The sequence below is a fragment of the Sus scrofa genome, chromosome 13 (assembly GCF_000003025.6).
Source record: "Sus scrofa isolate TJ Tabasco breed Duroc chromosome 13, Sscrofa11.1, whole genome shotgun sequence".
Lineage (NCBI taxonomy): Eukaryota > Metazoa > Chordata > Mammalia > Artiodactyla > Suidae > Sus > Sus scrofa.
Genome location: NC_010455.5, coordinates 197,038,522 through 197,110,296, shown reverse-complemented (window position 1 = coordinate 197,110,296; position 71,775 = coordinate 197,038,522). Strand labels below are relative to the sequence as shown.

General features: G+C 43.9%; 2 protein-coding genes across 10 annotated transcripts in view; both read left to right on the top strand.

Annotated features, from left to right (window-relative positions):
• The window catches only part of DNAJC28 (DnaJ heat shock protein family (Hsp40) member C28), a 9,852-nt gene extending 4,397 nt beyond the window's left edge, over positions 1-5,455 (top strand). Inside the window, exon 3 of one of the 2 annotated variants that reach the window (XR_002338034.1) lies at positions 5,315-5,455. The gene's annotated coding sequence lies outside the window, so the exon portion shown is untranslated. Of the gene's footprint in view, positions 65-5,314 lie in introns of those variants that run through there. The other variant, XM_003358936.4, reaches the window with a different exon arrangement.
• Positions 16,989-62,012, top strand: TMEM50B (transmembrane protein 50B). Of its 8 annotated transcripts, XM_021070938.1 has the most exons (10): positions 16,996-17,148; positions 22,622-22,742; positions 27,710-27,805; positions 28,767-28,849; positions 42,720-42,861; positions 45,697-45,809; positions 48,106-48,173; positions 54,800-54,892; positions 55,495-55,552; positions 60,556-62,012. In XM_021070938.1, exons 5-10 carry the CDS (start codon positions 42,763-42,765, stop codon positions 60,599-60,601), a joined length of 477 nt encoding a protein of 158 aa, XP_020926597.1. In that variant the 5' UTR covers positions 16,996-17,148; positions 22,622-22,742; positions 27,710-27,805; positions 28,767-28,849; positions 42,720-42,762; the 3' UTR covers positions 60,602-62,012. The 8 variants fall into 8 exon arrangements, with proteins under 8 accessions (XP_020926594.1, XP_020926597.1, XP_020926598.1 ...); XM_021070939.1 differs by lacking the exon at positions 28,767-28,849; XM_021070940.1 differs by lacking the exon at positions 22,622-22,742 and having other exon boundaries at positions 17,005-17,148.

Below are 71,775 nucleotides of genomic sequence, written 5' to 3'. Positions count from 1 at the left end.
CAATGGTCCATTGTTCTATAAACAACTAATAGTAGAAATAAACATTTTGGGCTGGCCATATAAATGAATGTTTTTTGTCTTTTTGATTCGTAATATCAAAAATTAATATCAGAGGTTCGCATTGTGGCTCAGTGGTTAACGAATCCAACTAGGAACCATGAGGTTGTGGGTTCGATCCCTGGCCTCGCTCAGTGGGCTACAGCTCCGATTGAACCCTTAGACTGGGAACCTCCATATGCCATGCGTGCTACCCAGGAAAAAACAAAAAGACAAAAAAAAAAAGAAGAAGTAATATCAAAACCGAGACCAAAAAAAAAAAAAAAGAACTGACTGAGACAGGGACTACTCTTGTGTTTTGTTTTGTTTTGCTTTCTTTTTTGCTGCACCTGCGGCATGTGGAAGTCCCACTATCTGGAGTCTCAGAAATCAGTGACTGAGGCCGGGGTGCCACAAATGGACCCCTTCCTTCCAAAAGTAACCCTCAGACACTCACTTTGCTTGGTATTTTTTTTTTTTTTTGAAATGTATTTATTTATTTACTTATCTTTTTCTTTTTTCTTTGTAGAGCCGCACCTGCAGTATATGAAGTCTCCAGGCCAGGGGTCGCTGCCAGCCTATGCCACAGCCACAGCAGTGAGGGATCCGAGACGTGTCTGCAACCTACACCACAGCTCATGGCAACGCCAGATAATGACCCACTGAGTGAGGCCACGGATTGAACCCGAATCCTCAGGGATGCTGGTCGAGTTTGTTACCACTGAGCCACGATAGGAACTCTGAAAATCCTAATTTTTTTTTTTTTTTTGTCTTTTTATGGCCACACCTGCTGCATATAGAGGTTCCCAGGCCAGGCGTTGAATAGGAGCGGTAGCAACGGACCTACGCCACAGCCACAGCCACGCTAGATTCAAGCCACATCTGCAACCTGCACCACAGCTCATGGCAACGACAGATGCTTAATTCACTGAGCGAAGGCAGGGGTCGAACCCGTGTCCTCATGGATGCTAGTCAGGTTCGTTACCCACTGAGCCACAACAGGAACTCCCCTTCTTTTCTTAAACATGCTCAGAAATGGGCACATGACCTGGACTCTGCCAACAAGGCTCATCCTTGGGAGACTTGGGTTCAGAATGAGGCATGGGAGCAGCTGCACTGGCTCGCTATGGAAGTTCCATTCAGCTGGTGCAGGAAGACAGTGGCTGCCAGGTAGAGCTCCTGGCACAAAAGTCGTGTCACTGTTGGTTGGCAGTGGCTTGTAGTGCATGACGGTGGCCACAGCCACTTTTGTGTCTTTCTCACCAGCCCAGTTCTTCAGTGTGGTTTTAGGCAACGTTCCTAGAAACAATCTTGAGCCACTTTTTACACCCTCCTCAAAGTTCCAGTATTCTTTAATAAATCCCTTTTCTGCTTAATCCAGCTAGTGGCAGGCCCACTGTTTGCAACTAAGAAATGTGACAGATACAGAGGAGATCTATGGGAATCTCATGGTTTTGACATCAAGTAGGACTGTACAGTGGATTATAGGGCACAGAGCACCTGGATTTATTAAACTTTCAACTCTGCTACTTTGTAGGTGTGTGATCATGGGCAAATTACCAAACCTTACTGACCTGCGGGTTTCTCGGGTGTAAATAGGAATAGGGATCTGTTGCTATGAGGATTCAATGTTCTATCATGTGTGAAGAATCCAGGAGTTCCCGTGGCGCAGTGGCTAACAAATCCGACTAGGAACCATGGTCGTGGGTTCGATCCCTGGCCTTGCTCAGTGGGATAAGGATCCAGTGTTGCCGTGAGCTGTGGTGTAGGTTGCAGATGCAGCTCGGGTCCCATGTGCTGTAGCTGTGGCTAGGCCGGTGGCTGCAGCTCCAATTAGACCCCTAGCCTGGGAACCTCCATATGCCATGGGATCGGCCCTAGAAAAGGAAAAAAGACAAAAAAAAAAAAAAAAAAAAAAGAATCCAGCATGATTTCTAAATTCCCATTGTAGCTCAGCAGGTTAAGGACGTGATGTTGTCTCTGGCCTCACTCAGAGGGTTAAGGATCTGGCATTGCCATAAGCTTCGGCAAAGTTCACAGATGGGGCTTGGATCTGGTGTTGCGGTGGCTGTGGCGTAGACCTCAGCTGCAACTTCAATTCGACCCCTAGCCTGGGAACTTCCATATACTGTAGGTGTGTCTGTAAAAAAAAAAAAAAAAAAAAGAAAAAGACTACAGCATGGTTACTTACACATCAGCACTCACTCTAAGTATTATATACTCTGTTGTGCTAATATAATAATAAGCAGAAGTTCCTATTACTTTTTAAGATTTGTTGGCGTCCCTGGTGGCTCAGCAGGTTAAAAATCCGGCTTTGTCATTGCTGGGTCTTGGGTCACTACTATGCAGTGTAGGTTTGATCCCTGGCCCAGGAACTTCTGCATGCCACAGACGTGGCCAAAACAAACAAACAAACAAAAAAAGTTGGAGTTCCTGTCATAGCACAGTGGAAACGAATCCGACTAGGAACCATGAGGTTACGGGTTCGATCCCTGCCCTTGCTCAGTGGGTTAAGGATCTGGCATTGCCATGAGCTGTGGTGTAGGTCGCAGACATGGCTCAGATCTGGTGTTGCTGTGGCTGTGGTGTAGGTGGGCGGCTACAGCTCTGATAGGACCCCTAACCTGGGAATCTCCATATGCCGCGGGTGCGGCCCTAAAAAGACCAAAGAGAAAGATTTGTTGAAAAAACTGTTCCATAGTTGTTCTCTTGGGGAATTATTGATTTCAAAGCTAATCTTGCCAGTTTCTGTCAGTTCCTTGAATTGATGGGAAACTGTCTTCTGTCATGTCTTCAGCTAGCTTCAGGCTTTAAGTGAGAACATAGAAGCCAGTTTAAATGAGAACGTAGAAGTCAAGAAAGACCCAAATTGTACAATTCCCTTTCTATGAAAAGTACAGAATATACCACTCTATGGAGACAGACAGTAGATCAGTGGTTGCCTAGGGCTCTAGAGTTTGGGGGGGAATGAGGATTGACTGCTAATGGTTACAGGTGTCCTTTTAGGGGTGATAAAAATGTTCTAAAATTGATTGTGGAAGTGGTTGTACAACTCTGTGAACATACTAAGAACCATAGAATTGTGCCTTTTATTTATATTATTTTATTTTTTTCCTTTTCTTTTTTGACTGCACTCATGGCCTATGGAAGATACCTTGGCCAGAGACCAAATCCAAGCAACAGCGGCAACATTTACCATGGCTGCAGCAATGCCAGATCCTTAACCCACTGTGCCCCAGTGGGAACTCCAGAACTGTGCCTTTTAAATTAGTGAATTTGGAGTTCCGTCGTGGCGCATGGTTAACGAATCCGACTAGGAACCATGAGTTGCGGTTCGTCCCTGCCCTTGCTCAGTGGTTAAGGATCCGGCGTGCCGTGAGCTGTGGTGTAGATGCAGACGCGGCTCGGATCCGCGTTGCTGTGGCTCTGGTGTAGGCCGGTAGCTACAGCTCCGATCCAACCCTAGCCTGGAACCTCCATATGCCGCGGAGTGGCCAAGAAATAGCAACAACAACAACAACAAAAAAGACAAAAGACAAAAAAAAAAAAATTAAAAAAAATAAATTAGTGAATTTTATGGCATATGAAAACTTTTTTTTTTTTTTTTTGGCTGTACATGTGGCATGCAGAAGTTCCCAGGCCAGCGATTGAACTTGAGCCACAGTAGTGACCTGAGCCACAACAGTGACAAGTCAGATCTTTAACTCAATAGGCCACCAGGGAACTCATTTTATTTATTTATTTATTTTTTGTCTTTTGTTGTTGTTGTTGCTATTTCTTGGGCTGCTCCCGAGGCATATGGAGGTTCCCAGGCTAGGGGTTGAATCGGAGCTGTAGCCACCGGCCTACGCCAGAGCCACAGCAACGCGGGATCCGAGCCGCGTCTGCAACCTACACCACAGCTCACGGCAACGCCGGATCGTTAACCCACTGAGCAAGGGCAGGGACCGAACCCGCAACCTCCTGGTTCCTAGTCGGATTCGTTAACCACTGCGCCACAACGGGAACTCCAGGAACTCCTATTTTAAAAAGAAAACAGTAGGAGCTCCTGTTGTTGCTCAGTGGTAACAAAGCCAACTAGCATCCAGGAGGATGCAGGTTTGATCCCTGGCCTCGCTCAGTGGGTTAAGGATCTAGTGTTGCCATGAGCTGTGGTGTAGGTTGCAGACTTGGCTTCGGTCTGGCTTTGCTGTGGCTATGGTGTAGGCTGGCAGCTACAGCTCCAATTCGACCCCTAACCTGGCAACTTCCATAAGCTGAGGGTGTGGTGCTAAAAAGAGAAAAAGAAACAGAAACAGAAAACAGTAAAGGATGATGTATAGTGGTTCTGAGTTTGGTAGGTTGCTTGCTACTTTTCTGTAGGGAAAAAAATGACTTCAGAAGCATAAGAAATAAGATAACTTTTAAATTGTGTTAAGCATGGAAATGATTGCCACTGTTTTTTTTTTTTTTTTCTTTTTTTTTCTTTTTAGGGCCACACCCATGGCATATGGAGGTTCCCAGGCTAGGGGTCCAATCGGAGCTGTAGCTGCCGGCCTACACCACAGCCACAGCAACATCAGATCCAAGCCACATCTTCAACCTACACCACAGCTCACGGAAACACTAGATCCTTAACCCACTGAGTGAGGCCAGGGATCAAACCTGCATCCTCCTGGATGCTAGTTGGGTTCTTTTCCTTTTTGCCACAACGGGAACTCCTACATATACAAACTTTTAATTCTAAAACTCAGCAGGTGATCAAGCAGTAGTTGACATGTTAATTCCCACTATATCCCATTACACACCCAGTTGCCCACAGCCTTTGAGGAAGCAGAGGCCTCCTCTTCTTCTCTCCAGCCCCAAGAAAAAGTATCCTGTGAGTTCCCATCATGGTGAAGCAGAAATGAATCTGACTAGCATCCATGTGGATGCCGGTTCGATTCCTGGCCTCGCTCAGTGGGTTGAGGATCTCGCATTGCCATGAGCTGTGCTGTAGGTCGCAGACATGGTTCAGATCCTTGCATTGCTGAGGCTCTGGCGTAGGCTAGCAGCTGCAGCTCTGGTTCAGCCCCTAGCCTGGGAACTTCCACATGCCATGGGTGTGGCCCTAAAAAGCCAAAAAAAAAGAAAAAAGAAAAAAGTATCCTAAGAAGTCATGAATCCATGGCCTTCTGGGCAGGAGTGTCAGGAAGCTGGGGGAGGAGGCAGAGCGCCCATGTGTGCCCATGGCCCTAGTCTTAGGGATTTGAGCATCTTGACAGGTTTGGGAGATGCTAGTTCTAAATGTGTTTCTTAGGGTGCCTGCCTGCCCACAGCCCCCAGGAGCCAAAGCCATTGACCTGAGGACCACAAATGATGGATGATGAAGTGTTACATAATACAAGGTAAGGCTCTTTTTTTTTTTTTTTCTTTTTTGTCTTTCCTGGGGCCACACTTGTGGCATATGGAGGTTCCCAGGCTGAATCGGAGCTGTAGCCACTGGCCTACATCAGAGCCACAGCAACTCGGGATCCGAGCTGTGTCTGCAACCTGCACCACAGCTCCCGGCAATGCCGGATCCTTAACCCACTGAGCATGGCCAGAGATCGAACCCACAACCTCATGGTTCCTAGTCAGATTCGTTAACCACTGAGCCACGATGGGAACTCCAAGGTAAGGTTCTTTGGTAAAAAAAAATTTATTTTGAAAATTTACAGGTATGTAGTAAAAATTCAATCAATGAAAAATGATAGGCGCTCCGCAAATGAGTTCCTCTTTTCCTCAGATTCCCCCCAATCCAGACCTTCTGAGCCTACTTCCCAGATCTAATCACCATCAATAATTTCTTGCTTCTCTGTATTGGTTTCCTATTGCCACTATAACAAAGGACTACAAACCTAAACAGCACAAATTTATAATCTTACACTTCCAGGGCCCAGAAATCCAAAGTGGATCTCACTGGGCTAAAATCAAGGTGCTGGCAGGGCTTCATTCCTTCTAGAGGCTTGTCTTGTAGCTTCTAGCCTGTATCCTCAGCTTGCATCACCTTTTTCTGTCTTCAAAGCCAGCAACAGCAAGTGGAATCCTTCCAATGTCACATCACTCTGACTCCCCTCCCTCCTCCTTCCACTTTTTTTTTTTTTTTTTTTTTTTTTTTGTCTTTTTAGGGCCACACCCACGGCATTGGGAAGTTCCCAGGCTAGGGGTTGAATCAGAGCTGGAGCTGCTGGCCTATGCCACGGTCACAGTAACGCCAGATCTGAGCCACATCTGCAACCTACACCATAGCTCATAGCAACATGGGATCCTTAACCCACTGAGTGAGGCCAGGGATCGAACCCCAGTCCTCATGGATACTAGTTGGGTTCGTTACTGCTGAGCCACGATGGGAACTCCTACTTTTTGCACTTTTAAGCATCTTTGTGATTACATTGGGCCTGTCCAGATCACCCAGCACAATCTCCCTATTTTAACATCAGTTGACCAGCAACTTTAATTGCATTTGCAAATTTAATTTCCTTTGTGATGTGACACAACATATTCATAGATTCTGGGGATTAGAATATATTTGGGTGGGCCATTATCCTGCTACCACAATATCCTTACAAAAATTTATAAACAGTTGACACTTAAACAACTTGGGTTTGAACTGTGCAGATTCACTTCTCTTTTTTTTTGAATTGGAATATTTATTTTTTATTAATGGTTTTTATTTTTTTCCATTATAGCTGGTTTCCAGTGTTCTGTCGATTTTCTACTGTACAGCAAGGTGACCCAGTCACACATGCACATATATATTCCTTTTTCTCACATTATCATGCTCCATCTTAAGTGACTGGATATACGGAGTTCCCCTTGTGGCTCAGTGGTTAACAAATCCGACTAGGAACCATGAGGTTGCGGGTTCGATCCCTGGGCTTGCTCAGTGGGTTAAGGATCCGGCATTGCCGAGAGCTGTGGTGTAGGTTGCAGACTCGGCTCAGATCCTGAGTTGCTGTGGCTCTGGTGTAGGCCGGCCGCTATGGCTCTGATTCGACCCCTAGCCTGGGAACCTCCATATGCCGTGGGAGTGGCCCAAGAAATGGCAAAAAGACAAAAAAAAAAAAAAAAAAAAAAAAGTGGCTAGATATAGTTCCCAGTGCTACACAGCAGGATCTCATTGCTTATCCATTCCAAAGGCAATAGTTTGCATCTGTTAACCCCAGATTCCCAGTCCATCCCACTGACCACCCCCCTGGCAACCACAAGTCTGTTCTCCAAGTCCGTGATTTTCTTTTTTGTGGAAAGGTTCATTTGTGCCCAGATTCACTTCTACGTGGATTTTTTTCAGTGTGTGTTACCGTATACGATCTACAATTGGTTGACTCTGTGGATGCAGAACCAGGATACAAAGGGCCAACTGTAAAGTCATACTCGGATTTTTGACTGTGCAGAGTGTCAGCGGCCCTAGCCCCTGAGTTGTTGAAGGATCAACCGTATATGATTTATATGCACACTCTGTCTCTCCAACTCTCTTTCAAAAACACACAAATGTGAGCACATTATACATACTTATCTTTTTCTTTACTTCCCTATTAATATAGCATCAAGATTTTTCCAGATCAACACATAAAGCTCTAGCTCATCAATTAAGCCAGCATGAGATTATTATACGCTCTCATGGAAAGTAGAACTAATCAATACTGAGCAAATGAAATCAATTGCAATTGCAGGTTACACAAAGACAGATGGGAGGCATAGAGAGGGCAAAGGCAAACTGAAGTTATCATGAATCAGGAAGGAGATATGGCCTCATAATGAGTCATAAGGTATAAGGTACAGAGAGGGAGTCAATAGCTCACACTTGAACACCTTTCTTGCGTTAACCTAATCTTCTCAACAATCCTATGACATAGGTACTATTATTAACTGTAGTTTTTTTTTTGTTTTTTTTTTTTTTGGCCACCCCACAGCATATGGAGTTCCCAGGCCAGGGATCACATCCAAGCTGAAGAAGCAACCTAAGCTGCAGCTGCAGCAATGCTGGATCCTTAACCCACCATGCGGGGCTGAGGATCCAACCTGTGTCCATAGAGCTCCCAAGACACCACTGATCCCTTTATACCAGCAGGAACTCTGGATTCAAAGTGTTTTATAGCTGGATTTCTTCTTCTTCTTTTTTTTTTTTTGCTTTTTAGGGCCACACCAGAGGCATATGGAAGTTGCCAGGCTAGGGGTCCAATCGGAGCTGTAGCTGCCAGCCTACACCACAGCCACAGCAACACTGGATCTGAGCTGGGTCTGCGACCTACACCACAGCTCACTGCAACACCAGATCCCCATCCCACTGAGCGAGGCCTGGGATCGAACCTTCAACTTGATGGTTCCTAGTTGGATTCCTTTCCGCTGCACCACGATGGGAACTCTTTGTTATTATTCTTGTTCTTTGTTTCCTTCAAGATACCAGTCTCCCTGACTGCCCATAACACCAATGAGCAAGAGGAGGTGCAATGTAGGGGAGAGAGAATGGCCTTAGAGCTTGGAGATTTGAATTTAGATTCAAGGGTTTCCACTCACTAGCTATGATCCCTTCCCGAGCTTCTGTTTTCTCATCTATCAAGTGAATATCATTAAACTCAACTTGCAGGGTGTTGTAATCCTTTGAGATGATGAGCTGGGTGCAGGGTGAGGGCCTCAGTGGTAAATCAGTGGTTCTCAGCAGAAACACTACTGCCCTCTAGAGGACATTTTGGAAATTTGTGGGAGAATCTTCAGTTGACAGGACAAATGGAGGAGCCCTGCTGGCAGAGATTGTGAGCCCATTTGGACCATGCTGGCTGGCATCTATTCTTGTGTGTGTGTGTGTGTGTGTGTGTGTGTGTGTGTGGTGTGTGTGTGTGTGTGTGTGTGTGTGTGTGTGTGTGTGTGTTTTCTAGGGCCGCACCCATGGCATATGGAAGTTCCCAGGCTAGGGGTCCAATCCGAGCTACAGCTGCCAGCCTACTCCAGAACAACAGCAACGTCAGATCCAAGCCGTGTCTGCGACCTACACCACAGCTCACTACAACGACGGATCCTTAACCCACTGAGTGAGGTCAGGGATCAAACCCGCAATCTCATGGTTCCTAGTCGGATTTGTTAACCACTGAGCCAAGACGGGAACCTATGCAATCCTAGTTGTTAAAAATTTCAAACATCACTCCTGACCACAGACATTTAGGAACCGGGGCCAGAAATGCTGAGTGTTTCACAGTCTACCAGGCGGTTGACCAAAAAGAGGAATTGTTCCATGTCTCACCAAACATTCAAATGTCTCACCAGACATTCATGTGGGTGAATAATTTGCTTGTCATCATCTAAGCCTAGAATGGAATTATATTTTACATATAAACAAAACATACTTTTTATATCTTTTTTTTTTCTTTTTGCCATTTCTTGGGCCACTCCTGTGGCATATGGAGGTTCCCAGGGTAGGGGTCTAATTGGAGCTGTAGTTGCCACCCTATGCCAGAGCCACAGCAACGTGGGATCTGAGCTACATCTGCAACCTACACCACAGCTCACGGCAACGCCGGATCCTTAACCCACTAAGCAAGGCCAGGGATCGAACCCGCAACCTCATGGTTCCTAGTCGGATTCGTTAACCACTGTGCCATGACGGGAACTCCTATATCACTTTATTTTTTTATCTCTTTTTTTTTGGCTGCACTTCTGCCATGTGGAAGTTCCTGAGCCAGAACCCACAGCACAGCAGTGACCCAAGCCACTGCAGTGACAATGCCAGATCCTTAACTCCCTGTGTCACAAAAGAAATCCTATTTTAAAATTTTGAACTTTTGTTTTTTCTTTTTGGCCACATATACAGCATGCAAAAGTTCCCAGACCAGGGAGTGAACCTGTGCCACAGCAGCCTTCTGAGCCATAGCAGTGACAATGCTGGGTCCTTAACCCTCTGCACCACCAGGGAACTCCTGCATAATTTTAAATACATTTTTTTTCACAAAAGAAAATTGTACTTCATTTTCTTGGGAATTTTATCAAGACTTGTACTTCATTTTAGAAAAACATGACTGATGGTTCCGTGGCTTATAGCATTTGAATTACCGGTACTACACATCTACTGCGATTTGCATTTGTAGTTTTGAAGGCAAATATGTACCAGAGGAAACTGGAGATCCCTTTTCCTTTTTTTTTTTTTTTGTATTCTCTAGGATCACATCCGCGGCATATGGAGGTTCCCAGGCTAGGGGTCTGATCGGAGCTGTAGCTGCCGCCCTATGCCACAGCTACAGCAATGCGGGGTCAGAGCCGAGTCTTCAACCTACACCACAACTCACAGCAATGCCGGATCCTTAACCCAGTGAGTGAGGCCAGGGATCGAACCCGCAACCTCATGGTTCCTAGTCGGATTCATTAACCACTGAGCCACGATGGGAACTCCTGGAGATCCCTTTTAATTTAGAAGCAAATGTTAGGAATTTAGTGGGAGTCATAGCCAGCGTCCAAGATGATCCTTAGGTTCTGATACTCACATTTTGTGTGTGTGTGTATAGTGCTCTTCCACATGTACAGAGTTGGTCTATGTGGCTAAGAGAATGTAGCAAAAGTGATGGTATGTCACATCTGAGGCTAGAAGCTTCCTCCTCTCACTCTGTCTCGATCAATCACTGGAGGGAGCCAGTTGCCATATCCTGAGGCAGCCTGTGGAGCCGCACATGTATCCAGGAGCCAAGGCCTCCAGCCAACAGCCATATGAGTGAGCTTTATTGGAAGCAGAGCCTCAGGCAAGTCTTCAGATGTTTGCAGCCCCAGCTGACAGTTTAATCATAAGCTTATGAGGAGTCCTAAGCCTGAACAACACTGCTAAGCTGCTTTTAGATGCCTGACCCTTAGAAACTATATAAGATTATAAATAGATCTTTGAATAAATTTAAATAAATACATAAATTTAAAAATAATAAATAAGTCTAACTTTTGGGATAATTTACTATATAGCAATAGGTAACTAATACGGTAGACATGCATGAAACTTAGTAATCTAATTAACTTCATCAATAAGCATTGTTTTCATAACATTTCAGGAGTTCCTGCTGTGGCATAATGGGTTATGGGTCTGGCGTTGCTGCAGCTGTGATGTAGGTCGCAACTGTGGCTCAGACTTGATCCCGAGTCTGGGAACTTGCATATGCCATGGGTGCAGCTGGGAAAGAATAAAACAAAATAAAACTCAATGCTAAAAACAACAACAACCCAAAACCCCAAAAATAAAAAAAACAAAGAAAGGTCATGTGTGCTACCCTTCAAGTATAATTAAGTCAATCTGTGTTATAAAAATTACATGTTGAAATTATTTATTTATTTATTTATTTATTTATTTATTTATTTATTTATTTTTGTCTTTTTGCTATTTCTTGGCCCGCTCCCATGGCATATGGAGGCTCCCAGGCTAGGGGTCCAATTGGAGCTGTAGCCACCGGTCTACACCAGAGCCACAGCAACGCGGGATCCGAGCCGCGTCTGCAACCTACACCACAGCTCACGGCAATGCTGGATCGTTAACCCACTGAGCAAGGGCAGGGACTGAACCCGCAACCTCATGGTTCCTAGTCGGATTCGTTAACCACTGCGCCACGACGGGAACTCCCTGAAATGATTTATTAATTTTTGGGGCCATGTATTGTGTTTCCATCTTACCTTATACTGTATCCAGAGGCCTTCTACCTAACTTCTCTGTGGCTTCCTCTACTGCTATACTACTGTATCTTTTTATTTAAAAAAATTTTTTTTTTTTTTTTTGCCATTTCTAGGGCCGCTCTCACGGCATATGGAGGTTCCCAGGCTAGGGGTCAAATCGGAGCTGCAGCCACCGGCCTACGCCAGAGCCACAGCAACGTGGGATCCGAGCCGCGTCTGCAAACTACACCACAGCTCACAGCAACGCCAGATCCTTAACCCACTGAGCAAGGGCAGGGACCGAACCTGCAACCTCATGGCTCCTAGTCGGATTCGTTAACCACTGTGCCACGACGGAAACTCCTACTGTATCTTTTTCTGACTCATCCTCTGTTCTCTGTTACCCATTGAAGAATCTGCTTCCATATCTGTCTGAATATATCCTTGAGATAGAGTACGTGTAATATCTCATCACTGCCTCTTCCTGTATCGTAACATGGATGATCATTTTAACATGACACATAAAAAAGCCTGAGTCATTCATGAGAATATCATACTCCTCATTGCCTCCATATGGATCCCTATTTTTTTTTTTTTTTTTTTTGTCTTTTCAGGGCTGCACCCAGGCATATGGAGGTTCCCGGCTAGGGGTCAAATCAGAGCTGTAGCCACTGGCCTATGATACAGCCACAGCAACACCAGATCTGAGCAGTGTCTTTGACCTACACCACAACTCATGGCAACACCGGATCCTTAACCCACTGAGCGAGGACAGGGATTGAACCTGTGTCCTCATAGATACAAGTTGGGTTTGGTACTGCTGAGACACAATGGGAACTTCAAGAAAGACAATATTTTTGAAGTACATGTTTACACAATGTGCTTTACACAACATAGCTCCTGCAATACACTTTGGTGTGTACTCTTAAAAGATGGGGCCTGAAGGCCATCCACCATGTTAAGTTCATGAAGTGGCTCCAAGAAAGTAGGAACAAATCAGAACCTGTGGGATGTTGTTGCAAGAAGCCTACTTTCTCTTAGTAGGCTTGAACCAACTAGACTGAATTCTTCTTGTCCAGTTTTAGGTAAAGTAGGCCTTTTAGATACTGTCCTGGCCCCAAACTGAAAATGGTCCTGAAGACACAAAAACTCCAGAATCTAGAAGTCCTCCGAGGTCCTTAGGTAATCGGAATTTAGGAAAATATATGCTTTGGAGTTCCCATTGCGGTGTAGCAGAAACGAATCCAACGAGTATCCATGAAGATACGGGTTTGATCCTGGCCTCGCTCAGTGGGTTAAGGATCCGGCATTGCTGTGAGCTGTGGTGTAGGTGATGGACATGGCTTGGATCTGGCATTGCTGTGGCTGTGGTATAGGTGGGCAGCTATAACTCCAATTCGACTCCCTAGCCTTCCAGGCTAGGGAGTCAAATTGGAGCTGCAGCTGCTGGCCTGCACCGTAGCCACAGTAACGCCCGATCCAAACCATGTCTGCAATCTATGCCATAGCTCTCAGCAACACCGGATCCTTAACCCACAGAGCGAGGCCAGGTATCAAACCCACATCCTCCTGGAGACTACATTGGGTTCTTAACCCAGTGAGCCACAGTGGGAACTCCTCAAATCAATACATTTGAAATGCTGACATTGAAATGTTGACATCAGCAACTTAATCCCAATATCTTTCTTTTTGTTTGTTTGTTTGTTTTTTGGTCTTTTTGTCTTTTTCTGGGCCGCACCTGTGGCATATGGAGGTTCCCAGGCTAGAGGTCCAATTGGAACTGTGGCTGCCAGCCTCCGCCAGAGCCACAGCAATGCAGGATCTGAGCCGAGTCTGCAACCTACACCATATCTAATGGCAACACCAGAGCCTTGACCTACTGAGTGAGACCAGGGATTGAACCTGCATTCTCATGGATATTAGTCTGGTTTGTTAACCACTGAGCCACGACGAGAACTCCCCCAATATCTTTCAGATGCCCATTTTGTTTCCTTCTTTTTGGCCTTGCCTGAGGCACGCAGAAGTTCTCAGGCCAGGAATAGAATCCATGCCACAGCTATGACAATGCTATGTCTTAAGCTGCTGAGCCACCAGGGAACTCCATCAAATGCCCATATTTTTGAAAGCATAGATATATACATGTTTGACTCTATTTGTGAAGTAGAGGCTTATAGAATGATAGAGAAATCAGCTGCATTAGGGTAAGTCCCCACTCACATCTGGAAAGGCAACTCAAAGCATGTGCATCCTAATGGTAGGTCAGTAGAAACATCTTTCTTCATACATGGAGGTAAGAATTTGCTCACAGAGGAGTTCCCATCGTGGCTCAGTGGTTAACAAATCCGACTAGGAACCATGAAGTTGTGGGTTTGATCCCTGGCCTTGCTCAGTGGGTTAAGGATCTGGCATTGCCGTGAGCTGTGGTGTAGGTTGCAGACGTGGCTTGGATCCCGCGTTGCTGTGGCTGTGGTGTAGGCCAGCGGCTACAGCTCCCATTGGACCCCTAGCCTGGGAACTTCCATATGCCGCAGGAGCAGCCCAAGAAATGGCAAAAAGACAAAAATAAATAAATAAAATTAAATTAAAAAAAATAAAAAATATAAAAAAAAGAATTTGGAGTTCCCGTCGTGGCGCAGTGGTTAACGAATCCGACTAGGAACCATGAGGTCGCGGGTTCGATCCCTGGCCTTGCTCAGTGGGTTAACGATCCGGCGTTGCCGTGAGCTGTGGTGTAGGTTGCAGACGCGGCTCGGATCCCGTGTTGCTGTGGCTCTGGCGTAGGCCGGTGGCTGCAGCTCCGATTCAACCCCTAGCCTGGGAACCTCCATATGCCGCGGGAGCGGCCCAAGAAATAGCAACAACAACAACAACAACAACAACAACAACAACAACAAAAAAAAAAAAGAATTTGCTCACAGATATTCTTCTGCAATAAAGTTTCAAAGTCTTGGAGAATCTTAAAATACTTAATACTTTAAACAGTGATTAGATTTGAGACTATGGATTTCTACTCGTCTTCCAGTATCTGTTCTTCCTTCCTTTTTCAGTATTGAAACCCTATTTTCCAGACTTCCTTGAGTTTAGTGTAGCCCAGTGACTAAGTCTTTGCCAGCAGAATGAAAGCAGAAATGATATAATGCAAACTTTGGGAAAAGTTCTCTCCCTCCTTTTTTTTTTTTTTTTTTTTTTTTTTTTTTGCTTTTCAGGTCTGCACCCAGGGCATATAGAGGTTCCTAGGATAGGGGTCAAATCAGAGCTGTAGCTGCAGGCCTACACCATAGCCACAGCAACACGGGATCTGAGCTGCCTCTATGACCTATACCACAGCTTACATCAACGATGGATCCTTAACCCACTGATTGAGATGCCAGGGATTTAATCTGCATCCTCAAGGATACTAGTTGGATTCGTTTCCACTGTGTCACAACAGGAACTCCCGGGAAAAGTTCTTAGAGAGGGTATTCCCTTTGTCCTCTCATCTGCTGGTTGGAATGCAGGCATAATGGCTAGAGCTCCAGCAGCTCCCTTGGACCAGGAGGTAACACTGGGTACAGAGGCTATCTTCCAAATGCATAAATAAATACATGTGTGACTCTCTTAGCTGCAACAAGGAGGCTGGATCTGTCCCTGCGAAGTGACACTGGACAGCTCCAGACTAACTTTGGACTTATACACATGAGGGAGATACCAGTGGCTTTCTGTTTAAGCCACTGTTATTTTGTAGTTGTTTCCCCCTGCTTCTTGCAGCCAACCTCATTCTAATATAACACTCAAAAAAGAAGTAATATTTTATTTATTTATTTATATTTTTCTTTTTACAGTTGCACCTGCAGCATATGGAAGTTCCAGGGCTAGGGGTCAAATTGGAGCTGCAGCTGTGGCATGGCTGGATCCCTAACCCACCACGCGAGGCCAGGGATTGAACCCACATCCTCACAGACACTATGTTGGGTTCTTAACCTGCTGAGCCACAATGGGAACTGCCCCCAAAAAGTAAGATTTTAAAAAGTCAACTTTTATAGATCAGTAATCTAACTAGTTTTAAGGTTGCAAATGTTTCAAAAGTAATTTATTTAACAAATAATTACTGAGCATCTAGATCCTAGCATATGTGTCAGGATGATGGGTAATATAACTACAAATGTATTATTTGCCAAATGACAGAATATAAAAGATAGAAAAATAACATCCATGAAAATGAGAACTGAGAGATAGTGGAAAAATAAAAAGCAGAGGTTGTTTCTCTTACATGTATAAGATTTATAGGAGTAACAGGAATATAAGAGAGTGGCATTTTGTGACAACTTGGAACACAAAACCTTTTATTTCATTATATTTCAGGGGAAAACATTTTTAGAATCCCATTGAAAATACCTGGACTTTTACACAATGTCTTTTCCCCAAATAACTAATTACACTTTATATTCTGTAGGAAATTCAGACCAGGCTTTCAAAGGCTATTGAAGTTACACTGAAAATTCAAGATGTATCCTCTTTAAAGGAGACAGTAGGAAGATACTGGACCACGAGAAAGCAAAAATCTGGTAGATAGCCAGGAAAACATAAGAACAGAATTAAGACTAGTTAGTTGTAGGGAATTCCCCGTTGTGGCTCAGCGGGTTAAGAATCCAACTAGTGTCCATGAGGACGCGGGTTTGATCCGCTCAGCGTGTTAAGGATCTGGCTTGGCTGCAAGCTGTGGGTAGGTCACAGATGCAGCTCGGATCTCGTGTTGCTGTGGCTGGGGACCAGGAACATCCATAAGCCATGGGTGCGGCCCTAGTAAGAAAATAGAAAAACCAAAAAAAAAAAAAAAAAAAAAAAAAAAGCAAAAAATAAAAGGCGTAGTTGTACTGTACCGGTAACTTCGGGTTGCTGTACTAGTTGGTAGCCTTGGACCAGAAATCTCACCTTTCTAGGCCTCCATTTCTGAGCGTTAGGGATTGGAAAAGGTCACTTCTAGAGACCCCCCGTTTCTGAGAACCTCCTGGAGTACACGCCCTACCCTGGGCTGCTCTCGGTCAAAGCCGCTTAACCCAGGGGCAAAGACAACCTCCGCTCTCTAGGTCTTGGGCTCCTCCCACACGTGTGATTTCACCGATGCTGCACTTGAAGTCCTTGAGCGGAAACGCAGCACTGATGCCGCCCAGAAAACAACAGAGGGGTCAGGTCAGCGCTGCCGCGAATCACAAGGCGCAGAGTCCAGCCAGCAGCTCCCAGGGGGCCGCAGAACGACCGCCCTCACCCCGCCCCTTGGCTGCCTCGCCCCGCCCCTAGATCCTTGCCCCGCCTCCGGCCGGCCACTTGCTGCACGCCGATTGGTTGCTTCCCTGCGCACGGCGCCGCGCCCCGCCCCACCGGCGCCCTCGCCTCACGCCCGCCGCCCGCTCCCGGCTCCCGGGGGCTGAAGTGGAGCGGAGGACGCGGGCTAGACAGCTGCACGGCAGCTTCCTCCTCTGCGCGCGCGCCTCGCGTTGGCGTGGGCGTGGGGGAAGCCGGGTGAGTGCGGGCAGTCAGTTTCGGGGCGTGCTGGGGGCTAGCGCCCACCGCCTGCTCTTGGAGAGGCGTCCTCAGCCGGCCCGGCCTGCGAGGGACGACAGCGCCCGGCCTTTCCCGTGCGCGGTGCGCGGCGTCGCGGGGCGGAGCGGGTTCGCGGAGCATACGGGCGGCCTGCGGGGCGGGGGCCTCCGCCGCTCCCTGCTCACCAGCCCATGTCTTCTTGGGCGCCCGGGGAGCGCGTTCGGCCGGGGCAGGCAGCTACGCCGCGTTATCTCGCCGTCGACTTGCTTCCCTGGAGGATCTGCACAGGTTTCCATCCCGAACCTGTCAGCTTCACCGCGGTGCCCGGCGCAGGGGAGAGACGTGCGGCCCGCACTCGGCGTCTGGGGGCCTTTCGAGGACTTGCTCACCCCTCCCGTTTGGTCTCAGCCTCTGCTGGCGATGTTGTTAAGTGTTTGGTGGACTTTTCCGACTCGCTCCTTAGGAGAGTAGGGACAGAGGTGGAAAGAGGGAATAGAGGAGGGTCAACATTCTTTCCAGGATTAATCATAAAGTGTTGAGTGTCCTTTTAGATGAGGAGCGTAGCCCAGGTAGCAATGGTAGTTGTGCTGGGGAAGACGCTTGGTTTTTAACCAATAAATTGGCTTCCGAGTTCATCACTGGAAGGTGCTTAATCGGAAAGGTAAATATATAACCTTTTAAAGCCAAAGCAGTAATGAGATTGTCCTCGCTCGCTCCCTGCTGCTAGCGCTGTGCATGCGTGTGTGTGTGTGTGTGTGTGTGTGTGTGTGTGTTGGGGAGAGTCAAGCTCCGATTGGAGTGAATGTGTAACCAGCGTTATACCTCTCAAAGACATTAATTTCTCTTTTCGGAGTGTCCCACCTCTTCGCGCCAACTCTTCACCGACTTGCACTTTATATAAATCCCCTTTCTTAACATTTCCCAAGCCTCCTACTCCCAGGCTTGTCACGCTTCTTTTACATCATCTTCGGTCAGGGTCAGTTGTCTTCTCTTCTGTCATACTGTTCAGACGTAGAACAGACGTTAGGCATTTTTTACCGGTAATAGTGTGGCAGGCCTCCTCGTTCTTAAAATGAAAACAAGACGTTCTCTTGAATAATGATGCGGCAGGAAAAAGCTGGTGTAATGAGAGCCGGGGAAGGATGTCGTGTTTCTCTTCCGGAGACACGCCCTCCCCACCCCCCATCCTTCTCTGCCCGCTAGGATCACAGCAGCCTTAACTGGCTGATTATTTCCGAATTCATTTTCTGGAGTCTAAGGTAAAGAATTTATCTTATTATTTTATCCTTATCGGCTCCTTTTAAGTGATTACAATATATTCAGGTTGTAAACATTTTAAAAATATTACAGAGGAACATCAAGTAAAAAATTCAGAGTGCGCAGAAGAGTATCAAGAAAAAAGTTAGACTTCCTTGATTTTGGACGTTGCATACTTTACATCCTCAATTCCAGTCCCTAGGAGGGGATTGTGCCATAATACTGTTGGGCAACTACTTTAATATAAAGATACATTAGCTTAAAAAAAAATTAAAGATACATTAACTTAGTACATGCTGACCTATCTCATTTTTGGATGTACTGTTTGGATGTACTCTTTAATTTTTTTTTTTTTTTTGGCCATGCCTGCCGCAGGTGGAAGTTACCAGGCCAGGGTTGGAACCTGCACCACAGCTGTGATCTGAGCCACAGCAGTGACAGCCATGGATCCTTAACCTGCTGTGCCACCAGGGAACTCTGGAAATACTCAAATTTTCTCGATCCCTTAATGATGATCATTTTGGTTGTTTCTGGGTTTTCACCATTATGGATGAAAATCCTTTTGGCATTGTAGGATAAGTTTCAGGTAGGTGGTTTAAACAGATAATTGTATTTTAAAGTATAATTTTAGTGCTCTTTTCACTTCTTATAACTGATAGGATTTTATAATTTAATGCCTTATTATTTTGTTCCTTTTTGGCTGCACCTGTGGCATGCAGAAGTTCCCTGGCCAAGGACTGAACCCCAGCCACAGTAGTGACAAAATCGGAAAGGATTTTATCATTTAAAGGCAGTAGCTAATTTGTTTGATTCATATGCATTTTTAGAATCTGTTTGTCTCTTTGCATTTAGAGACTGGATCACAAAATATTTGAGGACCAGGTTAAATAATGGTGGATTTATTCACCTTGTTAGCACTTAGTGGTGTTGACTTTAAGGCTGTATTGACTCATTCGACTGGCCTGGCAGGAATGGGTAGAGAGGGCCTTCAGGAAGAGAAAATATGAAGAGGCATATGTTGTGTAATACCTTCCTGTGGTAACCCCCTTGGATATTCAGCAGTAGCATAAATTCTTGTTCTCTTTTCCAGTAAGTTTCTGTTGTTACAAATGTATCTCAGGTACCCAAAAAACCCGTGAGCAGAACATATATAAATATATACTTTAAGCAATACTCTTGCAGGGATCAGTATTTTATCCATAAGCAAATGAAATCAAATGTTAACATCTTTCTCCTAGAGGTAGCCTGTATCCTGATTTTTTTGCTTTTTAAAAGAAACTTTACAGGAATTCCCTTCGTGGTTTAGTGGTTAACAAACCCGACTAGTATCCATGAGGACATGGGTTCCATCCCTGGGCTTGCTCAGTGGGTTGGGGATCCAGTGTTTCCCTAAGCTGTGGTGTAAGTCTCAGACGAGGCTCGGATCCTGCATTACTGTGGCTGTGGCATAGGCCAGCAGCTATAGCGCCGATTTGACCCCCTAGCCTGGGAACCTCTATGTGCTGTAGGTACGGCCCTAAAATAAAATAAGCTTTCCACCCAAGTACATAAATATACACATATACATATATTTGCATGTAATATTTATATATATCTTAAACAGTATATTTGGTTTTGAGTGAATAGAGTTAAAAATAGAATTCTCATACAAATACTAAGCATATTTCAGAGTTTTATTTTACCGTTATTGAGAGTGCCACAAATAACTGGTTTTTTTGTTTGTTTGTTTGTTTGTTTTTTGATTTACGAAATAGATGTTTATGGAGTTCAGTTGTGGTTCAGCAAGTTCCAAACCCAGCTAGTATCCATGAGGATGTGGGTTCAATCCCTGGCCTCCCTCAGTGGGTTAAGGATCTGGCATTCCTATGAGCTGTGGTCTAGGTTGCAGATGTGGCTATGGTGTGGTGTAGGCTGGCAGCTGCAGCTCTGGTTTGACCCCTAGTCTGGGAATTTCCATATGCCACAGATGTGGCCCTAAAAAGTGGGGAAAAAAGGAAAGAAATAGATATTTCTATATTCCATGGGGAAAGGAATATCTCAACAAAATTGCTGAGTTAGATGTAATTGCTTAATGTTCCAGAGGGCAACAGAATCATACCTTTGGGATTAATCTTTGCTACCAGGTGATAAAATCATAGCACCTCATTAATTTCTGCAGTTAAACTCAAAACCTTATAGGAATATAAACATGTCTTTATTAACAGTGGATTTTTCACTAAATAAATGGTGATAACAAAGTTATTTCCCCTGGATGAGGTCCAAACAGACTTATTAGAAAATGCTAGAGCTTCCTCAGTTTAAGACTAAAGTTTTGTTTCATAACTGTAAGGATAAACTTGACTGTGTGAGGCAAGGACAGTATTGTCACTGTCAGATGAAAGCTTCCAGGAAAAGGACAAATGGCTCCAGCTTCTCTAACTGTTTCTCTGGCAGGGACCCTTTCAGAGCAGATCAGTGGGCAGTGTTATGAGTGAGTCTTGGGAACTGTGGACCAGATACTAGAAGGACAGCAGAAAATCAGAGGAGTAACTAGACTGCTCCGATTTTGTGTTTTCTTGGCTGCTCACCATAGCCTGCCTGCAATTATCTGGGCAGGCAGATAGTGCAATTATCTGCACTTCTCGGAGGGAAGTGAATGCCCTTTGCTGATACAGGCTCTGCGGCTTGGAAGGAGAGCAGGAACTGTATTGCATATAATGAAGATCAAGCCAAGCCCAGCCCAGCTGAGGACAGATTGGAATCTGGGCCAAGTTCATGGGCGTTCAGTCCTCAGGTTAGAAAGCTGGCGTGGCAGCTGGGACAGGTTCCAGGTGTGCACCCGCCCGAGGGTGTGCCTTGGCTGGGGCACAGCCGGGGTCTCTTTAGCTGTCCTCTGTGGGAATGTTTTCCTGTATTCTTTTGTTAGTGTACTCTCCCTGGTGGCACTCAAACTCTAGTAGCTCTTTGACGAGACGAGTTACTTTTTTCCGAGACCTTGCCTGTCTGAATATGTTTTGATTCTATCCTCATCCTTGACTGATATTTTGGCTGGTAATAGAATTTTAGTTGGAGATAATTTTTTTCAGCCTTTTGAAGTTATTGCTCTGTTGTCACCTTGCTTTTTATATTGCTGCTGAGAATTCCAAACTATGATGATTTCCTGAGCCTTTGTACGTGACCTACTTTTAAAAATTTTCCACGGACTTATAGATGCTATGCTTTGACTCCAGTGGTTTGAGATTTTAAATGATCTGTCTTAGTGTAGGTCTATTTTCATCTGTTAGGTTGAGTATTTGATAGGCCCTCTAAATCTGGGAATGCAGTACTTTCTATTCTGGAGAAATTTTCCTGAATATTTTGTCATTTTCATCCCTCATATTTTCTCTGTAGTTTCTCTTGAAACACCTGTTATTTAGATATGAACCTTTTAAAGTTCTTCTAGTTTTCTCATCTGTTTTCTTCTGTTATCCATCTACTTGGATTTTCTGTGTGTGTGTGTGTGTTTCTTTTTAGGGCCACACCCACAGCATATGGAAGTTACCAGGCTAGGGGTCGAGCTGGAGCTGCAGCTGCCAGCCACAGCCACAGCAATGCCAGTTCTAAGCTACATCTGCAACATACACTACAGCTCATGGCAATGCCAGATCCTTAACCCACTGAGTGATGCCAGGGATCAAACCCGAATCCTCATGGATGCTATTTGGGTGTGTAAACCGCTGAGCCACAATGGGAACTCGTGGATTTTCTTAACTTTTATTTCCCAACCTTTCTTTTTGGATTATTTTTTTTTAAAATGCCTTGATTATGTTTTTACTGTTCAAAGGCTATTTTTTAGTCTCTGAATATTTCTTATGATAGCATCCTATTCTTGCTTTAAAATGCAATGTGTTCTCTTCTCTGAGGTTTTTTTTTTTTTTTTTGGTCTTTTTTGCCTTTTTCTAGGGCCGCACCCACGGCATATGGAGGTTCCCAGGCTAGGGGTCTAACCGGAGCTGTAGCTGCCAAGCCTACGCCAGAGCACAGCAATGCAGGATCTGAGCCATGTCTGCAACCTACACCACAGCTCACGGCAACGCCAGATCCTTAACCCACTGAGCAAGGCCAGGGATGGAACCCGCAACCTCATGGTTCCTGGTCGGATTTGTTAACCACTGAGCCACGACGGGAACTCCATCTCTGAGGTTTTATAATGATTTAAGTTTTCTTTTCTGTGTAGCTCTCCGGATTCCCATCTGGAAGGAAAGGATCTGGCTGTCAATCTCCTGCACCAGAACAGAGGAATAGCAGTGGCTTATGTCCAGTTTTCAATACAACACCTACATCTTCCATTGAGTCTGGTATCCCCCATTTCAGAACATAAGAAGTGCGGGGAGGGAACCTCAGGCTTCTGCCAGGATGTGGAAGAAGCAGTAGCCAGTACTATGAGGAGAAAAAGGATAGGTTCTGGGATGTAACTTTTCTTCCTGCTTCCCCCCAAGCCTTTTTTTTTTTTTTTTGTCTATTTAGCACCGCACCCGTGGCTTATGGAAGTTTCCCGGGTAGGGGTTGAATCAGAGCTGTAGCTGCTGGCCTACACCACAGCCACAGCAACACAGGATCCAAGAGCCCTGTCTGTGACCTACACCACAGCTCATGGCAATTCCAGATCCTTAACCCACTCAGTGAGGCCAGGGATTGAACCCTCACGGATACTTGTTGGCCTCATTACCACTGAGCCACAATGGGAACTCTCCCCAAGTCTTTATTGTGCTGGAGCTCAGCTTTCCCCACTGCTGGCTTGGAAATGCAGCTTGCTTGGCTGTGCTGTCAGTTACCGTTGTCCATCTGCTTTCCAGCTTTCAAAATTTGGTTGCTCTTGTCTCTTCTGTTCTCCATGTCATTGTGAGTTTACTTTTTAAAAACTCCTTTTATTGATTGCAGTTTTAGTGAAGTTGCAGGAGGGAGCAAAATGAGATGCTTATGTACCTCTGCCATCTTCACTCAGAAATAGTTACTAGTTTTGCTGGACTAAATAGTAATGGCAGTATTGCCAGGAACAGAGTGCCCTTTACAAAGAGTCATATGCATGTGAACCATATTCTTCTTTTTTGTCTTTTTAGGGCCGAGGGTGAGACGTATGGAGGTTCCCAGGCTAGGGGTCAAGTTGGAGCTATAGCTGCTGACCTACTGCCACAGCAACGCCAGATCCGAGCTGCGTCTGTGGACCTACACTACAGCTCACGGCAATGCAGGATCCTTAACCCACTGAGCAAGGCCAGGGATCGAACTCACGTCTTGAATACTAGTTGGGTTCACTAACTTCTGAGGCATGACGGGAACTCCATGAACCATCTTCTTAGTCAGTAGTGGTTGATAATGTTGAGTGATCACATGCTCTGGAGGCTGCTTTTCTGATGAATTGTCACTTACTGAGGGATGTGCTATCGTATTCCCAGTTTACACATCAGAAGACCACAAGCCTAGGGATGTTTAAGGCTTGAACAGTGCCCGTCACATAGCAGCTATTCCATGAAAAGTGGAGTGGATGAATGAACCTGGCCAAGCGGGCACAGCTGGGAAGAGGCTGAATGTAGGAGTGGGTCCAGGCCAATGCCAGCTTCAGAGCCTATACGTGTAGTTGCCAGTGTGGTGGCTACTGCTGGAAGAGGGTAATTGGTCCTCTAAGGTATCCACTTCCCCTGAGCCCTTTAGAAATGTCCTTACTGGAGTTCCTGTCGTGGTGCAGTGGTTAATGAATCTGACTAGAAACCATGAGGTTGCGGGTTCGATCCCTGGCCTCGCTCAGTGGGTTAAGGATCCGGCATTGCCATGAGCTGCGGTGTAGGCTACAGATGCGGCTCGGATCCTGCGTTGCTGTGGCTCTGGTGTAGGCCGGTGGCTACAGCTCGGTTAGACCCCTAGCCTGGGAACCTCCATATACCGTGGGAGCAGCCCTAGAAAAGGCAAAAAGACAAAAAAAAAAAAAAAAAAAAAAAAAAAGAAATGTCCTTACTCTAGTCCTTTGCCTTCTCAGAACTGCTTACTAGGTGGGTTCCCTTTCACCTGCGTGGGTTCAGAACTGTGACCCCAGAGCCAGTTTCTCTGCACTGGGGAGTAGGGCATTAACTGAGCGATCCCGGAGGATGCAGAGATGCTGAAGCAGGGCTCCTGCTGGGAAGCCTAGATAAGGATGGCCTCAGAGGGGGAGTGGAATTTTGCTATGGGCAGATCGGCTCTGGGACTGTGTAGCAGTCATCTGTATCTAGGTGGCAATTCATGATGGTATGCCTTTCTGTCTTTTCAACCTTTACTTGCAAAAAAATTTAAACATACAGAAATATCGAACAGTAGATTAGCATTTTAACGTTTTTCCATTGGCGTTATTCTTTTTTTTTCTTGGCTTAACTGTTTGATCATATAGTGCTGACATTAAACCTCACCCCTAAATTGTATACATGCGTCTCCTACAAGGTCATGCTCCTTACGAAACCATAATTCTATCATTATCACATCGGGAAAGTAATTCTGTAATATTCTCTGTCTACCTGTATTCAGACTTCCTCGACTAGCCTAGACTGCCTCAAGAAGACTTTTTTCTGGAAATCAGGATCAGTAAAGGTTTACACATTTCACTTGACATAGATAAAATTAACGATGAACTCTTGGGAGTTCCTGTCGTGGTTCAGAGGTAACGAACTCGACTAGTATCCATGAGGATGCAGGTTCGATCCCTGGCCTTGTTCAGTGGGTTCAGGATCCAGTGTTGCTGTGAGCTATGGGGTGGGTCAAAGATGTGGCTCGGATCTGGCGTTGCTATGGCTGTGGTGTGGGCCGGTGGTATAGCTCCAATTAGACCCCTGGTCTGGGAACCTCTATGTGTCAGGGGTGCGGCCCTAGGAAAAAAGACCAAAAAAAAAAAAGCTCTTGGAGACCACTTCCTTAGTGGAAAGGTGATTCTCAGACTCTTAGCAATGGAAGAGACCTTTGATGTAACCTGGTTCATTTATTTCCAGACTTGGCTGCTGTGTGTCTTGAAGGTTTGGAATTGGGAGTATGTAGACAAAGAGATGAAAGTGCCCATTCCAAGGACATAGATAAATTGTATAGAAATAGACATAGAACTATATAAATAAATGTATTAAAATGTATGTATGTGGCAGGCTGCCTAATATTAGATATGTAATAAGTATCAACTGCCTCCTGCCTTTCATTTCTTTGTGGCTGAAGTAAAGAGTGTGTCAAGATAGTAGGAGCTAAGAGAGCTGTATTAGGGGAAGACTTAAGTACCCTACGTCTTTCGGACTCATACACTGTTGGAAGTTTTTGAATGAATGGAGTGGGATCCAGTCTGAGTTTTAGAAAATGCTGGCAAAATATGGACCTGGGAAAGCAGGGAGAATGGTCTTAAGAAATAATGTTTTGGGAGTTCCTGTCGTGGTGCAGTGGTTGACGAATCCGACTAGGAACCATGAGGTTGCGGGTTCGGTCCCTGCCCTTGCTCAGTGGGTTAATGATCCGGTGTTGCCATGAGCTGTGGTGTAGGTTGCAGACGAGGCTCGGATCCCACGTTGCTGTGGCTCTGGCGTAGGCCAGTGGCTACAGCTCCGATTAGACCCCTAGCCTGGGAATCTCCATATGCTGTGGAAGCGGCCCAAGAAATAGCAAAAAGACCAAAAAAAAAAAAAAAAGAAAAAGAAATAATGTTTGGGGGTTCCCGTTGTGGCGCAGTGGTTAACGAATCTGACTAGAAACCGTGAGGTTTCGGGTTCGATCCCTGGCCTTGCTCAGTGGGTTAAGGATCCGGTGTTGCCGTGAGCTGTGGTGTAGGTTGCAGATGAGGCTTGGATCCCGCATTGCTGTGGCTCTGGTGTAGGCCAGCGGCAACAGCTCCGATTAGACCCCAAGCCTAGAATCCCCCATGTGCCGCGGGAGTGGCCCTAGAAAAGGCAAAAAGAAAAAAAACCAAAACAAAACAGGAAATAATATGTTTGAGTATATTGTCATGACAAGATTTATTTCCTTTACTGAAATGAAGCTTTTTTTTTGGCCCCCATTTTTTGGCCACCCTGAAGCATGTGGAGTTGCTGGGCCAGGGATCAGATCTGAGCTGCAGTCACAACATAAGTTGCAGCTTCGGCAATGCCAGATCCTTAACCCACTGTGCTGGGCCAGGGATCAAATCTGAGCCCCGGTGCCCCCAAGATGCTGCCAGCCCTGTTGCACCACAGTTGGAACTCCTGAAATGATGCTTCTAATTTTTAGTATCTACAAAAATATCAGTTTAAATAAACCTAGGTATAATGTAGACTCTTTTTTGTGTGTGTGACAGGTTAATGGGACACATATCGCATTTCAAAATTTGAAAGACAGAATGGGAGTTCCCATTGTGGCTTAGCAGTAACGAACCCAACTAGTATCCATGAGGATGCAAGTTCAATCCCTGGCCATACTCAGTGGGTTAGGGATCTGGCATTGCTGTGAGCTGCAGCAGAGGTCACAGATGGGGCTCGGATCCGACGTGCCTGTGGCTGTGGGGTAGGCCAGCAGCTGCAGCTCCAATTTGACTCCTGGCTGGGAACTTCCATTAGCTCTAAATGGGTGCGGCCCTAAAAAGACAACAAAGTAAAAAGTAAAATAAAATAGAAAATGGAGAGAATCCCAATATGGGATCAAGTTTGGAGGAGGTGATCATGAGTTTTGAATGCAGATGTGTTGATTTTGAGGTGATCTTGAGACATCTGGGCTGGGGCGGGGGGGGATGTCAAGCAAGTAGTTGGGTGTAGGGGACTGGATATTTAAATATGCAAATTTAGGATTTACCATTTTGAATAATTAAAAGTTGTTAAGGATATTAGTGGAGCAAGTTATATAGTTATAAAATGAAAGTCTCTTTAAAAATCTTTGCTCCCTCTCCTTTACTTTGGTTTTTAGATTTAAAATCTTTTTACCAAAATTGGTGGGCACTCAGTAAATTTTATTCTTGTTGTGTATGATTTACAAGGCAGAAGGCAAGTAAGCATCCTGAGATTTCGTATGTAAAGTGTCTTTTCCAAAAGTGCTTAGCTCTCTGAATAATTCATGCTGTTGGATTTTAAGGCCTATAAAATATTCACACTGTGAGTGCCTAGAAACCAGGTTCATAGCAACCCGAGAAGACACACTGTGTCTCCCGACTCCTTTGGCAAGATTTGAATCAAGAGTAATCACCTCTGTCATTGCAGACCTCATTGGACTGGCTTTCTTTTGTTTCCAGATAATCATAGTGTTGCCTCTAAATCGGGGCCATTTCTTTTCCATCTCGTTCTTCTTGTCCGCTTCCCCACAGGCAGTAGAAGAGTATCTTTCTCCTCAAGACACCGGAAGCGAGAGAAATGCCATGAAACTGTCAGGCAGCCGTACAGTGTAATGGTCACAAGCGCAGGTATTAGAATCAGACCTGAACTTCAGTGGAGTCTGGGCTTTCCTCCTTGCTAGCTGTGTGACCTTGGGCAAGTTATTCTCTAAACCTGTTTAGCAATATGACATAATAATAGGAACTGCCGTAGAGTATTTGTGAAGATTCAGTGGAATGGTCCATGAAAAGAGTTTCTCTGAAGATAGAGCGGAGCTACCTGTAACATAGAAGCACCCTGTAACTAATAGCTAGTATTAGTCGTAGCAATGGTGGCGAAGATGTAGATTTTGTTTCATTCAAGTCAACTCTTTTGCTCTGGCTACAGAGACCTAATATCGAGAATGATTTTTTTTTTTTTTTTTTTTTTTGGCTCTGCCCGTGGCATGCCAGAGTTCGGGGCCAGGGACTGAACTCAAGCCACAGCAGTGTCCTGAGCCATGGTGGTGATGTCAGAGCCTTAACCCACTGAGCCACTGGGGAACTCCACGGAATGATATTTAAATTTTGTTAATTTCCTGGGGTTTTTTTGCCTTTTTTTTTTTTTTTTTTTTTTTTTTTTTTTTTTTTTTAGGGCTACACTCTCGACATATGGAGGTCCCAGGCTAGGGGTCGAGTCAGAGCTACAGCTGCCGGCCTACACCACAGCCACAGCAGCGCAGGATCCGGGCCACGTCTGTAACCTACACCACAGCTCACAGCAACACCAGATCCTTAACCCACTGAGTAAGGTCAGAGATCGAACCTGCCTCCTCATGGGTGCTAGTCAGATTCGTTAACCACTGAGCCATGATGGAAACTCCCTGATTTTTTTTTTAACTTAATGAATTTTATTACATTTATGATTTTACAGCAATTCCTGATTTTTTTAATAACATTTTTTAAATGATACGACTTGTAATTTCATTTTAAAAAGTATTAATTGATTCCTCTCCAGTTTGTAAATCCCCTGATGATGGGGTCAGGCTTTATTCATCTTTATTTTCTCCAGAACGCCTTGCCTATGGGAGATGTTCTATAATATTCCATACCTGCTCTAGAGGAGTTTTGTGCTGATTAAAGACCATTATATAGGTAAGTCTTTTGTAATGCCTGGCACACAGTGGTGCAGGGCACATAGGAAGTGAGTCAGAGATGAACGCTGCATTCGTCCTCAGCGCTCTGCCCTGTTTTCTCCCTGAGATAGCTTTGCTGCCCCCATGACTTCAGTTACCCCTCAATTACTGCAAACCTCAACCTCTGATCTATATTTCTGCTGAAACCGCTCCTTCAGTGGAGTCTCTACTACGTCTGCCTCAGTGTGTCTCCACCTGTGTGCCCTTAGTCACATGCAGCACATTCTGTTCAGGCTCTTCTCCCATTCCCCTTGCCCTGTTTTGGTTAATGGTGTCTTGCCAGCTGTCGGGCACCCAAACATAGCCATTCTTTTTGTTTTGTTTTGTCTTTTTTCTTTTTATGGCCGAACCTACAGCATATGAAAGTTCCCGGGCTAGGGGTTGAATCGGAGCTGCAGCTGCCAGCCTCCACCACAGCCCCAGCCCCAGCCCCAGCCCCAGCCACACCGGTTCCAAGCGGAATCTGTGACCAACGCCACCACTCAGGAACTCCCAAGCTACCGTTTGGGAACTCCTAAACAGAGTCATTCTTAGCCCTTCCTGCTTGTTGATAATACTACTTTAGTAGTTCTCTTTGTGGCTCAGCAATTACAAACCTGACTAGTATCCATGAGGCTGTGGGTTCGATCCCTGGCCTCGCTCAGTTGGGTTAAGGATCTGGTGTTGCTGCAGGCTGCAGCGTAGGTCACAGATGAGGCTTGGATTCATCATGGCTGTGGCTGCCGTAGGCTGGCAGCTGCAGCTCTGATCCAACCCCTAGCCTGGGAACTTGCATGTGCCGCAGATGTGGCCCTAAGAAAGTAAAAAATTATCAAATAAAAACCTTTCCTTTAGCCTGTATCAGGATGGCCTCAATTTATGTTCTTATTCTCTTCCTGTCTAGAAAATGTCTAACATTTTCCTTCAGTTTCTCCTTCACAGTGCTGCCACCAGAATTATTTTTCTAAATCGCAGAGCTGGTCTTGTCACTTCCCTGCTTACAAGCCTCTGGCGGTTTCTAGGGCTTAGAGCAGGGGCCTGCAGACTGTGAGCTGTGGGCCAAGTCTGGCCTGCTGCCTGTCTTGTAAATTAAATTTTATTGGAATACAGCCATGCTCATTTGTTCACATAGTGTCTATAGCTGCTTTGATGCTTTAACAGCAGAGTGAAGTGGTTGTGGCAGAGATTGTTTGGCCTGCAAAATGAAAAATGTATACTCTCTGGTTCTTTACAGAAGCTTGCTAATCCCTGGCTTAGAGGATGGAGGTCACATTTGTGTTGGCTGAAAAATCCTTCGTGATCTTTTCCCAAACAGATTAATCACCATCACTCTTTGAAATACTTGAAACTCTACCATATTCTCTTGCAGGCCTACATCCCATATTTTGCTCCTTCTTTGTCATCTGTCATGCTTGGAAACCTAGCCAAGTTTATTCTTCCTTTATACAACTGACCTCAACGCTTCCTGGCAAATGATGTCCTCCAACACTCTTTTCATATTTCTTTCTTTCTTTTTTTTTTCCCACTTTTTAGGGGCCACACTCACAGCATATGGAAGTTTCCAGGCTAGGGGTTGAATCAGAGCAGCAGCTGCTGGCCTGTGCCACAGCCACGGCAATGTGGAATCCGAGCCAGGTCTTTGACCTACATCATAGCTCACAACAATGCCAGACCCTTAACCCACTGAGTGAGGCCAGGGATCGAACCTTCATCCTCATGGATACAGGTCAGGTTCGTTTCCACTGAGCCGCAATGGGAACTCCCTCTTTTCCTGTTTCTATTATAGCACTTTTGTATTACAGCCCATAGTGTATGTGGACAGTAGCTCTTTTGTAGTGCAGTTTTTTATTCTTCTGACATCGACCCTAATTAGACTATTCTCTACATGGATTTTCTTTCTTTCTTTCTTTCTTTTTTTTGTCTTTTTGCCATTTTTTGGGCTGCTCCCGGGGCATATGGAGGTTCCCAGGCTAGGGGTCGAGTCAGAGCTGTAGCTGCCGGCTCACACCACAGCCACAGCAACTCGGGATCCGAGCCATGTCTGCAACCTACACCAAAGCTCACAGCAATGCCGGATCCTTAACCCACTGAGGGAGGCCAGGGAATTGAACGTACAACCTCATGGTTCCTAGTCGGATTTGTTAACCACTGAGCCACGATGGGAACTCCTCTACATGCATTTTCTTACTTCTTTTTTTTTTTTTTTGTCTTTTCTCTTTTTAGAACTGTACCCACGGCATATGGAGGCTCCCAGGCTAGGGAACCCTAATTGGAGCTATAGCCCGCCTACGCCAGAGCCACAGCAATGCGAGATCCAAGCCACATCTGCAACCTACACCACAGCTCATGGCAATGCCAGATCCTCAACCCACTCCACTGAGCGAGGCCAGGGATCGAACCCACAACCTTATGGTTCCTAGTCGGATTCGTCAACCACTGAGCCACAACAGGAACGCCTACGTGGATTTTCTTAATCATTTCTGTATACACAGTGCCTAATGTTAGTAACATTTAACAACTAGTGAAGAGCTGGATAAACAGCTAGATGGCAGTATGAAAGTTTGGTTAAAGGAAAAAAAAATTGAATTTAATAAATGTTGTTTGGGACCTTGGAAATTGCTCAGACCATGTTTATATGTTGAAGTGTGTAGCTGCTTTCACCTTTTGACCTTTACAAGTGTCCTTTGGTTTCCCAAACTGAATGTTTGGAAATGAAGTTTTCACTGTTGAATCACTTAAAATGCCCTCTAAAAAGGACTTATTGCCTCCCTTAGTAGTAGGAATAACTGCTGTCTAATGTATTTTAAGACTTAGGATCAGTTAGTTCAGTTCAGTAGTTTTTATTTTTTTTTAAATTGGTACTAGGGTCAGTTTTGTGAAACATATCAGTAATTTCCTTGACCTCAAAAAGTTTTTATAAGTTTATTAAAAATAGTTGCAAAAGGATCACAACCTTGTAAATTAACTATACTTCAATAAAACTTAAAAAATAGTTACAGGTGTATTACATTATTTAAGAGGTTTCTCAACAGAAGAGTCAACAAATAATTGTGTTAATTATAACTTTAAAAAACTGTGCATTAAAAATGTAATTCATGCTCAGTGCTCATGAACTTTGAAAACAAAAAAAACAGGGAGTTCCTGTCGTGGCGCAGTGGTTAACGAATCCGACTGGGAACCATGAGGTTGTGGGTTCGATCCCTAGCCTTGCTCAGTGGGTTAACGATCCGGCGTTGTCGTAAGCTGTGGTGTAGGTCGCAGACGCGGCTCGGATCCCGCATTTTGTGGCCCTGGTATAGGCTGGTGGTTACAGCTCCGATTTGACCCCTAGCCTGGGAACCTCCCATATGCCGCGAGAGTGGCCCAAGAAATGGCAAAAAGACCAAAAAAAAAGAAAACAGAAAATAAAAAATAGAAAAAAAGCAAAACAACACACTGTTCTATCACCCATGTATATAATATTATGAAAGTGCTGGTGTCTGTCCTTCCAGTATTTTTACATATATATGTGTTTATATATGTATACTATTCTTTTTTCTTTTTTTTATTAATTAAAAAAATAATAGTGGGAATTCCCGTCGTGGCTCAGCAGAAACGAATCTGACACTATAATCCATGAGGATGCAGGTTTGATCTATGGCATCGCTCAGTGGGTTAAGGATCCAGTGTTGCCGTGAGCTGTGCTGTAGGTCACAGATGTGGCTCAGATCTGGCATTGCTGTGGCTGTGGTGTAGGCTGGTAGCTGTAGCTCTGATTCAATCCCTAGCCTAGGAACCTCCATATGCCCAGGTGAGACCCTAAAAAAAAAAAATAAAAAGGAAATACTGTTGTAAAGTTTTAATAACCTGCTTTTTTCACTTAGTCATTACTGTTTACTCATGCCATTAAATGCATTTCAAAATTAGATTTTTTTTTTTAAAGAATTTATTTATTTATTTATTTATTTTTGTCTTTTTGCTATTTCTTTGGGCCGCTCCTGCAGCATATGGAGGTTCCCAGGCTAGGGGTCGAATCGGAGCTGTAGCCGCCGGCCTACGCCAGAGCCACAGCAACGCGGGATCCGAGCCGCGTCTGCAACCTACACCACAGCTCATGGCAATGCCGGATCGTTAACCCACTGAGCAAGGGCAGGGACGGAACCCACAACCTCATGGTTCCTAGTCAGATTCGTTAACCACTGTGCCACGACAGGAACTCCAAAATTAGATTTTTTAAAAAATATCTGTTCGTCTTTTTAGGGCCACACCTGCAGCATATGGAGGTTCCCAGGCTAGGGGTCAAATTGGAGCTGTAGCTGCCGGCCCATGGCATTTGAGCTGTGTCTGTGACCTACACTAGAGCTCATGGCAATGCTGGATCACTGACCCACTGAGCAAGGCCAGGGATCGTACCTGCATCCTCATAGATACTAGATGAGTTCGTTACCACTGAGCCGACACGGGAACTCCTGGCCTGTTGTCTTATGTTAAATATCTTATACTTATTTCTATTTTAAGCCAGGAGATCAGTGTTGGTGTTGTCAATTTCCACTAAATCAAAGACTGTTATAAAATATGCTTTTTTTTTGTAAGTATCAATAACATAAGCCACATGAAAGTCAGTCTGCTCTGGTCAGAGTGTTAGTTTTTAATATGCTAGCCCTCAGTCTCTTCTCTCTCTCTCTCTTTTTAGGGCCACACCTGAGGCATATGGAGGTTCCCAGGCTAGGGGTCTAATCGGAGCTGTTGCTGCTGGCCTATGCCAGAGCCACAGCAACTCGGGATCCAAGCTGTGTCTACCACCTACACCACAGCTCAGGGCAACTCCAGATCCTTAACCCACTGAGCGAGGCCAGGAATTGAACCCACAACCTCATGGTTCCTCTCTCTCTCTCTCTCTCTCTCTCTCTCTCTCTCTCTCTCTCTCTCTCTCTCTCTTTCTCTCTCTCTCTCTGACAGCGCTGAATCCGAATGGATTCGTTTCTGCTGAGAACTCCCAGTCTCTTTTAAATGTTTAATATAGTGACTGTTTATCTTGGTCTCTTGGCTCCTTTTATCCTAAAATTCTTCACTTGGTTTCCTGCTGTAACTTAGTAAAACCCCAAATCCATCAGGAAGTCCACGTTAATCTACAGTGTGATCTGGTGCTTACCTGTCTCCGTATTTATTCCAAGCCACTTCTTCCACTAGCTTACTATATCCCAATTCTCTTCCTCGCTACTGAAAAAGAGGCTCAGTGGCTTTTGTGTGTAATTTTTTCTCCCTGCTCTACCTCTTTTGCTTCTCCTTAATGTAGTTAACTCTACTCAGCTTTTAAATTCCAATATGTCCTAGGGGTTCCCTGGTGGCTCAGCAGGTTAAGAATCTGGCATTGTCACAGCTGTGGCTCACGTCACTGGCCCTGGGAACTTTTGCATGCCGTGGGTGTGACCAAAACCAAATTTCAATATGTTTTCAAATTTTAGCAAACGTTTCCTTTTCAGAGAGGCATCTCTGGACCATTCTAAAATAGGTCTCTCCTTCCTTCATTCATTCATTCATTCATTCATTCTTCACAGCCACACCGCAGCGTATGGAAGTTCCCAGGCTGGGGGTCCAGTTGAAGCTGCAGCTGAGGCCTTTACCACAAGCCACGGCAACACTGGATCCAAGCCACATTGTGACCTACACTGCAGCTTGCCTCAACACTGGATCCTTAACCCACTGATTGAGGCTAGGGTTCAAGCCCACATCCTCTTGGAGACTATGTTGAGTCCTTAACTCACTGAGCCCCAGAGGGAACTCCTATCCCTCTTTTCTTTTCTTTTTTTTTTTTTTTTGTCTTTTTGCTATTTCTTGGGCCGCTCCCAAGGCATATGGAGTTTCCCAGGCTAGGGGTCTGATTGGAGCTGTAGCTGCCAGCCTACGCCAGAGCCACAGCAACTCGGGATCCGAGCCTCGTCTGCAACCTACACCACAGCTCACGGCAACGCCGGATCGTTAACCCACTGAGCAAGGGCAGGGATCGCACCCGCAACCTCATGGTTCCTAGTCGGATTCGTTAACCACTGCGCCACGACGGGAACTCCCTTCTTTTATTTTCTGTTAGGATACTGTGCATTTCCTTTGTAGTTTGTATTACTTTATTCGATGGTTCTCTGCCCCACCCCACCCCCGACCCTCCAATTTAAGCCCCAGGAGGGAGAAGACCGTGCCATTTCAGAAATCAGTGTATGGAAGTAGCTATACGTTCAGCCCTCTGTATCCTTGGATTCCACATCCATGGATGCAACCAACTGGGTATCAAAAGTACTCAGGGAAAAAAAGCCAGAATGCTTCAAAAAGCAAAACTTGAATTTGCTGTGTGCTGGCAGCTATTTACATAGTATTTACATTGTATAATTATTACAACTGATCTAAAGATGATGTTAAAATATATGAAGGGGGATATGCATAAGTTATATGCAAATACTAACCATTTTATATAAGGGATTTGCACATCCACAGATTCTGGTATCTGAGGGAGGTCCTGGAACCACTCATCTGTAGACGCTAAGAGACAGCTGTTTATTTTCTGCTTATAGAACTATTTATAAATAGGTTAGTGTGTGGGAAATGAATTTTATAATAGGCAACATGACATGGGTTTTTAAAAAAATTTTAAAATTTTGGTGAAGTATAATTGATTTACAGTGTTGCATTAATTTCTGCTGTACAGCAGAGTGATTCATTTATGCATATAAATATTCTTTTCATATTCTTTTCCATTATAGTTTATGGTAGGATATTGAATGTAGTTCCCTGTGCTATATTAGGACCTTCTTTATCCACCCTGTATATGGTAGTTGATCTCCGAATCCCAAATTCCTGATCCTTCCTACCCTTCCTCTGGGCAACCACAAGTCTGTTCTCTGTGTCTCTGAGTCTGTTTCATAGATATGTTCATTTGTGTCATATTTTAGATTCCACATGTAAGTGCTGTCATATGGTACTTGCCTTTCTCTTTCTGCCTTACTTCCCATAGTAGGGGAGTTCATCCATGTTGCTGCAAATGACTTTTATTTTATCCTTCACACATTGGTTTTTGTTTTTGTTTTGTCTTTTTGCACTTTCTAGGGCCTCACCACAGCATATGGCGGTTCCCAGGCTAGGGGTCGAATCGGAGCTGTAACCGCAGGCCTGTGCCACAGCCACAGCCGCAGCAACGTGGGATCCAAGCTGCGTCTGTGACCTACACCACAGCTCACGGCAACGGCCGGATCGTTAACCCACTGAGGGAGGCCAGGGATCAAACCCGAAACCTCATGGTTCCTAGTCGGATTCGTTAACCACTGCGCCACGACGGGGACTCCTTAACCTTCATACATTATATTAAAGTCATGGTGACCTTCCATAAAGTTATTTTTAACCAGTTAATATTTAATCTTTGATAACAATTCACGTCCGTGTCTGCAGAATATCTTGATAAAATGTGCCCATAATGTGTACAGAACGAGGCTTTAGTGCAGCTATAGCATATCTAAATGATAAAGTTTTAAAAACTTTTTGTGGGTAAAACTTACATACTGTAAAATACACACATCATGAGTGTATACTAAAATAACTTCTTTTTTCTTTTTAGGGCCGCACCTGCGGCATATGGAGGTTCCCAGGCTAGGGGTGTAATTGAAGCTGTGTTGCCGGAGGCCAGCTCCGGCGGCCAGGGAGTATACATCCCGATCGGAGATGGACAGCGTAGGCGAGAGAACGGAGACAGCCTCTTTGTCCCTGTCCTTTCTTTCAGGGCGCTGGACTGCTCAAATTTTATTAGCATAAGTGGTTGATTATATAGACAGTTTTTCACTACAGATTACATCATAGTGCTAAAAGTACATTGGTTGACTATTAGGCTTTGTTTTTTGATAACATGGTACAGTAGCAATACGTCACACTTTAAAATCTTTAACTTAACTAAATTTAATGAGTAGAATTCAAGGACAAACAGGTGTAGCATATCATGTGGGAAAGAGGAGACTCAGCACAAACCATCATGGCCAGCCAGTTCCCACAAGCTGAAGAGGTTACAAACACAATTTTTGTCTTCAGACTAGTGTCTATCTTTAAAGCGTCCTTGGCAGGGAAACAGTATGAGAAAATACGAATCAACTTAGCCAGCTACCACTGAAAGTTTCTGAAATCAAGGACAAGACTCACAGCTGGGTTTCTTTTGATCAAGAATAATATATGTCTAACTTCTATGAACCTCATTAAAATCCTAACTCTTAAGTTTACTGTATATCTAGTTAGTAGATAAACACTATGTTTTAATTAAGTTGGATATGAATAGGGGAAAGTCCCTTAGAATGAAATTCTTATTATATTATTATTGTAATTTTGTTAAGTCACAAATCACCACAGGAAAATAAGAATGGAAAATAAGAATAATAAGTAAATAATCAGGAAAGACTGAGGAAACTGAATAACAAACAAAACAGCAGGAAAGACTGGGTCAGCTGAGAAGCAATCCATGTTCTCTGGCGCAAACATGGAAACTGTTTTCCCAGGAAAGCCCCAGTTTTTCCCCATCAACATCGAAATGAGAGCTGTGTAACCTGAGGCCTGCCCTCGGCTTGTGCCGTACAGGCAGGTCTCAGCCTGACCAGAAGCCCACCTTCGGCATGTACCGTTCAGGTGAGCTCCCTTCCTTGGTTAGGAACTTGCCTTCAGGTTTGTTTTTTTTTTTTCCTGCCATCAGGCAAGGTCCCTTTTTTGAGTCCCTGTATCTTCTGGGCTCTCCACAGAGCTGTAGCCACCAGCCTACACCACAGCCACAGCAACATCAGATCTGAGCCGCATCTGCAACCTACACCACAGCTCATGGCGACGCCGGATCCTTAACCCACTGAGCGAGGCCAGGGATGAAACCGCAACCTCATGGTTCCTAGTCGGATTCGTTTCCACTGAGCCACGACAGGAACTCCTCAATAACTTTTGATAAATATGCATGCATAATCACTATTCCAGCCAGGAACTTTTCTGGCACCCCAAAAAAGTTCCCTTGTACTTGGTCCTCATCTCCCCCACTTAAGCAACCATTGTTCTAATTTTTGAGACTGTTGATTAGTTTGGCCTCTTAAGCTTCATTTAAATGGCATCGTACATTATATACTCTTGTGGCTGCCGTCTTTCATTTAAATCAGGTTTTTGAAGATTTTTTTTCTGTGTGGTTTTATGTATCAATTCATCCTTTTTTGTTGCCAAATAGTATTCCATTGTGTGAATCAGTCATAATTTGTTCATCCATTCTTCTGTTGATGAGCAAATAGGTTGTTTCAGTTTGGGACTAATATGAATAAACCTACTGTAAACTTATAAAGTTTTTTCATCTGTGTGGACATATGTTTTTACTTTCCTTGGTAATTACTTAGGAATGGGATTGCTTGGTTATTTTTAACTTGAAGAAGCTGCAACCAGAAGTGTATGAGATGTCCAGCTGTTTTTCAACTGATGGTCAGTCTTTTAAATTTTAGTCTCAGAGTTCATGTTGTGGCTCAGCAATAACGAAACCAACTAATATCTGTGAGGATGCTGGCCTTACTCAGTGGGTTAAGGATCCTGCGTTGCCGTGAGCTGTGGGGTAGGTTGAAGATGCAGCTGATCTCGAGTTATGGCTGTGGTGTAAGCCAGCAGCTGCAACTCAGATTCGACCCCTATCCTGGGAACTTCCTTATGTTGCAGATACAGGCTGCACCTGTGGCTTACGTAAGTTACTAGGTTGAATCGGAGCTGCAGCTGCTGTGAGGCCAGGGATCAAAGCCAGCATCCTCATGGATACTGGTCAGATTCGTTTCTGCTGTGCCATAACGGGAACTTCACCAAATCTAATTTTTGAACCTTGTGCCTGTTAGCACTGAACCCCTCTCTCCTGCTCTTCCCCCATCACTAGGCAACCTCTAATTTACCTTCTGTCCATAGATTTGCCTCATCTGGACACTTTATATAAAATGGAATATACAATTGTGGTCTTTTGTCTTTCACTTAGCATAATGCTATGAGGTTCATCTATGTTGTAGCAGGTATCAGTACTTTTTATTACCCACTTTGTATTCCATTGTATGGTATCCCACCTTTTATTTATTCATTCATTAATTGATGTATTTTTTTTTTTTGTCTTTTTGTCTTTGTTGTTGTTGTTGTTGTTGTTCTTGCTATTTCTTGGGCCGCTCCCGAGGCATATGGAGGTTCCCAGGCTAGGGGTTGAATCGGAGCTGTAGCCACCGGCCTACGCCAGAGCCACAGCAACACGGGATCCGAGCCGCGTCTGCAACCTACACCACAGCTCACGGCAATGCCGGATCGTTAACCCACTGAGCAAGGGCAGGGACCGAACCCGCAACCTCACGGTTCCTAGTCAGATTCGTTAACCACTGCGCCACGACGGGAACTCCTCAATTGATGTATTTTGGATTGCTGTACTCTTTGGTTATGATGAATAATGCTGCTATGAACATTGCTGTACAGGTTTTTGTGTAGACATGTTTTCATTTCTCTTGGGTAGATAGGTAGGCAGGATTAGAATTGCCATCACCTTCCCTTTTGAAGAATATTCTTGCTAGGTATAGAATTTGGGGTTGATTGCTTTTTTAAAGCACTTCAAAAAATGTCCTTCTGTTTTTTTCTGGCTTTCATTGTTTTTTTTTTTGTTTTGTTTTGTTTTTTTCCTTTTAGGGCTGAATCTCTGTGGCACATGTAAGTTCCCAGGCTGTGGGTCACATCAGAGCTGCAGCTGCTGGCCTACATCACAGCCACGTCAATGCCAGATCCAGGCTGCCTCTGATGTAGCTGCAGCTTACAGAAATGCTGGATCCTTAACCCACTGAGAGAGGCCAGGGATCAAATCTGCATCCTCAGGGATACTAGTCAGGTTTTTAGCTTGCTGAGCTACAGTGGGAACTCCTGGCTTCCATTGTTTCTGATGAGAACTCAGCCATCATGTATATAGTTCTACTGTCCCTTTATGTAATGGGTTGATTTTTTTCCTGAAAAGTTGCTTCATTTCTTTCTATATCTTGTTTTCAGTGGTATGATTGTGATGTTTTCCTTGTATTTATCTTCCTTGGAGTTTACTGAGCTTCTGGATTTGCAAATTATTATTTTTCACTAAATTTGGGAAATTATCAGCCATTTTTTCTTTAAATATTTTTCTCCCTCATTCTGTCTTTTACTTTTCTTGGACCCAGTTAAACATATATTGACTAGTGTTCCTCAGTTTGCCGAGGCTTTATGCATTGTTTTCTCCCATTTAAAAAACAAACAAAAAAACCCCATTCTCTAGATTGGATATTTTCTTTTGAACTTTCTTCAAGCTAACTGTGCTTTTCCTCTGTTCTCTCTAATCGCCTATTAAGCCCATCGAGTTTATTTTAAATTTCAAATATTGTAATTTTCGGTTCTAAAATTTATATTAAAAAGTTTCTTTTTCTCCACTGAGTTTCTCCCAACAGCTCAGTTATATTGACGGTGCTCTCTTGTCTTTGAATGTGTTTATACTGGCCGCTTCAAAGTCCTTTCAGATAATTTTCAATATTTGAGTCTCTTGGGGATCTGTTTCTATTGACTGCCTTCTTTTTGCCTCCTTGAAGATCCCATTTTTTTTTGTTTCTCTGAATATCTAGGACTTTTAAAAAATGATGCAGTTGACCCTTGAGCAACACAGGGGTTAGATGTTGACCCCCTGTGCAGTCAAAAATTCCTGCTTGCCTTTACAGTTGCCCTCCATATCTGCAGTTCTGCATCTGCAGTCACCCAGCTATGGGTTGTATGGTACCGTAGAGTGTGTTTAGCGAAAAAAAAAAAAAAAAATCTGCCTAGGAGTGGACCTACACACTCCAAACCCATGTCGTTCAAGGCTATGTTGTGATGAGACATTATAGACACTCTGGATTCACTTCTGTTCATCTAAAGATTGTTACTTTTTCTTCTAACAGGCAGTTCAAATACGGGCTCATCACCCTGAAATTGTGCAGATTTGGTTTTACACTTTGTTAAAGTATGTCTAGAAATCCCACAGTGTGTGTTTTTTTTTTTTTTTTTTTTTTTTGTCTTTTTAGGGCCGAACCTGTGGCATATAGAGATTCCTGGGCTAGGGGTCAAATCAAAGCTACATACAGCTGCTGGCCTATACCACAGCCATAGCAACGAGAGATCCGAGCCACGTCTGTGACTACACCACAGCTCACAGCAATGCTGGATCCTTAACCCACTGAGCTATGCCAGGGATCAAACCTGCGTTCTCATGGAGGCTGGTCAGATTCGTTTCTGCTGAGCCATGGTGGGAACTCCCCCATGGTGTTTATTAATGTCTGATTTGGTGGAACTCAAATTCCAAAGTGTCTTGGAGAGGACATCAGCTGAAATCTGTTTAGTTCTTTCAGCCTTCGAGCTGTTTTTTTTTTTTTTCCTGCTGATGTCCTTGGAGTCTCCTACTTGCATGTGCTATTCCGGCGTTAGTCGCATATTTAAGAGAGTTTATATTGAAGTGTTTGGGGCTTAACCCTTTCCAAGATTTCTCCTTCAGGAGTTCCCTTCATGTCTCAGTGGTAACCCAGCTAGTATCCATGAGGATGTGGGTTCAGTCCCTGGCCTTGTGGTTTAAGGATCTGGTATTGCCGTGAGCTGTGGTATAGGTTGCAGTCATGGCTCAGATCCTGCATTGCTGTGGCTCTGGTGTAGGCTGACAGCTATAGCTCTGATTCAACCCCTAGCCCGGGAACTTCCAAATGGGCCATGGATGCGGCCCTAAAATGACCAAAAAAAAAAAAAAAAAATAGAGTTCTTGTAATCCTGAACTTCATGTTCTGATACCTCAAGCCCCAAAGATTGACTTTTTGCTCCAGTTTTAGGCATTCTGTGCCACAGGGACTCATGTGACTGGGAGTGGGAGGCTAGGGGATACTTCAGGGGGAAAAGTGGTATAAAAGTCAATCTTACTCATTGTATTTTCCTTCAAGGGTCAGATCCCCTCCAGTTTCTGCCTGCTTTTGAATACTTTTCAGTGCTTTCAAATAGTTTCCGCCCCCTTTCTTTCTGAAATTTAAGGTGTACCTGAGTCATCACATCTGAACATACTCTTTGTTTTGAAATTCCCACTGCGTGTGATTTTTTTTCCTTCCAGTTACCTATGGCTGCATTGCAAATGACTCCAGAACTTGGCAGTTTAAAACAGCCAGTTTATTATGCTTACGGTTTCTGTGGTCAGGAATTTGGAAAGGGCACAGCCAGGATGAGGTGTCTGCTCCGTATATCTGGGGCATCACCACAGAAGGCTTAAAGTGTGCGGGTGATGCTCATAGCTGGAACAGCCATCACCGACAAGTGTTTACTCGAACACCTGACAGTTGAGGGCTAACTGTTGGCTGGGCCCCCACCTGTCACGGTAGCCAGAACATCTGTACGTCATCATCTCACGGCACTGTGGCCTGAGAGGAACTCAGGACTCTGGTCTTAGTGTTGCAGAGAACCAGCTACAAGATGCATTGCCTTTTATGACCTAGTCTCAAAATTGTATGGCACTAGTTACATAGCATCACTTTCTCTCCCGGCCTTTATTATTGGCCTGGATTCTAAGGGAGGGACACATATCCACCTCTACACAAGACTTGTCAAAAAATTTGCAGACGTGCTTTCAAACCACTATGCTCAGTTAGCACATAGTAAAGCTCCCTCTAGTGTCTTAGCAAGTCTTATGAACATCTCTAGATAATTCATTATTATAGTACTGAATTTTTCTTTTTAACTCTAATAGATTTACATCTAAAGTAAATTTGTGTTTAAAGCTTTAAGAAAGGAGTAAGATATTTCCCTTCTTAAAAACATTTCCTTAGATTGATTTTCTTTGGTCTTTTTATTTGTAGAATATAGTATTTAATGAAAACAATCCATGCATAAGGAGTGAAAATGGCAGGCTTCCTGGATAATTTCCGTTGGCCAGAATGTGAATGTATTGACTGGAGTGAGAGAAGAAATGCAGTGGCTTCTGTGGTAGCAGGTATCTTGGTAAGTGAGAAGGCCCGGTTGGTGACATTTATGCCTCATCTTTTGCCCTGAAAATTAATCTTGATTCCTTAAACTGCAAATGCTCATGATAATACAATTTTTATAGGCAGTAACATTTTAAAATTAAATTATATAATATGTATAATTCCTGTAAGATTCTCAGAGGCTCAGAATTTTTTTTTTTTTTTTTGTCTTTTTAGGGCCGCACCCACAGCACATGGAGATTCCCAGGCTAGGGGTCAAATTGGAGCTGTCACCTCTGGCTTACACTGCAGCCACAGCAACCCAGGATCTGAGCCTCACCTGCTACCTAAACCACAGCTCATGGCAACACTGTATTCTTAACCCACTCAGAGAGGCCAGGGATTGAACCTGGGTCCTCATGGATGCTAGTCAGATTCGTTTCCGCTGAGCCACAACGGGAATGCTAAGGCTCCAAATTTGAGGTAACTAATATTGATGTTGCGGCTCATTGGATTTCAGGATGTGTAGACAGGAGTCACACCTTAGGCTGCATTAGAACTGAAGCCCTGAAGCTCTGGGGAAGGGCTACCACCTCCATTTCCTGGCGCAGCACCGCTAGGAAGTGAAAAGAAGAAATTTGTGAAGGAAACTAAGGCCTTAATTTTCTTCCCAACATTTTTTTTTTTTAACTTTTTATTATTGAAAATATCAAGCATATGAACAAAAATAGAAGAATGGTCTAAAGAGCCTCCTCCTACCTCCGTACCAATCATTGAGCTTCCAAAAAAAAAAAAAAAAACACATCATGACCAATCTTGCTTTAGTATTTCATTCAAGCACTCCCTGCCCCTCCTGCATTTTTTGAAGCAAATTTCAGTATATTTTACACTTAATTAATTAATTACTTTGGCCATATCCACGGCACGTGTAAGTTCCCAAACCAGGGATTGAAATCGGTGCCACAGCAGTGACCTGAGCCACTGTGGTGACAACACCAGATCCTTAACCTGCCGCACCACCAGGAAACTCCCTGTTACACTTAACTTAAATTCATCTTTTTTCAGTATATGTATCTATTTTTTATTTTTATTATTTTTTTGTATCTATTTTTTAGTATATAGTTCTATACCTGAAGTCCAATAGAAAAAAAATCAATAAATAAAGCAGAGCAGGAACTAAAGATAATTGCAAAGCAGTAAGCATGCAAAATTATTTTTTTTCCTTCTAAAATGCTTCTCCCAGTTCTTCTTTCTTTTATTTTTTTAGGGCTGTACTTGCAGCATATAGAAGTTCCCAGGCTAGGGGTTGAATTGGAGCTACAGCTGCCAGCCTACACCACAGCCACAGCAACTCAGGATCTAAGCCGCCTCTGTGACCTACACCATAGCTCACAGCAATGCCAGATCCCCCACCCACTGAGCGAGGCCAGGGATCGAACCTGCATCCTCATGGACACCAGTCAGATTCATTTTTGCTACGCCCCAATGGGAACTTCCTCGGTTCTTTTTCTTTTCTTTTTTTAATTAAGGTATAGTTGATTTACAACGTTGTGCCCATTTGTACATCAAAATGACCCAGTCATACGTATGTATACGTTCCCTTTCTTATATTCTCTTCCATCATCGTCTGTCCCGAGATTGGACATAGTTTCCTGTGCTGCACAGTAAGTAGGACCTCACTGCTTGTCCATTCTAAAGGGAATAGTTTGCATCTACTCACCTCCAACTCCTAGTCCGTACCTCTCCCTCCCCCTTCCTCTTGGTGACCACAGATCTGTTGGCTACGTCTGTGAGTCTGTTTCTGTTCTGTAGATAGATTCATTTGTGCCATATTTTATTCTATTTTTATTTATTATTTTTATTTTTATTTTTGTCTTTTTGCCTTTTCTAGGGCCGCTCCCGCGGCATATGGAGATTCTCAGGCTAGGGGTCCAATCGGAGCTGTAGCTGCCGGCCTACGCCAGAGCCACAGTAACATGGGATCCAAGCCGCGTCTGCAACCTACACCACAGCTCACGGCAACGCTGGATCCTTAACCCACTGAGTGAGGCCAGGGATTGAACCCGCAACCTCATGGTTCCTAGTCAGATTCGTTAACCACTGAGCCATATTTTAGATTCCACATGATGTCATACGGTATTTGTCTTCCTCTTTCGGACTGACTTCACTTAGTACAGTCATCTCTAGTTGCATCCATGTTGCTAGCATTCAGAATTCTCTTAGGTGTCTCTAAGGTTTTCTTACTCTTCATGATCATCCCTCCTGCACTTAATTTGTCTATGAAATTCTGTAATAACTTATCTAATTCATTTTTTTGGCTCCATTTGCATAGGAACATTACCTTTTATAAACTCATGTTTAGTCAATTTTAAAGTATGTAATCAAATTACATAATTAAAACTATAGCAATCTGAGATATCTTTTGGAGACATGGCAGCCCGTTTGTGGAGACAAAAGTGCTTGGGCACATTAAAAAGGAATGTTCCCATTCTTTTTAATTTGAACAAGAGAATGAAGCACATCAGGTAATCAGGGATCTGGTTAATTGGAGCTTAAGAGAACTTTGGTTACATATAATTTTATGGTGGAAGAAAGAAGCAGAGAATTCATTCCTAGATAGTAAAGGTTTTATCCTGCATTGAGAGCAGAACTTCAGAATCTTACACAGATTTGATTAGATTCACCTCATATTCTGTAAAGAACAAGTAAGCAGGGATTCTTATTTTCTGTATTTCAATATCTAAAACTCAAAAAGTAGACATATTTTATGTCTCAATTATATGGTCCATAGAAACAGAGGAACGTTAAGGAATAGGTATCATGCTAAGCCAAAGTCTTAGTGTTAATTTAATGGTATGGGTTCTTTCTCCAGTTTTTTACAGGTTGGTGGATAATGATTGATGCAGCTGTGGTGTATCCTAAGCCAGAACAGCTGAACCATGCCTTTCACACATGTGGTGTATTTTCCACATTGGCTTTCTTCATGTAAGTATGAAGGTAATTCTCAATTCAAGATTATTTTTCTAAAAGCATTTTTTCCTCGAAGTTTAATGCTAGCTGGAACAAGTTTTTAGTTGATGAATTCTTTAGCATGGTAAATATATGTGTGTATATCTGTATTCCCATTTTATTAAGATATTTTAATCAAGAATGAGTGTTGAATTTAGACAGATAACCTTTTTAATTATCTATAAAGATTATCATGTGATTTCTGGTGGTTTTTTTTTTTTTTGCTTTTTAGGGCTGCACTCAAGGCATATGGAAGTTCTGAGGCTAAGGGTCGAATCAGAGCTATAGCTGCTGGCCTACACCACAGCCACAGCAACTCGGGGTCCAAGCCACATCTGTGACCTACACGTAGCTCATGGCCGGGGATCGAACCCACATCCTTATGGATACTAGTCGGATTCCTTTCCACTGAGCCACTACAGGAACTCCTGTCTTTATATTTCTTAAACTGACCACTTACTATGTCTTATCAGCCCTAAGATTATGTTTTATATATATATTTTTGTCTTTTTGCCTTTTTCTAGGGCTACTCTGCGGCAGCATATGGCGGTTCCCAGGCTAGGGGTTGAATCGGAGCTGTTGCTGCTAGCCTATGCCACAGCAATGAGGGATCTGAGCCGCGTCTGCAACCTACACCACAGCTCACGGCAACGCCAGATCCTTAACCCACTGAACGAGGCCTGATTGAACCTGAAACCTCATGGTTCCTAGTCGGATTCGTTCACCACTGTGCCACAATGGGAACTCCTATATATATATGTATTTTTTTTTTTTTTTTGTCTTTTTGCTATTTCTTGGGCCGCTCCCGCGGCATATGGAGGTTCCCAGGCTAGGGGTCAAATTGGAGCTGTAGCCAGTAGCCTATGCCAGAGCCACAGCAACGTGGGATCTGAGCTGCGTCTGCAACCTACACCACAGCTCACAGCAACGCCAGATCGTCAACCCACTGAGCAAGGGCAGGGATCGAACCTGCAACCTCATGGTTCCTAGTCGGATTCATTAACCACTGTGCCACGACGGGAACTCCTATGTTTTATATTTTAATAACTCTAAATATAAGGATGCTTCTCGTAGTCGGTGGTATCTTATAATTACAGTTCTTACTATTTTTTCCTTCTTGGCAGTGTAAAAAAATAATGGTGCATCTTAAAAATCATTGGACTCTTAGGTTTAATCAAGTATGTTACATTTATAGATTTTTTTAGTAGTGAGTCATCCTTGAGTAGTCTGATACACTCATCTTTAACCATGGAGTGTTCTTTTTTTTAAGTGTGTTACTTGACTGTATTTGGCAGTACTGGGGGGAGGGTAAGATTGACCTTAAATGAGACTGATCTGTGGCTTTTCTTTTTTTTTAAGTCATTTTCAGGTTCGTTCATTATTTCACTTCATGTAAGCATTTGGAAGCTTTTCATGGATGTCTTCTAATAATTAAAAAAAATATGTTAAACATTAAGATTACATAATTTTCTTATATTGTCCGGAGCTTTAAAGAAATTTAAATTGTAGAAGGTAAAACTGCTTATGTTCTCTCAGGATGCTAAGAAAAGACAATTCCTGCTATAAATGCACCTGCTCTAACAAAAATGAAAAGAGAAGTTGAATAAAGTGGGCCTATTTATTATACCTAGACCAAATGTCCTCTGAATTTGAGCAATGGGTTGGCGAAAACCACTTGACTTTTTTTTTTTTTTCTTTTTAGGGCCACACCCATGGCATATGGAGAATTCCCAGGCTAGGGATCTAATCGGAGCTGTAGCCGCTGGCCTGCACCACAGCTACAGCAATGCCGGATCAGAGCCGTGTCTGTGACCTACACCCAGCTCACAGCAACGCCAGATCCTTAACCTACTGAGCGAGTCCAGGGATCGAACCTGAAACTTAATGATTCCTAGTCGGATTTGTTTACACTGTACCCTGACAGGAACTCCCCACTTGACTTTTAACTCAAAAACTTTTGAACTCTTAGTTGTAATGAGAACTTTAAAATGGGATAACTCACAGTGGGTATAAATGTAACACAGGCAACAAGTCAGAAAAGTTGGCCCCTCTAATCTCTAGAGACCAGTGATAATAATCTCTTAAAATTAAATCTGTTTTCTGGGGGCGCTTTAGAAAGGTAAGACTAGCCTAACACCGCTATGCCCTGGGATATTTACGTGAAAAGACATGTTCCGTTATTACTGACTCTAGTTAGGGAATGTTTCTCTTCTAAATATTTGTGGCTGTTTTAGCAGCTTGGAAGTTGATGGATGATTTTGTATTGTTCTAGGATCAATGCCGTGTCCAACGCTCAGGTGAGAGGTGACAGCTATGAAAGCGGCTGTTTAGGAAGAACAGGTAAAGGCCCTTGTGAACTGTTAATGTCATGCTGGCAAAAGAGGAGTTGATCAGCGGAAAAAAACAAGTCCTCTAGCGAGTCTTTATTTAGGGGTGGTAACGATTACATAGGATTTAAAAAAAGTTTACTTAGAAAGAGTTTTTGCGTTAATTTTTAAGCAAGTTAAAATTACTGCCAGAGTTTACTATTTTTTGTCATGCTCTATTGCCCATAGTATATAGATAAAATCCATTCAAAATCAGTGGATCTTGGACTCCAGGTTACTCTTCCAGTGCCAAATACTGGATTTATTCTTAACCCAAATGTTGACCGGTAATATTACTTACAAGGTGGCTGACTGTGATTACTGATGGCAAAGTTCCTGGACACAGTAAGAGATCAAACCTAGAGCTACAGTATCACATTCAGTTCTTATCACATGAGTAACCACTCAGAGACTGCAACAGAAATGTTTAGAAGAAATATGCTGTTTGTCTCCATGTACTGTTTTTTGAGTTTGAGTTCTTTTGAATTTCCATCCAATAGTATTTTTCTTTTTCTTTCTTTTTTTTTTTTTGGCCACCCCATGGCATGTGGAGTTCCTGAGCCAGGGATCAGATCTGAACTGCATTTGTGACCTGCGCTACAGCTGCGGCAACGCCGGGTCTGTTAATCCACTGTGCCAGGCCGGGGATCGAACCTGCATCCTGGTGCTGCAGAGACAAGGCTGGTCCTGTTGCGCCACAGTGGGAAGTCCAATGGTATTTTTCTTTTATTCAAGTTACAACACATTGTTTTTGTTTTTTTCTTTTTCTTTCTTTCATGTGGTTGATTTTCAGAGTAGAGCCATCTCTCTAATACTATTGCTATACAGACTCTTTTTTTTTTTTCTTTTTTTTGGTCTTTTTGTCGTTTTAGGGCCACACCCATGGCATATGGAGGTTCCCAGGCTAGGGGTCTAATCGGGGCTCTAGCCGCCGGCCTACACCACAGCCACAGCAACGCCAGATCTGAGCCACGTCTCTGACCTACACCACAGCTCACGGCAATACCAGATCCTTAACCCACTGAGCAAGGCCAGGGATGGAACCCACGTCCTCATAGATACTAGTCGAGTTCGTTAACCCCTGAGCCATGATGGGAACTCCTATAACACATTCTATTAGAATCCAGGGTAGAATCCATGGGTGAGTTTTCAGTGGACCCCTTTCCATGCCACATGTAAAAAGCACAGTGCTAGACATCCTGTTTCCAGCCTTTAAGGATGAAGGAGGGTGATTTGTGGTTACAGTCAGTAATTTGGGGTAGGTAGGAGAGGAATTTTGAAGGATAATAAAGAATAATAGCAAGTACTTGAGAATACTTAGTGTGTACCAGATTGTCCTGAATGCTTTACAGGTATTAATTTATCGTCACAATAGTCCTGTGATGTAAGTGCCCTTCTCCTCAGTTTTTGTTTTTTTTTGGTTTTTGTCTTTTTAGGGCCGCACCTGAGGCATATGGAGGTTCCCAGGCTAGGAGCTGAATCGGAGCTACAGCTGCTGACCTACACCAGAGCCACAGCAACCCAGGATCTGAGCCGTATCTGTGAACTACACCACAGCTCACAGCAACGTGGGATCCTTAACCCAATGAGCGAGACCAGGGATCGAACCCGAATCCTCATGGATACTAGTGGGGTTCGTTAACCACTGAGCCACGACGGGAACTCCTTGTCCTCAGTTTTATTTTATTTTACATACATATGTTTTTTTGGCTTTTGTGGCATGCGGAAGTTTTTGGGCCAGGGATTGAACCTGTGCCACAGCAGCGACGCAAGCTGCAGCAGTGACAGTGTTGGGCCTTTAACTTGCTGAGCCACCAGGGAACTCCCTGTCCTCAGTTTTAGGTGAAGGAACTAAGGCACAGAGAGCTTAAGTAATTTGTCTAGAGTCATAAAATCAAATAAGTGGTGGGGCCAGGATTTGAACACTGACAATCTAGTCCCAAAGCCCATGCTTTTGTTTATTTTTGGCTGCACCTGAGACATATGGAAGTTCCTGGGCCAGGGATTGAATCTTAGCTGCAGCTGCAACCTATGCCACAGCTACAGCAACACCAGTCCTTAACCCACTGCTCCACAGTAGGAACTCCCCCCAGAGCTCATGCTCTTAGCCACCATGCTATGTTTATTTCCAGTTAAGAACCATTTAGTCTCTTTGTCTATAGTACCATATATATGGTACTATATATATATAATATTATACATATATTTTAGTGTGGTTGAGGATAATATGTGAAATATAGAATAAAATTCAATGTAAAGTGTACAGTTTGATGAGGGTTTTTTTTTCCCCCCTGTATTTCTCTCTTTTCAGGGCTGCACCTGTGGCATATGGAGGTTCCAAGGCTAGGGATCCAATTGGAGTTGTAGCTGCCAGCCTATGCCAGGGCCACCACAGTGCGGGATCTCAGCCTCGTCTGCAACCTACACCATAGCTCACGGCATCGCTGGATCCTTAACCCTCTGAGCGAGGCCAGGAATCAAACTTACGTCCTCTTGGATGCTGGTCAGGTTCGTTAACTGCCGAGCCACGACGGGAACCCCACCGTTTGCTGAGTTTTGACAGATGTGTGCAGTCATGTACCTACCACTACAATCACGATATAGAACATTTCCATTACTCCAGAAAGTTCCCTCACATCCCATTCTAGTTAATCCCCTTCCCGCCACCTCTTGGCCACAACTGATCTGCTTTCTATGGCTGTAGTCTTGTCTTTTCTAGACCCTCATATAAATGGAATCATAAAGTCAGTGTCATAAGATTTTAAACAAAATGAAGGAGCCGAAGAGCTTAGCTTTGGAAAAAAATGTTTTTTGTAAGAACACTTAGCATGAGATCTACTCTCAACACAATTTTAAGTTCACAAAACAGTATTGCCGACTGTGGACGTTGTGCAGCGGATCCCTAGAACTTACTCATCTTGTATAGCTGAAACTCTATACCTATTGAATAGCTACTCTCCACTTCCCCCTCCTGACGCCCTGGCAACCACTGCTATACTCTGTGTCTATGAATTTGACTCTTCTAGATGCCTCATATAAGGGGAATGGGCCTTAAAAAAGAAGGAAATCCTGCCATATGTGAAAACACAGATGGACCTGGAAGACATTATGCCAAATGAAATAAGCCAGTTACAGGGGGACAAATTAGCTTTCTTTAGTACCTTATGCCTTTTTCCCCCTTTCTTTTCTTTCTTTCCTTGTTTTTTTTTTTTTTTTTTTTTTTTCTTTTAGTCCATACCTGCAGCATATGGAATGTCCCAGGCTAGAATGGAGCTGCAGCTGCTGGTCTACACCACAGCCTCAGCAACACTGGATCCAAGCTGAATCTGCTACCTATGCTGCAGCACAGAGCAATGCTGTATCCATAACCCACTGAGTGAGGCCAGGAAGCGAACCTTCATCCTCATGGATACTAGTTGGGTTCCTAACCTGATGCGCCACAATGGGAACTCCTAGTACCTGATGCTTTAAATACTGCTGCAGATTTTATAATTTCACTTCCTTTGGGATCCTTTGAAGAATTGGAGAGAATGGGGATAGTGACAAATGACAGATGAACCTAAGTTAAAAGTGCATTTTGTGTGTGTGTGTGTGCATGAGCTCTCCCACACACATATGTCTTAGGCTTCAGCTTCAGCAGCTAATCTTGGGAATGAGTGAAAATAATGAATGAAAAAGCACGTATTAGCAAGTGAAAATGCGCATAGAGCACACAAGAACTTACTTGATCGTGTTCTTCTTTAAGGAATATTCCACATTGTTGTAGATGAAGTTACTATTATCTATTTTCTATGGAAAATTTCATTGTAACTTACCTAAAGCTTTTTAACTTAAAGGTAGAGCTTGTATTTGCCTTGGGTCTGTCTGGTTCCAGAGTCCATATTTTTTATTCTTCGTAAACAGTGATTACATTTTATCCCATGATTATTCCCTCCCTCGTTAAAATTCACAGTGCAGTTTACATGCGGTGTGTTTAGTGCAAGTTCTGTCTAGTGCTTCAAAACTTAGGGACAGGCTGTCTCGCAGGCATGCTCAGGTATTGCCACACTAAGCTCTTATTACTACTTAGTTTATTTGTAATTTATCCCCATTTAATTCCCAGAGGGATTAATTTGTAGGAAAGTATTATCAAAATAATAAATATGGAGTGTCCGTCACGGCACAGTGGTTAATGAATCTGACTAGGAACCGTGAGGTTTCGGGTTCGGTCCCTGCCCTTGCTCAGTGGGTTAACGATCCGGCGTTGCCGTGAGCTGTGGTGTAGGTTGCAGACGCGGCTCGGATCCCAAGTTGCTGTGGCTCTGGCGTAGGCTGATAGCTACAGCTCCGATTCGACCCCTAGCCTGGGAACCTCCATATGCCGCGGGGAGCGGCCCAAAGAAATAGGAAAAAAGACAAAAAATAAATAAATAAAAATTAAAAAAAAATAAATATACTACAAATGAAGCTGTTAGATAAGAAAGCCACAAAAAGGAGCAGGAATTGGGTAGAAAGACGATCATGTACCTGGAATCTAGGACACGATGGATACTCTTCATTGTTCATTAACCTTGACTCTGAGCTTCCTTTGTAGTCAAAGAAAAAAAGGAAAATGTTATAGTTTTTATTTTTTGCTAAACAAAAGCATACTCATTTTTCAAGGCAAGTTTTTTCTTGTTTAATTCTGTTAGAAAAATTTTTGTGTGGTTATCTATGAAGGACATGAAGGGAAATAATTACAAGACTTTTTGTCAGTAGCTTTCATTCACTTTAGGTAAAAGCTGTGATTAAATTTGGAGGATGTCTTTCTCCAAGGAACTAAACATTACTGTATATTTCTGGGGATCTGCTTAGTATTATAATAAAGTTTAAATCATCTTAGAGACCCATTTCTCTGAGATATCAGATGTTCTAACCATGCTGAGCTTTGAGCTTCCTGCCTGTGTGGTGTCTAAAAATATATGAACTTCTGTTCACTTAGTAACAGAATATCTACAACGGAGGCAATTTTAGCTTTCTGCTGTGGAAACTGGTTTGGATTTTATTTTCACTTCAGTGGAGCCATATTCCCTTTCAACAGGGTGACAGGCTGTCAGTGTACTTGTGATCAAGGCCTGGCACAAATGCTAACCTGCTTTCCTAAAAAAGTGTCCCTAAACATCTATTCAGGTGTCCAGATGATGACTTTATTGAGCTTCTGTTGTACAAATTCTAAAATTTTGTGCAGCAGAAGGTTGAAAGAGGTGCTTTTGTCCTTGAACTTTTTTTTTCTATTTTAGAAACTTTTCATAATAATCATCAAAAAAAAAAAAAAAAAAAAAACCAAAAAACCCTTTACTCACTAGCAGTCACTGCCCGCTTCCTCCAGCCTAGGCCATTCCTATCTATTTTCTGTCTCCATGGATTTGCCCACTCTGAACAATTTTATATAAACAAAACTGTGCAATATGTGACCTTCTGCGTCTAGCTTCTTTCAGTTAGGTATTTTCGGGGTCCCCCATGTTGTAGCATTTATCAGTACCTCATGTCTTCTGTTTTTTTTTTTAATTACTCAATGAATTCTATTACATTTATAGTTGTACCACAATCATCACAACCAAATTTTATAGCAGTCCCATCCCAAGCCCTGACCTTGAACTCTTCAAGGTCTTTGGTACAGGTTGGCTGCCTCAGCCGTAACAGAGATGGGCTCTCTGGCTGCCGTTAGCACCACACTGATACTTACATTGATGAAAACGGGGTACATGGTCCTTGTACATTCGCCGTCTCTCATTCCTGTGTAGTAAAGGCCATCTGAAATACATTTGCTAGTTCTCCTTTTTTAAAATTCCTGTCTTTATTTTTATTCTCCTTTTTTTTGGCAGGGCCCACAGCATATGGAAATTCCCAGGCTAGGGATCAAGCCCGAGCCGCAGCAGTGACAACACTGGATCCTTAATCACTAGGCCACTAGAGAACTCCTTTTTGCCACTTCCAATAGAGCAGTTACTTTTATAACACATGCAACAGGGTGATTTTTCAGTTAAAGTTTTTTTTTTTGTTTTTTTTTTTTTCGGTCTTTTGTCTTTTTAGCACCGCACCTGAGGCATACAGAGGTTCCCAGGCGAAGGGTTGAATCAGAGCTACAGATGCCGGCCAGCGCCACAAACACAACCATATGGGATCCGAGCCGAGTCTGCAACCTACACCACAGCTCATGGCAACGCCGAATCTTTAACCCACTGAGTGAGGCGGGGGATGGAACCCGCATCTTCTTGGATACCAGTTGGGTGGTTAACTTCTGAGCCACGACGGGAACTCCTCACTTAGAGTTTAATTCATCAGTTGAGTCAAATAATTACTTACGAAACCTTCCTGGTTAGTTTACTCAGCTGTTGGTTTCTCTAGCCAGTGGAATGTGTGGTAATTTGCCCTTTTTCCCCTGTCCAGCTATCGCTTAACCTCTTTTAGTTTCTTTCTTTTTTTTTAGTCTTGGTTCAGCTAGTTGTCATAGCAGGTGTGTGTAAATAAGTGCCTGTCTTGGATACGCACAGCATATATGAGGTTTACAGTGTTCTAGTGTTATGTGTTCCTAAGACGTAGAGCTGCCGAAATGAGCAGAATCCCCTGTTCTTCCCACAGGTGCTCGAGTTTGGCTCTTCATCGGTTTCATGTTGATGTTTGGGTCACTTATTGCTTCTATGTGGATTCTCTTTGGTGCATATGTTACCCAAAGTAAGTATTTATTCCACCTTCATTTCCTAGGAAAGATTCAGGTATGTCTTTTAGATTTACCTTAGTCTGTTAACTCTACCTGGAGTAAAATTTAGTTTAATTAGTTAGCTCGAAGAAAAGCCTCTGTGTGAAGCTACGTAAGTTGTTTAATAAAACCTCTCAGCGGGGTCGTTGCGTGCAGTGGGGTACCCTGTTAGGAAATCCAAGCCACCGACAAGACCAGGTGACTCTCAGCTGTCTCTAGAGGGTCTTCCTCACGCCAGACAGCCAGACTCTACTCAAGGCCTGTTTGCTGAGGGAAGTGAAGGGATGAGCTGCTGCTTCCTTGGTGGCTCTGCTGCAGCTCGGACCACAGCAACTGCTTTAGACAAAAAGAAAACTTAGTAAATTCATTGTCTTTTATCCAGTGTGAGAGTAATCCTTTGTTTTGAGGGGACTAGATTGGCAATTTCTTATTTCAATTTTATTGTGGGTTTCTTAGAGTCGATGAATAGTGGTAGTATTTTGTAATATACAGAGCCTGTCGTTATGAATGGCAAAATACTTTGTTACTGCCATTTGCCTTTTGTAATCTTCTGATCTGTTTTACTTTGTATATGCAGATACTGATGTTTATCCAGGACTAGCTGTGTTTTTTCAAAATGCACTTATATTTTTTAGGTAAGTTGCCTAATTTTTAAACTATATACCTATAACATTTATAGAAACATCATCTTTATTATAAGAGCAGCGTATGTGATGGAAAGTGTATAAATCTCTTGGATTAGTTAGTTTATAGCACTTCTTTTAAAAAGTGAAAATTGTACTATTGCATAGAAGTCATTTAATTAGGGGCTTGCTTTGTGCCAAGACTTCCGCTGAATGCTTTATGCATGTTACCTTTTAAAATCCCATTTAATTATCTTTTTTTTTCATTTTATTGATATCTATATATTTATTTTTTAGCCATGCCTTTGGCATGTGGAAGTTCCTGGTCCAAGGATCAAATTTGTACCATCACCGTGACCTAAGCCACTGCAGTGGCAATGCCAGGTTCTTAACCTGCTACACCACAAGGGCACTCCACCATTTAATTATCTTAAGTATATAAACCAGGTGGTGGTCCCATTTCGTAGATGAGGAAATAAGCCTCAAAGCTTATTTAAGGCCACCTAGAAGCACGTGCAGAACAGGGATTTGAACCCAGACTGCTGCTTCCTTAGCTTGTGTTTTGTGAAGAAACCATATCATGTGCCTTTAATAGAAAAGAAGGAAGGAAATTAGGATTAATTACATAGTATGCTTGTCATATACAAAACCTTGTTGGGTAATAGGTTTTTTTCATTACGTTTTTAAGATAATTTAAATATAAAAATAAAACAATATTAAAGTATCTTTGGAGTTCCTGCTGTGGCACAGTGGATTAAGAATCTGACCACAGCAGCTCAGGTCACTGTAGAAGCAAGGGTTCTACCTCTGGCTCAGTGCAGTGGGTGAAGGATCTGGTGTTGCTGCAGCCGTGGAGTAGGTCACAGCTGTGGCTTGGATGCAGTCCCTGACCCAGGAACTTCCGTATGCCATGGGTGTGGCCCTAAAAAAAAGGTATTTTTTAGGGGCAGTCTTCTAAAAAGCTTTCAAAATGAAGCCTACATCCTGTGGTTTCAGAATGAAATATCTTTTTAGTATGAAGATAGGTAATTTTAGGCATTATTGATAAGATCACATCCTTTCCCCCCCACCCTACCTACAAAAGCATTAAGATCTAAGTCCTGAAGAATTTTGTTCTTGTCTTTGGTTTTAAGCAATTTAGTTATAATGTGCTGTGGTGTAGTTTTCTTCATAGTTCTTCTGTTTGGGGGTCATTAGTTTCTTGGATCTGTGGATTTACAGTTTTCATCAAATTGGGAATCTTTTCAGCCGTATTCCTTCAAATATTCTTTCTGTCCTCCTGCCTTCCTGGATTCCAACTACATGTATACTGGTAGCTTGAAGCCACCTCACAGCCCACTGATGCTTAGTGCTTTTCTTTCCTACCCCTGCACCCCTGCTCTTACCCCCTTGTCCCATTGAGCATTCTTTTCTTGTTTTCTGTGTTTCGGTTGGGATAGTTTTTGTTGTAGCTTTAAGTTCATCGATCTCTAGTAGTGTCCAGTCTACTCTTACCCACCTCCAGTATGTTTTTCATCTCAGACATTGCATTTTTCGTCACTGTTATCTTTCTTTTTCTTTTGTCTTTTTGTCTTTTTAGGGCTGTGCCTGAGGCATATGGAGGTTCCCAGGCTAGGGGTCTAATCGGAGCTGTAGCCACTGGCCTACACCACAGCCACAAGCAGTGCAGGAACCGAGCCATGTCTGCGACCTACACCACAGCTCACGGCAACGCCGGATCCTTAACCCACTGAGCAAGGCCAGGGATTGAACCTGAAACCTCATGGTTCCTAGTTGGTTTCGTTTCCGCTGTGCCACGACGGGAACTCCCCATCACTCTTAGCTTGATTTGGGTCTTTTTGTGTGTATGTGACCAATTTGCATGTCTCTAACATGCTTATGCTTTCCTCTGCCTTCTTGAAGATATGAAATAGGTTTATAATTATTTTGGTGTCTTTGTCTAATGGTGTCCATTCTCAGTCTGTTCCTGTTGATAATTTCTCCTTTCATTTTTGGGTCTCTTTTCCCCTATTCGCTTCTTCTTTTTTTTTTTTTTTTTTTTTTTCCCTTTTTGGCCGCCCCATGGTGTATGGAGTTCCCGGGCCAGGAATCAGGTCCCAGCTGTAGTTATGCCCTAAGCTGCAGCTGTGGCAGTGCCGGATCCTTAACCCCCACTGTGCTGGGGTGGAGGTCAAACCTGCGTTTGCACCACAGTGGGATTGCCCCGTTTGCTTCTTTGCATGCAGCTGGTTGAGGGCTGGACTTTCCATATTCCCTTAAGCATTGAGCTTTGTTCTGGATGCAGCACAGTCACTGGGAAACAGCTGGAGCCTTTGGAGTCTTTCTTTTAAGCTTCGTGAGGCAGGACCAGAGCAGCTTGAGTCTGGGATCAATATGTCCCTCTTGCTATAAGGCAGTACACCTCTGAGTTTTCTTCCTGGTGGTCCGTGTACTCTGAGCTTTCCCACTCTGCCTTATGAGGTCGTGAGGTCTTCCCAGCCCTGTGGGAGCTCTGGGAAGTGTTCTTTCAGATGGCTCCTTCCCTTTGCGTGGGTAGTTTCCTCACTCTCATCCGCTGTGAGTGCTGGCGGGAGACTCAGGGGAGCCCTCTAGCTCCCTGCCCTCTGATTGGCACACTCCATCCAGCCCCTTGGCCTCTCTGAACGCTCCACTCTTGTTTCCTCAACTCAGGGAGACCCCGCGCTCTGCCTGGGTTCCGTCTTACGGCACCGGGGCCTGGAGATGCTTGGTTTTGAAAAGATGTTTGACAGTTGCTGTATCTTGGCATTGTATTTCTTGGCCTGTGATGGACAGCCTTGGGGGAATACAGTGAGTTTTCATGAAAACGTCTTAGGCACTGTTTAGAGATCGAATTTAAATTCAGATCCAGCCCTTTATAGGGGTAGATGAGTCCATATAAATGACAGCTGGATGCACAGAATCCATGTACGTGTAAAGGCCTGTGCTCCTGAGGGCCGTGGCTACTGTACTGCATCAGCTAAGCGCTCTCCCTGGGAGCTGGCGAGTTACTGGTCAGCTGTGTGCTTCCTGGGTGTGCTGGGCCTGTTCTGTGCACAGAGTGCAGCTCCTCCTTCTCTGGCCGCTCTTCCCCTGTTTCCTTTGTAAGCTGATCCTGCACCCTCTGGCCACTCTCTTTTTTTTGTTTTATTTTGTTTTTTGGCTGCACCCTCAGCATGAGCAAGTTGCCAACCCAGGGATCAAACCCCGTGACCTAAGCCACAGCAGCGACAATACTGGATCCTTTAAACCAGTAGGCCACCAGGGGACTCCTGAGGTTTCTAAAGGTTCTATTCTAGGCCTCTTCTTCTCGACTCATTCTTTTTCTCTCTAGGTGGGCTCCTTGACGCTTAGGACTTCATTTATTTATTTATTTATTTTTTGTCTTTTTGCCATTTTCTTGGGCCGCTCTCACGGCATATGGAGGTTCCCAGGTTAGGGGTCCAATCGGAGCCGTAGCCGCCGGCCTACGCCAGAGCCACAGCAATGCGGGATCCGAGCCGCATCTGCAACCTACACCACAGCTCATGGCAATGCCTGATCGTTAACCCACTGAGCAAGGGCAGGGATCGAACCCGCAACCTCATGGTTCCTAGTCGGATTCGTTAACCACTGCGCCATGACGGGAACTCCAGGACTTCATTTATTGTCTATATGGCAGTGAGTCATAGGTGTCTGTCTCTGCCTTTAAACCACACATCCGTATTCTTACTTATCCCTCTTGGGTGGCTGACATTTCAAATTGAATGCATCCAACATACCCACAACTCAGCTCATGGCTCCTGAGTCCCCCATCTCTCTGCCCCCTCCTCCTTCCCCTGTACTTTGCTGAGATAATTCTCACACTTCTTTTAATTTTTTTTTTCTTTTTACGACTGCACCTGCAACATATGGAGGTTCCCAGTCTAAGAGTAGGATAGGAGCTATAGCTGCCAGCCTACACCACAGCTGCGGCAACACCAGATCTGAGCCACAACCGTGACCAAGCCACTGTAGCTTGCAGCAACACCAGCTCCTTTCTTTTTTTTTTTTTAAATTTTTAATTTTTATTTTGTCTTTTTGCCATTTCTTGGGCTTCTCCTGCGGCATATGGTGGTTCCCAGGCTAGGGGTCGAATTGGAGCTGTAGCTGCCGGCCTACGCGAGAGCCACAGCAATGCAGGATCTGAGCCGCATCTGCGACCTACACCACAGCTCACGGCAACGCCAGATCCTTAACCCACTGAGCAAGGCCAGGGATCGAACCCGCAGTCTCATGGTTCCTAGTCGGATTCATTAACCGCTGAGCCACAATGGGAACTCCAACGCTGGCTCCTTAACCCACTGAGCGAGGCCAGGGATCAAACCCCCATCCTCATGGAGACTGTGTCGGTTCCTTAACTCCCCAATCCACAAGAATCCACAAGCCTCCCAGGCTTCTTTTAGATCTCAGTTCAGTTACCACCTCCTCGGGAAGTCCTTCTTGACCTCTCTAACTAGGTCACATCCTTAGATTTCTCTTTCTTGGTCCCATGAGTTGGAATTTGATTGTCTCCCTCATTGGACTCTTAGCTCCGTTGGTGAGTACAAGTCTTATTTGGACTCACAGCCACATCCCTCTTGCTTCGCCAGGTGCCTAGTGCCCAGCCTGTACTCAGTGCACCATAATCATGTGTTAAATAAATGAACAATTGCAGCATGATCTGTTTTAGCTGCTTTAGGTTTTGTAGCTCAGATATTGTAGGATCCTAGAGGTGTGAGTGGCCCTAATGCTGGCCACCATGAGAAATGCTGCTTTTCCTCACAACTCTCCTAATAACGTCAGGCTTTAGGCACAGATATTTCATTAAGGTCAGCCATCAAAGTCAACATACCACCTTACAAAGCAAACAACTCAGACCAACACCACCCCAATCTTTAATTTTAGAAATTGATGCACAGGGATCAGGGAGATACCCATCAAAGCATATTTAGAAAATTTAACTCTCTATTGCTTTGCTTTGTCGTTTGTCCTCGTGATTTATTTTACTGTCTTTCCAGCACCCTGATCTACAAATTCGGAAGAACCGAAGAGCTATGGACCTGAGATCACTTCTCAAATCCCAGTTTCCTTTTGTTACATTCTCTTTGTAGATAAGTTTTTATCTCTCAATATAATTTCCACATTGCCAAATAGAATAGGTTGTACATTGTTTTGTTTCTTACCACTTTTATGCTGAGTTGTGAAATCGTTTCATGCACTGTCTGTCGCCTTTTTTCATGGACTAGATTGTTAATATGTACATAGTATAAGACTAGATGGGATGATGAGTGTCGTTTTTTATTCTTGAAGACTTAAAGCTTAATCTGTTCCCTGGGCTGGGACTATATCATCATGTCATTTTAGAGTTAACTACTTTGTCTCAGTATCTCTGATTTTCAAAGATGTCCAAAAAATACAGCTCCGTATGTCTGAAATAAGCACTGAGCCATTAGAAAAGGGTGTTTCAGCAGGCTGTAATTTATTTTGGTTTAAACATGAGTTTTTTTTTAAAGGAAAAAAAATGTTTGTTCTTATGTATAAAAGAAGTGGACTTTTATATGAAGATTTTTTTTTAAAAGGCCTGAAGGTCCAGTTTGAAAGCCTCTTTTACAAAACAATTCCTCTGATCGGACTTAATTTGAGAGGTAATCTACGGTCAGATAAGTGCAGTTTTATATGGCTGATGTAAGAAGACTGTAAGGCAGCTCAGCCACGTGCATCCTCCAAAAGCAGCTGAAGTGATCCATCTAGTGGGGTCCTCTGTTGACAGCCTCCCATCATCTGACCTTACGCAATTCAGTAGCAAGCACGTTCGTTCGAGACAACCGCAGTTTAAAAGCATGAGCCGTGTAACAACAAGTGGAACAATTAGTTTCAAGACAAAGCCCTTCTTCCCAACGGGGATTATTATGACCTAGTGAAAGACTAAGGCGTTTCAGCCCCTCAGTTTACCGACTGCGAGTCTCTTTTTGCTCTACAAGCTTCTTCCTGCAAAATGTATCTTTCACCCGGGAGTTCGTACGCCCTTCAAAAACTTCTTTTGCTGAGTTTGCAATACTGTATTTGCACCGTATGTATTCCTGTGAGAGATTTCAAAGGGATAGGTGGGTCTTTATTTCTACTTTTGCTTTCCTTTGTTATACAGGTCTTGTGTCGCACTTTTTTCCTACAGAGGGGTTTTTCTAGAGCCTTTTGTTGTAAGACAGAATATCGATGGTATGATAGGCAGCTTCTAATATAAACCTTATTTTGCTCTCCGTCTCCTCCCTGAGGATTTCCTGTGCACAGAGTATGAAGCAGTTGTGGATCGCTGTGCCTTTTTTGTCTGGATACCATCTTGTTTAATTACTTCCCTCTCTGTTGTTTTTTTCCCCTCAAAACGTCAGTAAACTCTGTCTTGCTCCCAACACATTGTGAGACTGATGGCTTATTTCCACTCCCTCATAACTCATTGCAATAAATATTACTTCTCATACATTCTCATACTGTTAAATCTGTTGGAGAAAACGAACCGTGAAATTTGGTTTGCTGTTCGTTTTTCGGTTATCCAAGTGGCCTGGTTATAGCAGCAGTTTCTCTTTATAAAATAAGGAGAAATACATTATGCTCAGATTTGTGAGATGCTAGCGTGAAAGCTAATGAAGGCATCCAGAAGGCGGACTGAGAAGAGTGGCTGTTTCTGTTTTTGACTCTGCCCTGAATTTTTAAAATTGTGAGCAAATCACTTAATTTCCCTCTTTGTTTCCTCATTTAAGAAAGAGATAATGTTAGCACCCACTCTTTTATTTTTTTTTGCTTTTTTCTTAAGGCTGTACCCAAGGTATGTGGAAGTTCCTAGGCTAGGGGTCGAATCAGAGCTGCAGCTGCCCTGCTGGCCTATACCACAGCCACAGCAATGCTGGATCCGAGCCGCGTCTGTGACCCACACCACAGCTCACGGCAATTCTGGATCCTTAACCCACTGAGCGAGTCAGGGGTTGAACCTGCGTCCTCATGGATACTAGTGGGATTTATTTCCAATGCACCACAGGAACTCCCAGCACCCACTCTTATCAGACATTATGAGTTAGAATATAGTCCTGTAATCATTTAAAAATACATTTTATTCCTTTAAGATAAATATCTCCCTTTTACACAGGTGTGGTGGCTGTTGAATCTTGAGTGTCTTTTGGTGTTACTTTGTATATAGACCAATACTGCCAGAGCATTCTGTTTTATTAATTGTACTGTTTCTAAGATCCTTGTTGTATATACTTTGTATTGTTGCTGCAGAGGCTAGATTTTTCCATGATATAAACTTTTGACATGTATCAGCCTAATACATGTCTTCAGTAGCAAGGCCTGAAGACTGGAAGATCAGTGCCATATAATATTTGCTACTTGAGCAAGAACCCCAGGAGTGTTTGACACAGATGCACCAAATTCAGGTTCTTCATATTTTTCCATGATGGGAAGGTTTTCAATCATAATGTCAATTCTGGACCCTTTTTCTTTTTCTGTCGCTCCATTTTTAATTACTTCATATCAAATAATCTCTGCTAATCTTATAAATATATCCCATTTTTTTTTTCCCCTTCCTCTACTCTCCTGTCATCACACTCTCATTTTGGTTGTTTCAATTTTGTTAAAGCTTGGGGCTACTTTCAGAATTTTTTTTTTTTGTCTTTTTAGGGCCACACCCATGGCCTATGGAAGTTCCCAGGCTAGGGTTCCAATCGGAGCTGCAGCTGCCAGCCTCTGCCACAGCCAGAGCAATGCAGGATCCGAGCTCTGTCTATCACCTACACCGCAGCTCACCACAATGCTGGATCCTTAATTCACTGAACGAGGCCAGGGATCAAACACCTGTCCTCATGGATACTAGTCGGATTTGTTTCTGTTGAGCCACAACTACTTTTAGACATTTTAATCTCATATAACAACCTGTTAAATCATGAGGGAGAAATATCTGATGCTAATTTTGTTCTACTCTAAACAATTAGTCACATTTGTTTTTAACAGACTGTGCTGTTATTTCTGAGCTCGCTCTCCTCTGTATCATCTGTTCAGACTGGAAGGATTAAAGTAGAAATGATTTGAAGTAGAAATTATATATTTTAGTTACTTTGTTGATCATTTTTCTCTTTTTTTGGGGGGGGGTGTCTTTTTAGGGCCAAACCTGTGGCATATGGAGGTTCCCAGGCTAAGGGTCCAAACGGAGCTGTAGCCACCAGCCTGCACCACAGCTCACAGCAACGCTGGATCCTTAACCCACTGAGCGAGGCCAGGGATTGAACTTACAACCCCATGTTCCTAGTCGGATTTGTTTCTGCAGCGCCATGACGGGAACTCCTAAATACAGTCAATTCTTATTGTTCACGAGAGGCAGGTTCTATAAAGCCTCCCCAACACTGAATTATCAAATTTTGAATCATTGCTGGGGGCGGAGGAGATGCTGTGTTAGTTGAGCTTTTGGCCACAACGTTCTCCTGAGCCATCATTACGTAATCTTGCTTCATGTGTGTTTCTGTTTAAAAACATCTTATTTAATATTGTTGGTTCATGGACCTTGAGCTCAAAGCAGCGCTGTTAACTTATACCTGAAGGAAACTTCTGATTCGAGCATTTTTTCCCCATAAATCCCATCCCAGTCTTGGGGGCTCTGTCTATCACCTACACCGCAGTTTTATACAGTGGAGTCAGTAACAGACACATAAATGTAAAAATGTGGCACAAAATAGGCCATGTGCGAGTTCTTTTGTGGCACAGTGCGTTAAGGATCTGGCCTTGACACTGCATCAGCTTGGGTTGCTGCTGCGGCGCAGGTTTGATCCTTGGCCAGGGAACTTCCGCGTGCAGCAATAAAGAAAAAAAAAGCCATGAAAAGGACACTTATTACAACATGAGGGCAAAAACAAGGCAGAGCTTTGCATTGTCCCGCCTCTGCTGGGAAATTGCAGGTCAGGTGGCTCCGATGACTTACCAGTCTACCCATGTCCCAGATGACCAGGAAGTGCCATGAGTATTGATTCGGGAGTTATAAATAAACATTTTAGCAAGTGAAGGAACTTCACATGCTGAAGGTCAACCGCAGTTTGTGAAGAACTCTGACCTGCTTTTAGCACAGAGTTATTTTTTCATCATCATCCCGTCGTGGTCCATCATTTCTGTCCTCCCTCGATACCACCAGCCAGACCTTCCTGATGTTGGGTCCTGTAACATCATGTCATTTTTCTGGTCAACCCCGATCACTAACACATACTGAGAACTTTCTGTGTCCTGTGCATTGTTTAATCTCACTCTCACAGTTGGAGGTGGGAGCTTTTTTTTTTGACCACTCTTTCGGCCAGGAATCAAACCTGCGCCATAGCGGTGACAACGCCACATCTTTAACCTGCTAGGCCACCAGGGAACTGCAGAGATAGGAACTTCTATCTGGAAGTGGCTCACCCAGGGATCACGGACCCTTTCTTCCTGAGTGTGAAGCCTTGCTCCCCTCTTAGCCAGCATGTCCCAAGCTGCCCTAGAAAAAACCTTGGGAGACCCTGGGCTGAACTAGGTTAAAACTTTTTTTTTTTTTTCCTGTGAAGTTTTTTCTTAGTGCTTTTTATAAAATAGATCTTGTATGTTTTTAGGAAGGAAATATCAATACTGGTGTTTTCCATCTTTGAGTCTTGGGAATTTATCTCCTGGGAAATATTAGGAAATAAAATTTGGAGAAATTGTTGCTTTAGTGACTTCAGAAAAATGGATAGAAGAGAATTAACAAAAGGAGTGGGAAACAGGTGTGGATGTTGTGACCTTGGGAAAAGCTTAACATGGGGAATGGGAAAATGGGAATGGTGACGACAGAGGGGAGGAGGAGTATTTCCAGCTGCAATGTTACTGGAAGTTTCTGGCTTTGGAGCGGGATTCTTTTTTTTTTTTTTTTTTTTGGCTTCTTAGGGCCCCACCTGTGACATATGGTGGTTCCCAGGCTAGAGGTCCAATCAGAGCTACAGCTGCTGGCCTACACCACAGCCACAGCAGTACAGGATCTGAGCTGTGTCTGCAATCTACACCACAGCTCACGGCAATGCCAGATTGAGCCAGGCCCAACCCACTGAGCCAGGCCAGGGATTGAACCTGCGTCTTCCTGGATCCTAGTCGGGTTTGTTAACCACTGAGCCACAAAGGGAACTCCCTGGAGGTGGGATTCTTGAGGGATTATAAATTTGTGTTTAGGTCAGTTTATTTTTTCCCTTATTCTGTCACTGCCACTTATTAGCTGTGTGACTCTGGGGCTGTTTGTGTGTAAGTATGGTTTGAGAACTCCCTTGAAGAAATGCCTCGTAGTACCTGGAAGCAGCAAGTGATCAATAAAGCTGGGCCCTTCTTTCCCTGGTGGCTTTGCCTGAAGGGGTTTTTCCTTCATCATTTAATGGCTTTTAAGCTTTTTGTCACAAGGTGGCGTGCCTCCTTAAAAAAAGAGTCTGGAGTCAGTTTTTGTTTTGTCTTCCAGTGCTTATATTCTATAGCAGATTTAACACAGCTTAAGTCATTTTACATGGGATTTTTAGATGATAACATGTCTCTTCAACTCTTTAAGTTTTAGCAAATAAAAAATATTTTTATTTTTTTCTGTTGTAGTTGAGTTACAATGTTCTGTCAATTTCTGCTGGACAGCAAAGTGACCCAGCTGTACATATATATATACACACATTCTTTTTCTTACCTTATCCTCCGTCCTGTTCCATCACAAGTGACTAGGTACAGTTCCCTGTACTATACGGCAGATCTCAATGCTTATTCACTGCAAATGATCACCAGATTTCGGATTTGAGAACACCCTCTCCAGGTGCCAAAAGGGGGATTCAGTGTGATGCTAAATGTATTTACCTTCTGTTATGAAAGTTGTGTATTGAGAGAGAGGTTAACTTTTTATTTGGAAATAAATTCAGGCTTACAGGAAATTTACAAAAATAAGGTCAAAGAGGAGTTCCTGTCGTGGTGCAGTGGAAACGAATCCGACTAGGAACCATGAGGTTGTGGGTTTGATCCCTCGCCTCGCTCAGTGGATTAAGGATCTGGTGTGGCCGTGAGCTATGGTGTAGGTTGCAGACACGGCTCGGATTTGGCATTGCTGTGGCTTTGGCATAGGCCAGAAGCTACAGCTCAGATTAGACCCTAATTCCTGTACAACCTTTAGATTCCCCAAATGTTAACATTTTGCTACGTTTGCTTTAGTCAGTTTTTTTTCTGAGACATTTCACAATATGCTGCAGACGAGATGCCTCTATACCCTTGAATACTTTTGTGTATATTTCCCCAAATCACAGCTGCTGCATCACACCAAAATCAGGAAGTTAACATTGATACGATATTAAGCACTTCATTCAAATTTTGCCAAATGCCCCACTAATGTCCTTTTTTTTTTTTTTTTTTTTTGGCTGTGCCACCTGCAGGTGAAAGTTCCCGGGGCCAGGGATTGAACACCTGCCGCAGTGTTCAGTGACACACCAGATCCTTAACTTGCTGCCACAAGGGAACTGCCTAATGTGCTTTTCATAGTAAAGAAAAATACTGTTTTTCTCTTCCAGAATCCAGTCCCTGATCACACATTGCATTTAGTGTTCATGCCCTTTACTCTGTCTTTTTTTTTTTTTTTTTTTTTTTTTGTCTTTTTAGGGCCACACCCATGGAATATGGAGGTTCCCAGGCTAGGGGTTTAATTGGAGCTACGGCTGCCAGCCTACAGCACAGCCACAGCAGCACCAAATCTGAGCCATATCTGTGACCTATACCACAGCTCACGGCAACGCTGGATCCTTAACCCACTGAGTGAGGCCAGGGATCGAACCTGTATCCTCATGGATGCTAGTCGGGTTCATTAACTGCTGGGCCACAACGGGAACTCCCGTCATGGCCCTTTAGATGGTTCTTAACTTTGCACGACTCCTGCCTTTGTCTTTCATGACTAGGTATTTTTGAAGAATGCAGACCCCCTGTTCCATAGAATGCCCCTCAATTTGGGTTTGTCTGATGTTCCATCATGATTAAATTCGGGTTATGCATTCTTGGCAGGAATATTCAGAAGTTATGTTTCCAGAACATAAAAGCAAGCACACCTCTGTCCCAGTACTGGTGATTTGAGCTTTGCTTACTTGTTCAAGTTTGTATCTATTAGGTTTCTCTGTTACAAAGTAGCTATTTTTCTCCTTTTTAATGATTAAAGTACCTTGTGGGAGAGAAACTGATTAATAAATGAAATGGAACAAATCCATTGTATTTTTTACTAACAGCGCTATGTGGACTTGAACTAAAGTGGCCTTGTGATGATGCAGCAGAGGAGGTATACAGTTTGTGGGTAATAAATTGCAGTTTTTGCCTTACATACATAAGTGCTTGTCTGGTTGAAGAAAAACCTGGATGCGGGGGTGTGGGGCTGGGGGTGGGGAAGGGTTTACCCTTATCCTGAAATCTACCTGTTTCCAGTCTCTTCCATCCCAGAGTCTCTTGGGCCAGAGCACTGGGCTTTCATTTTATACAAAATTGATGATATTATTTCATTATGAATAGGAATATTCTCTAGAAGATGGCTGGCAAACAGAGCGGAGAGAAAAAGTCATATTACTGTCTAAAGTCTACAAGTGGCTTTTTGATGTATAATACTTTTTTTTTTTTTTTCTTTTCGTCTGTGCCTGGAACATGTGGGGAAGTTCCTGGGCCAAGGATCAGATCTGAGCCATAGTTGCAACCTAGGTGGAATCTGCAGCAATGCTGGATCCTTAACCCATTGTGCTGTGCTGGGGATCGAACCTGCATTCCAGCACTGCAGAGACACTGCCAGTCCTGTTGCGCCACAGTGGAAATTTCAATAAGTTTTAAATTTTGTTTTATTTCATTTTATTTTATTTTATTTTTGCTTTTTAGCGCCACACCTGTGGCATATGGAATTTCCCAGGTTAGGAGTTGAATCGGAGCTGTAGCTGCCAGCCTACACCACTGTCATAGCAACACCGGCTCTTTAACCCATTGAGCAAGGCCAGGGATCAAACCCAGATCCTCATGGATAGTAGTTGGGTTCATAACATGACAGGAACACCTATGTTTTTAACTAGGGATGTGAATGTAAAGAAACATTTGGAGTTCCTGTCGTGGCTCAGTGGAAATGAATCTGACTAGCATCCATGAGAACGAGGGTTCTATCCCTGGCCTTGCCCAGTGGGTAGGATCCGGTGTTGCTATGAGCTGTGGTGTAGGTCACAGACACAGCTCTGATCTGGTGTGGCTGTGGCTATGATGTAGGCTGTTGGCTGTAACTGTGATTAGACCCCTAGCCTGGGAACCTCCATATGCCATGGGTGCGGCCCTAAAAAACAAAATAATAATAATGATAATAATAATAATAATAATGAAAAAAAGAAACATGGGGGTCTACCTCCCCCTATTTTCTTTTTTAATAAATGGGGGACCCAGAGAAGTCATTCTTGCCTGTATTTCTGTACTGGGATGAATTGGCTCTGGTCTGCAATGGCTGGCTGTGGGATCTCAGTTCCCAACCAGGAACTGAGCCCTGTCCCCATTGGTGAAAGCACTGAATCCTAACCACTAGACCACCAGGGAACTCCTGGGATGACATTTGAGGCCACATTACTCCGTCTTCCTAGAATGCTGGTGAATGCATTGCTGGGAGCCCTCCCCAGCCAAGTGCTGCTCCATGTACCACTCTGAGTGGTTTCTGTGCCATCCAGATGCAGTCTGCATCCTCCCTTGCCACCAGCCGGAAGCCAGGGCGAGGACCTCACTTTGACTATATCCCCATCAGTCTTTGCTTCTTAGGAGGGCCTGTGAGCACATTGAAGAGCCGAAAGGGAGTTCCTATCGTGGCTTAGTTGTTAACGAATCCGACTAGGAATCATGAGGTTGTGGGTTTGATCCTGGCCTTGCTCAGTGGGTTGGGGATCCAGCGTTGCCGTGCGCTGTGGTGTAGGCCGGCAGCTACAGCTCCAATTGGATCTCTAGCCTGGTAACCTCCATATGCCAAGGGACCCTAGAAAATACAAAAAGACAAAACAAAACAAAACAAAACAGCAGGACTGCGCCGTGCAAAGATGTCTGAGTGGATTCTCCCTCTCACCAAACAGTGGGGGCGGCTTAGGATGTTCTCAACTAAAAGACAGGCTTTATTCTGGGTGGCCCTGGGGCACCAAAGAGATACGCAGTTGTCTTCCAGGAGCTGAAAGCAGCAGAACTAGTGACTCTGTAGGCGTTTAATTTTTTTTCTTCCCTTTTTAGGGCTGCACCTGCAGCATGTGGAAGTTCCCAGTCTAGACCACAGCCACAGCAATGCAGGATCCAAGCCGCGTCTGCGACCTACACTGCAGCTCACAGCAATGCCGGATCCTTAACCCACTGAGGGAGGCCAGGGGTCAAACCTGCGTCCTTAAGGTTACTTGTCAGGTTCCTTACCGCTGCGCCACAGCGGGAACTCCACATGGGCTTTTAATTTTTGTTTTTCTTTAGTGACATCCTGCTGTATAGCACGAGGAACTATACCTAGTCACTTATGATGGCGCATGATAATGTGAGAAGAAAAATGTATATATGTATGTGTGACTCTACACTAGAAAATTGAAAGAACACTAAACCAACTATAATGGAAAAAATAAACAATCATTTAAAAAAATTCTGCTTTTCTTCTTTAAGGCTGCACCTTTGGCATCTGGAAGTTCCCAGGCCAGGGGCTGAATCTGAGCCTCAGCTATGACCTTTGCCCCAGCTGCAGCCACGCCCATTCCTTAACCTACTGTTCTAGGCAGCGGTTCGAACCTGAACCTTGGAAGCAACCTGAGCCACTGCAGTCAGATTCTTAACCCACTGTGCCTCAGCAGGAACTCCTAAGCAGACTTTTAAAAACACTATGGGACCCAGTGATGTTCATTCTTTATGTACTATCTATGGCTGCTTTAGTGCTGCAAGGCAGGGTTCAGTAGTTGAAACAGATTGTTTTGCTTGCAAAGCCTAGAATATCTAGGACATGGCCCTTACAGAAAGAGTTTGATGGGAGTTCCCTTCGTGGCTCAGTGGTTAACGAATCTGACTAGGAACCATGAGGTTGCGAGTTCTATCCCCGGCCTTGCTCAGTGGGTTAAGGATCTGGCATTGTTGTGAGCTATGGTGTAGGTCGCAGATGTGGCTCGGATCCCATGTTGCTGTGTCTCTGGCGTGGGCCAGCGGCTACGGCTTGGATTAGACCCCTAGCCTGGGAAACTTCATATGCCGTGGGTGAGCCCCCAAAAGATAAATAATACATACATACATAAAAACACTATGGAAAGAGATAAGTGATGGCACGTGAAATAAAGTCACAAAGGCAGAAGCCCCAAGCACAGACCAGGACCTGAGCCATTCTCCACACTGGCAGTTTCTGGGTGAGACAGCAGGTGCCATTTTTCCAATTACAGTATATCAGCTGATGACCTACAGGTAGAGAGGAAATCTCCTTTCTCTGACCCTACCTACCTCCAAATCCTGCCTGGGGGCCTCCCCTCCCCTCCGTGGCACCATCCAGGGCAAGAGGAGCTCACCCAGCAGCTTCCTCTTCCAGGGCACTGAGGTTACACCTGCAATCTGCATGCTGAGCACTGCGGGAACCCCAGGGGGCGCTATTCATAGTGCAGCCACAGGAGGTAGTATGTTCACTTAAGAAAATTCATGGCACAAAGCAAAGTGTCTTGGAAGATGAGTGTCTGTCTAATTCACATAATGGTACCTCGTGGGCTTAGCAGTGACCTTGATCCAACTAATGCATCGTCTCTGAGTGACCTTTTCTTGGTATAGGGCCTATTTTCCTCCACGGATCTTCAAATTCCTAAACTGTATCCAGCTGTCCTAGTATGTAGTCCATATTGTGGTTTATAGAACACATGCAAGAACCAAATACCCCTCCTCCCATATAATAGATGAATTAAACAGTTTCAGTATCAAATGGGGTCTTGTGGAGAACTTCTGTAACTGTGTAAAGCTAACTAATGGGAGTGGGTCTGTTTTCTCGTAGACAACAAACGCTTCATCATATAGATCAGGGATCGTCAAACTCTTTTTTTTTTTCTTTTTTTTTTTCTATTTTAGGGCCACACCCAGGGCATACGGAGGTTCCCAGGCTAGGGGTTGAATTGGAGCTGCAGCCGCCAACCTATGCCACAGCCACAGCAAGGCCAGATCCGAGCTATGTCTGCAACTTACACCACAGTTCATGGCAACGCTGGATCCTTACC

Coding starts and splice junctions, on each gene's coding strand:
- TMEM50B (XM_021070935.1), top strand. CDS start 42,763: ATGGCAGGCTTCCTGGATAATTTCCGTTGGCCAGAATGTGAATGTATT. Junction 42,862..45,696: donor CTGTGGTAGCAGGTATCTTG/GTAAGTGAGAAG, acceptor TTCTTTCTCCAG/TTTTTTACAGGTTGGTGGAT. Junction 45,810..48,105: donor TCCACATTGGCTTTCTTCAT/GTAAGTATGAAG, acceptor GTATTGTTCTAG/GATCAATGCCGTGTCCAACG.